Here is a 72,089-nt window from a genome sequence, read left to right on the forward strand (position 1 = left end):
TGTTTCTGTGCTCAAGATTTTATTTTTTTCTTTTCATTTGAATAATGCAGAAATAATTTTCCTAAAGGTAGGGCCTCCAGTATATAATTTCCTTTTCATTAAAAATTGAACTCAGAATCTTACTGCTCTTTGGCTTCAGGTGGGTGTAACTGCTGAAACCAGCAGTACTTTCTAGGGCTTTTAAGCAGATCAGCTTGGAAAACATGGCTGAGCAAAGGGATTTGTTCATATTGACAACTATGTCATCATGTTAAAGTCATCTGTGAAACTGCATGACCCAAAACACCAGTAGGAATGGGAGATAATCAGAAAACTTGAGGGCTATGGGACTGATAGATTAAACTCTGGAGTGCTACTTCTAATATTTTTTTGTTTTTCAGGTTGATCAACAATTTCCTGTTTATCAGTAAGTCATTTAACCTGTACCTCATTGCTTTGTGCATAAAAGCCTCATAGGAATTTTAGGAGTTTAAAATTCCCTAAGAAGTATGAACATCTTAGTTATATCAAGCTGGAAGACCTCTGAATATCCAGAAAACTACTGAATTTAGGACAGGGGCAGATTGTCAGCTAGCCCAAGACTGTAATTACAGTACATGTTCTATCATTTTCTCTTAATGCTCAGGCTTTGAGACCTCATTTAGTTTGTATGCTTCTTAGTGTATATACTTCCAGGCCAACTGGAATTTTCAGAATATATTTAGACACAATATTTTCAATATTCACCCTATTATTTATTTAATCTTGAATTTATTTTATGCTTGTATGGAAATGCCTCTTCTTCCTGGTGTTATGGAAATTGATTCAGCAAAACAATATGTCATTGGCTTCGTTCAATAGGCATAGTCCCGTTTCTGCTGGGGCTTGAACTCTTACAGTATCCTTTCAAGGTGATAACCTAATTAGCAGTTTTGTAGGGTACACAATGATTCATAATTAATGGCCAGAATAAATATGCTAGCTATATTTCTACCAAATAAATATTTCTTTATTCTTGGGCATTTATGCCTTCTATTTAACTATAAATAGTTGTTGTCCTTCCTAATATGATAGGAAAGCAAGACGCCTAGACAACTCCTCTTGGGCTTATTCCAAAGCTTATAAATTCAGTGAGAGTTTATTAAAAATTTGCAGTTTTTATGAACTCCTTAAGCTTTCTTCTAAAGATTTTTCCCTCAAACATACCATGTTTCTGAATTTGCTGTAGTTAATTCCCACTTTTCTTGGACTTGAGTACTTAGAACCTGCATTCTGATTGCAATACTTCAATTCTTACAGCAGCCATCTAGATGGTTTTTATCTGAGTTGTCCTAGGATCCCCACTGGGAGTCATCTTGACCTTGAATGACAGAAAACGGAAACAGTGCAGATGAGTCTTACAGGAGAAAAAATATTTCTTTTCAGTTTCCAAAAGTTTTAACAAAATCCACATTTCAGAGAGATTCTGTATTTAAGGCCTTTACCTTTCAAATGGTATATTTTTTGAAAGCATTGTAGATTTTAATTCTTACTTTCAGAAAAGTAACAAAAGTAAGTGTGTAGTGTGCTAAATGTAAGGTAGGCTGGAGGTGCTGCATACCCAATCCTTAGTTTCCTCTCACCCAGCAGGAATCTAGAAAATTGGCTTAGGTGTGTTGGTTCCACCTGCAGTATGTGAGATGGCTTGGAACCCTCATCAAGCAGCTTTTCTTTTTTACTAATTTTTGCTGAATCCTTTGTCTCAAGGCCATTTTATCTCATTTTGAACTGCAGTATGCTATATTTCAAATTTTCTTCATGTCAAGCTATGTCATAAAGACAATACAATCCAAGATGAGACATTTTTCACTGGGAAACAACAGCTTATCATGAGAGCCGTTCCTCTGAGGGCAACCCTGTGGCCTGGTAGTTTAGATATCATTTTGCAAAGTAGGAAAACATTTAGATTTCCCTTGTGGTGACTGCCTTTGGTTGTATGATGTGTATTATTTTAGAAAATATTTTATGGGGAAATAATTGCTTTATGAACCATTGAATTGACCTTTCTTTTTTCCCCCTGAACATCTACTATGCTTAAGGCAACCTATTAAAACTGTATTTTCAGCAACATTTTACCCAGTTGACTTAAATGATGAACTTTTGCCAGTGAGATTTTACTGATTTCCATCTGGTACTTTCTCTGATGTTGAATGACTGAGATTTTAGGTGGATTACCTGTTCCTTGAATATGCATTTAACCTTTCAATTTTGACCCTTTTTTCCCAGAAATTTTCCAGGGTTTCCAGGGTTCTGCAATGATTCAAACCCCTACCTGCAATGGATCATTGTTCCCAAGCTTAGAATAGCTCCTGTTAGTCAGTTCTTTACTGGATGAATGACAATCAATAGAAATTTCAGCTATGCCTTAGCAGTATTTTAAATGGAAAGTTCTATTGCTGCTGTCTCCCACCTGTAGCATATATTGGACAACTTTATACAAAATGCTGAGTGAAATTTGAATTTTAGGCATCTTTGTAGCAACATAATTACTAAGTTTGATGAGCCAGTAACATAACTTCCTATATTAAGGATGACAGTAGCAGAAATAAACTATTCCAATACATTGGAAATCCAGCATTCTGTTCTACAATTAACTCAAAAATGCCTCATTTTTTATCATGGTAATGAAATCTTGTTAAATACTTAAGTTTGTATAAAACAAGGCTTTTTACCACGCAAAATGAGGGACATCCCGACCTTTTTTTTTTTTTTTTTTTTTTCTGTAGTTAGGATTTAGAATAAATAAATGACATAATAAGTACTGGTAGAAAATATTTCCCACTGTTATTCTACAATACTATTCAGAAAATTATTAAACCCTGGACATAATCCACGTTTAGTCCACTGAAATTGTTTCCATCACCAAGCATTCTATAATGGCTTTAAATGTGGGCTTTCTATTCTCATTTCACTCTGAGTTTTTGTTGTGGCATTGGTTTTTTCAGCCTGTAGGTACTTAGAGGAGTAGCTTAATAAATGTTCTCTGGGATGTTAAAAGTCCATCAGTACTGTTAAAATGCCACGCGTATATTTTATGGGTAAAATTAAAAATGTCAGTCTGATATGGATTCTTATTAGTTGCACTGAATATATTATGGAAATTTTGGATTGGAATTAAGAATACATTACTGAAGACAGATCATAGTAGGAAGTTGATTTTGTAAATATTTTGGTGTGCTTTATAAAATACACTTTGCAAGTAGCTATTGTTAAAATCTGGCAAAAAGCTTAAGTCACACCTGACAAATAAGGTAGTCACATTATAGGTTCCCTGTGAAAGGAACGTTTGTGATCCAGTGGCTGACTGAAAATTCAGGAAATGGAGCCCATATTACATAATGATTCCTTCACTGGTAAGTATAGATTTTTGAATTACGCTTTCTCCCTCTCTCAATCTCTCTCTCTCTCTTACTGGGCGTAAGGAGAAATGAATGGCAAAAGTTGGATAAAATTTGCATTTGTAACATGATATACAACCACAATATATGAATTTACTCTAATAAGATTTTTTTTTAAATTATTACATAAACTCTCTTTATAAGGTAATATTGTAGAAGCTTCTTCAGTCTTGTAGCTACTTGTTTAATTGCTAATTTTTCAATTTTCAAGGGAATCTAATGGTCAGCAAGATTCCAGAGCATTTTCTTTTTGGTTACCAGAGTTTTAGCTTTGCTTAGTAAATTATTATGTTCGAGATAATTTTTCATTTTTTTAAAACAGTGAGGCAAAACATAATTTTTTTACTGAATTTGTCTAGAGGAAAAAATACTGAAAATACTTAGAAATAAAAATTTGGGAAAAAATAGTTTCCATCAAATAAATTTTTTCTTCATAATTCAGATAGTGTTTTTCTGCAAAGTAAATATGTAGCCTTGTGGATTTTTAACTGTAAGAAAGTGAAATGAGCTGCCTTGAGAGCATTCTTTGAAAAACAGAGTAGCAAACTTTTGAGGTAAATGTGTTTTGAAGGAGCTTTGGTTTTTTACCAAGAGAAAAAAAACTCCAGAAAGTTCCAAATCAGTTTCTGCATCATCTGGTTCTACACCTGAATCCACTTACTTCAACTCCATGTAACACAGTGCAGCTACACCCTCTCTTAATCATTAAGATATTTTTGTCCACATCATCTTACAGCTTTGCAAAATTGCATGTGGGAATTGCATCATCACAATTCTATGAGACTCATCAAATATCTTTGTGTTCCTTATATCATCAGCAGAATCCATGGGTCTTGTTACACATTTCTTCAAAAAGATGTATCTATGAATTGTGGCAAAGCAAACTCTCTGCATGCACCACAGATACAGAAAATCTCATGTACTCATATCTGAGAGCAATGGAGTGCTCCTTATTCAATGGCAGAACTGGTCTCCATAAGCAGGATTTAATTCTTATATAAACTGCTAATTTCCAGATTGACTTCATCCCACTGAAGTTTAGCTTCTCATCTGTAAAGCATAACTTCCTTCTCTCCTTAGTCTATGCAGATTAAGAAATCTTGGTCCTCCTGCTTTCACACACAGTACAAGCAAATGCATGTAAAAAGGTTAACAGAAAAGCAAAAATTTGATGGTTTCCTCTATTAAAGAGTAATTCTCTAGTGAGAATGCAATTGAAATAGACTGTTTAATTGTTGCTTTTGTTGTAATAATGAGACATCTATCTCTGATTCTGGAAAACTAAAAGGCAGCTGAGAAACAATCTGGAAACTTGTACCTTAGTTTACAGCAGCTAGTAGATCCAGGGTCCTTTAGTTTCAAATAAAAATAATTTCTTCCTAACGTCTAATCTAAGTCTACTTTCTTTCCGGTTGAAGCCATTCGCCCCTGCCCTGTCACTCCAGGCCCTTGTAAAAAGTCCCTCTCCATCTTTCTTGTAGGCTACTTTTAGGTACTGGAAGGCCACAATTAGGTCATCCCAAAGCCTTTCTTTGTCCAGGCTGAACACTCACAATTCTCTCAGCTCTTCCTCATAGGAGAGGTGTTCCATTCCTCTGATTATGTTGGTGGCTCTTCTCTGGACTCACTCCAGCAGGTCCTTGTCCTTCCTGTGCTGGCACCCAGAGCTGGATCAGCACTGCAGGTGGGCTCTCAGCAGAGCAGAGCAGAGGGGCAGAATCCCCTCCCTGGCCCTGCTGCCCACGCTGCTTTGGATGCAGCCCAGGACACGTTTGGCTCTCTGGGCTGAGTGCCCATGGCTGAATCATGTCCAGCCTCTCACCCAGCAGCAGCCCCAAGTCCTTCTGGGCAGGGCTGCTCTAGGTCTGTTCATCCCCAGCCTGTGCTGATAGCGGGGATTGCCCCAACCCAGGTGCAGCACCAGCCCCTGGTCTTGTTGAACCTCATGAGGTTCCCATGGACCTTCTCCCTGAGCTTGCTCAGGTCCCTCTGGATGGCATCCTGTCCTTCAGGTGTGTCAACTGCACCACTGAGCTGGAACATGAACTACCAGAGGTGGTTGTGACTCAGACCCTGCAGAAGGGCTTACAGTAGAGAATGTGACTCCACTGGGAGGCTACAGCAGTGTGCTGGAAACAACACTTCTGGTAGTAGATTTGCATCTGCTCACAGCACTGGTCTGGTAGCAGTTTTCAAAATGCTAAATTTGCAAAGCAATACATGGATAGGGCACAGATTTACTTGCCCAATCTGGCACACTCTGAGCTCTCTTTTCATTGCAAAGGGGGAAGATTGGATGTAAGAATTTCATCCTTTCTTTGGAACGGACATGTGGCAAATAATACTTTTGGAGAGGGAGAGACTTAGAAGAACAAATTCCTTTGACTGCCACTCACCTCCACTTATGCTGCCTCTCAGCTCCATAGCAAGATGTTTTAGCTGCATCTCTAACTCCCAGTGCCCACCTCATTATTTTACCCTTTCAACGCACACTTAAGATGTTTTAGGTTAATTATAGAAGTGCAGCAGCACATGAGTGAGTGAGTGAGAGAAAAACGCAGAGAGATGATAAGAACCTGCAATTATGTGAAGGGTTTAAATGCTGAGGAGACAAGGACTATATAAAGCATGAAACATGGGCTAGTACTAGGGTGAATGAGACATAACTAAGAAAGGGGAACACCCAATAAATTCTCTGGAAACATTTGCCATTATTTAATAATTGCCAACAACGCAAATATTAAATTGGGAGACTCTCTTCTAGGAGAAAGATTTCTCACTTGGAAGGTTCAAGACTTCAATAGTTTCATAGGGAATAATTTCAGATTTGTGGTGACTGCGGAACTGTCTTTTCTGTCTTCTATTTGTATGTCTGCATACACAGAGAGATTCATAACTGCACAGACACTGATAACAACACATGGCTCCTTTGTGACAGTGACTCCTTCATGGCAGTGATTTTCATCATATATTGCATGTTTGGCATTCTCATCTCATCAGGACTTCTGCCCATCAACAAGACTCTGCTGCAATGTTGCTTATATTTCTAAAGACTATATAGCTCCAAACAGCTGTTGTGAGATAAAAGAAACAAAAGAAAACCTGTCAGAATGGCATTTTCTTCTTATTTTTGAAAATGTAAAGTTTCTTTCAAAGACTACACTGGCCTGAGGCTTAAAGAGAGGTAACATTTGGCTCTGTGCTTGGACAGATTTTATATGTCAACATCCATTGGATTTAGAAATAGCAGTTTTTAAGGGAGAAGTTGCTCTAAAATCTCCTAGGTCAGGATGTACTGTATATAAAATTGGGGTTTATATTATGAAAAAATAATTAATTTTATTAAGACATTTACAGAAAAAAAAAAACCTGAAAGGATGGACTAAAAGTTACGGAGAGGACCTGATCCTACAAATTTGCAATTTCTGAATGCATTGCTAAATACTGAAAGTAATCTGAAGTCTGTTGCAAGTAAGTGTTATATGATTTAAAGCTTTTAAAGAATCCTGGCTATATTTTTAAGCTTTTGTAATTTTTTTTTAGTAAAAAGCTGAATAGCAGTTGTGAGGATTTCTAGGCATCGTAAGATCACAGTGTGATTTTTTTTTTGTTCACATTTTTACCATGCAAAGGTAAGGACTCATGTTCTGATTTTGGCTGCAGTCGCAACAGTGTCTTGTTGAACAACATATCCTGTTTTGCCTATATGCATGTGTCTCATATATATATATATATATATATATATATATACATATATATATACACACAACTCTATATATACAGACATACATATATTTAATTTTGCTCTCCTATTAATAATCATAGACATTGAGGCTTCATACTCCTGTGTGTTCAGGCTGTTCTAGGGAACAGATCACGTCCACTCCAGATCTGTCTGCTCTCCAACACCCTGTGTTTCCCTTGGCTCTGGGGTCACTCTCAACAGCTAAGTCATGAGAAATGTATACAGCATGTGGGGTCCCTGGTCAGTCAGAACCAGAGTGTTCTTCCTGTAGATGACATTGCATAACACACCTCAGTAGATTTTTGCTTTCTCTGGTTTACTTGAGGCTGTGAGAATATTTTATTGCAGAAAGCAGGATTATTTTGGCTAAAGGAATAACTTTAGATGGGCAATTTTCAAGTGGCTACAAGGAAGTAAACGGTATTTTGAAATAATGTACGGTGTGTGGTGCCCTTTTCATTTGACCTTGCAATATATGGTAATGTGTTGGTGTGTGAACTGATGAGTTCTCAAGTGCCTCCGGATCCTAACTGTGAGTCCTGTTGGATTAGAAATGTAAAACTTGAGGAGACAGTAGAGAAAGCAAAAATTTAGTTAGAAAGTAAACAAGAAAATACAAACTGTTTCATAGGTTTTCCAGTGAGAGCTGGCTCTGTCTCAGTTCCAGGAGAGTCTGTCTCTCTCTAGCCAGAGGGAATGTAGGATGTGTCAGAGAGAGTCTGATTGGGGAGGAATTCAATGCAGCTATCAGCAGTGGACTTCTATGTAAATACTGCAACACCTCTGAACCAAGCAACAGCTGAGATAACACTGTAAACTAATCTCTACTGTTGGCAAAGCTGGTCAATCCCTTACATTATATGGTTTCTGTAGAAAAGATGTGCCAGGGAAAAAAAAGAAGCAGATTTAAACTATATATGGCAACTTACCATGGAGTAAAATATGCTGACTTTTTAAAACTGAAAGCAGCATATGGTATTTTTTTCTTTGAAAGGGTGTATATGCTTAGAAATCCTTGCATATATATGAATTCTTGTATAAATAGGCATCGCTATCACCAAAGTATTTTCAAGTGTCTGTTACGGGTGCCAAATCAATTAAGATAAATATCTACTCACTTGGGGTCCTTATCCCACCAGTATTGATTTTGGTTGATTTTCCATCAAGACAAAGCAAGCAAAGAGCCAAAGTTTGTCCAGAGCAGAGGCATTGAATCACAGTGTTTTGCTGCTTTGACCTTTTGAGGTCACTGCAGTTCACAGACCTACACAGACTTTCTTAGGTAGCTAAGAAAAAGAAACAAACAATATATAAATATATATATATACACACACACAGATAAATGCATGCATATAAAATATAAATGTTCATATATATTTATATATACTGATGTATTAAATATATATACACAACTCTGTATACAAATGGTGTCTCACCTGGAACAGGTTCTTTTTCCCCAAGGCATTTAAAGAAAAGCAGGAGCTATTTATATCCAAGAAGCTTGCTGCTACCATCTCTTTCAGAGTTGTGGTCACAACTGGGCACAAACCCAAGAAAAACTGGGGTTAGGGTGGAGCTAACCACCTCATTAATTGTGTTAGAAACAAGGAAACTGATTCCATAATCTCTGATTTCAGAAGAAATTAAAGTCTGAGGGTCTCTGACGCCCCCTTTGGATATCGTTCAGGAAAAAACAGTGATTTCCAGTTGCACACTTTGTCAGAGCTAAACCACCGTGCAAAGACTGTTCTTCCCCCAACACTTCTCAAAGCCCCCACACTGCAGGTTGCTTGTGTAGCATTCGCAAGCTCTTTCCTTTCACATAATTTAAGATGTATATACCCATGTGATGTCTGCCAGCCTTTGTATGGCATCTCATAAACTGGACCTGTGTTTAAGCAGTTGATCCACTTGAGTGTTCCCCTTTTGACTTTGAATCTCACCATTCCCTTCTGTCCCAAACCTCAATCCTCCCCGCTGCATCCTAGCATTGTTTCACAGGCAGACACGGGACATTTTACAAGCTGAGCTCCTGGAGGACACTGTACTCCACATTATAATGAGTTTCTCTGGGACATGAGTTGACAATCTCTCCTTTCACATACCAGGCCAAACCCACTCAAGAGATGCCTATCCAGTCTTTCTATTTTTAACAAACAAACAAAAAAAAAGTCCTGAAGACACATGGATTTTCTAGGTTCCACCGCTGAAACAAATTATCAATGTGGATGTTTCAACAACTGAGCAGGAAAACACGTTACATTAGTACCATAGCTGGGTTTTGTCCAAGCTATTCCCATATCTCGTCCTCTGCCCTAGACGTATTTCTTACTGATCCAGTGTGCATTAAAAGAGCAAAAATGAGGAGTGTAAGTATATGCATATCAACATAAATGAACAACATCCCATTTTGTGCTATAGATGTCAGCCAAAAGCAGAGAAAAGGGTGATTTTTGCAGCATGTGCTCATCAAAGTTTAAAAGAAATCGAGTGTGCACTGCTCCTTCCTAAGGCAACACAGAAAGCAGATGCTGCCTCCACACAGGAGAGGAGCCTCAGTTGTTGACACAGAAGCAACCTCATCACTCGTTGATTAAATAGAAGCTCGAGTGGCCATTTTTTTTTCGGTAGAAAAAAGAAAAGCCGGGGAAGAAAACACTCGTGCGGCTTCCCTCGCACCCTCCGCCAAGCCCGAACATCACGAGTTTGAGGCGCCGCACCTGGCCGGGCACCGGCGGGCGCTGACCCCGGGGGCCGAGCCGGGCTGCCGCTTCTTCCCGGCCGCTTCCCGGCCCCTGCCCGGCCCCTGCCCGGCGGCGCTGACCCCCGGGGGCTGCGCTGGGCTCCCTATTTGGCCATGCGGCGGCCGGGGCCGCGCTGCCCCGCGCCTGCCTTACATGGGCCGGGCGGCCGCGGCGCGCCGGGGCTGGCCCGGCTCCATTCATGGCTGCGCGGCCGCTCAGTGGCGCGGAGCCGACCAAATAAGGAGAAGGTGGCTGCCCCGGCCCGCCGCGGCCCCGGACGACGCTGGCCCTCGGGGGGTATAAATCGGGGCGTCTCCGCCGAGCCAGCACCCAGGGTCTCCTCCGCTGCCCCCCCGCCGCCGGTGCCGGTCTGGTGAGTAGCGCGGCGGCACCCGCGGCCCCGAGGGGCGGGTGGGGGGCATTGGGTGGGACGGAACGGGACGGGACGGGATGGAATACATGGAAGGGATGGACGGGCGGGAGGCACCGCCGGGCGGGGGACGCTGGTCGTGCGGGTGCAGCCGGAGCTCGGGCCGTGCAGGTCCCGGCTGAGCGCGGCTCCTGCCGGGGACACCGCCCGCCCCGGCCCCTCCGGCCCCCGCGCAGCATCTGCCGCCGCGCTCCGACGGGGCGCTCTGGGCACGACAGATCGCGGCGATTCAAAAAGCTTTCCCTCCCTTTTCGATCTGAGGCCAGAGGGATCCGCTAATGACGCTCTAACTGAGTGTCTTGCAAGCTGGGGCGGCTTTTAAAGCGCGGAGAAGAAAGCGGCTGACGGACTCCGTTTAGAGCCCTGCCTGCGAGCCGTCGAGCATCCTCCAGGGACGACTCAAATTTCCCTCTCCCGCCGCAGCGATCCGGCGGTGCCCTCCGGCATGGAGGGCGGGAGGGCTCGGAGGGGCTGCCCGCGGAGCTCTGAGCGTGCCACCGTGCTATTTTCCAGGTTCCTGCTTCCTTCCGAAGATGTGCGACGACGAGGAAACCACCGCACTGGTGTGCGACAATGGATCGGGGCTGGTCAAGGCGGGCTTTGCCGGAGACGATGCCCCCAGGGCCGTTTTCCCGTCCATCGTCGGTCGCCCGAGGCACCAGGTAAATTCAGAGGCAGGACCGAGGCAAGACAGAGCATCACCCTCTCTCTAGGCATCGCCTCCACTTTCCTCTTCCCTCAGTTCTTCTGCCCTGTCCCAAATACGCTGCCCTCTTGTCTGCTCACTTCTTGCGATAACAGTGATTCATTCCCAGGTCTGGCCAGTGTTTCCTTAACTTCCCTGTTTGGCTGTCCTTTTTCTCCTACAATTTCCTTGGTAAAAAGTTCATAAAGTTATTTTTTTTTTAATGAAAACATTTTCCATTTGTATTTTTTTTTTATCCTGGGTAAATTACTGCTGAGGCTGCATACTAATATGAAGTATCTCTAATCACTAGAATGCTAATTTCCCTCTGTATTTTCCTGTTTACAAATTCTTTTTCCTGCTCACGGTATTGTGCAGTTTACTTTAATTTTTGGACCAGAAAGAAACAATTGAAAATAAGAGGTGCATTATAAATGGGAGAAAATCGATTCATCTCATGGAAGGAAAGATTTTATGAAAACAGCTCAGAATCTGTTGACTTAATATTTTAATAATGTTAAATTTGTTTTCCCATAGCCTTTCAAGGGTGTGAGTGCTTGTACTTTTCTTGAAAATAAGATAGTTAGAATTGGAGAATCACAGAATATCCTGGCTTGGAAGGATCATCAACGTCCAATTCCTGGCCCTGCATGGGACACACCATGTGCCTGAGACAGTTGTCCAAATTCTTCTTGAACCATGTCAGGATTGGTACTGTGACCCCTTCCCTGGGGAGCCTGTCCCAGTGCCCAAACACCCTCTGGGTGAAGAACTTTTTTATAATATCCAACCTAAACCTCTCCTGACTCAGCTTTAGGCCAGTTGTCTGTGATGTAGTTGTTTCACCTCTGTGATGTTGTCTTCCTCAAATAATGCTTTTCTGTGTCTTCTTCTCTTAGGGTGTAATGGTTGGTATGGGTCAAAAAGATTCCTATGTGGGTGATGAAGCTCAGAGCAAAAGAGGTATCCTTACTTTGAAATATCCAATTGAACATGGCATCATCACCAACTGGGATGATATGGAAAAGATATGGCACCACACTTTCTACAATGAACTCCGTGTGGCCCCTGAGGAACACCCTACTTTGCTCACAGAAGCCCCCTTGAACCCTAAAGCTAACCGTGAAAAGATGACCCAGATAATGTTTGAAACCTTCAATGTACCTGCTATGTATGTGGCAATCCAGGCTGTCCTGTCCCTGTATGCTTCTGGTCGTACAACAGGTAAAATAAACAAATAAGCACCATTCAGATTTCAGGAACTCTCCTTCCTTTCCATTCCAAATAGGAAAACACACCATTACTCGTTCAATTTACAGAAAACCAGGTATTTTTAGTTTATAGCAGTTATTGATAACAGTAGCATTAAAGCCAGTACAAAATAGGTTGACTTTGTTCTTTCCACAGACAATCTGCATTGCTTTTGGAGTGGCACCATGGAACTGACTGTGCCACTGATTGTTGTGGTGCAAATGAGGAGGCATTCCTGTAGGGTCTGCAGTTACAAAAACTGTTACACCAGCTTAAGTGTTTAAAATATACCAAAAGATGCCCATTATCAGATCAAAACAGTCCTTATTGCAAATATTCTTTCTGGTCAGTATAGTAGAGGTGGAAGATTGGTTTTATGAATTATTGTAAAATATGTATGTAACAACCGTCCTGTGGGAAAATTCACACCCCACTGGAATGTCCAGGCAAGCAGAGGCAGAAAGAATTGGAAAGATCTTTGTGACTGAAAAAGAATTATGCTACTTTATTTTGCCTTAAATAAATAAAAAGTAATTTATTTTGTTGTGTTTCTTGCTACTTCCTGTGTGTAAGGGCTCTAAGCATTTGCTAGGTGATTCCAGCTGCTCTCTGCCATTTCTCTCTCAGGTATTGTTCTTGATTCCGGAGATGGTGTCACCCACAATGTACCTATTTATGAAGGGTATGCTTTGCCTCATGCTATCATGCGCTTGGATCTGGCTGGCAGGGATCTGACTGACTACCTCATGAAGATCCTCACGGAGCGTGGCTACTCCTTTGTGACAACAGGTCAGTCCTTCAGCTTTTCTCTGCTGTGAAAATCCTCACGTCTCTCTTGGCTGATCATTTTCTCTAGTACTGTGCTCATCCAAAGCTTGATTTCATTCTCCTTACCTACAGCTGAACGTGAGATTGTTCGTGATATCAAAGAGAAATTGTGCTATGTTGCACTGGACTTTGAGAATGAAATGGCCACTGCTGCCTCTTCCTCCTCTCTGGAAAAGAGCTATGAATTGCCTGATGGTCAAGTGATCACAATTGGTAATGAACGTTTCCGCTGCCCTGAAACCTTATTCCAGCCATCCTTTATTGGTAAGTGTTCCCAGGAAATTCTCCTTTCTGTAGGAGGGATGGATGAATCAGAAGATTTGGAAGGTGCCTCGCTCTTCTTCCTGCTTACCTAAATTTGGCACAAAATCAGACATGAATGAATAATAATTTAGATCATTTGGTTCCTGTAAGATGGGCTTGATGTGAGCTCATCCGGTAATTAGCTGAATCCGGGCTCTTGTTGCGAGCTTTAGATCAAGTTTTAGAGTCACAATTTTTTAACAATAAAACATACAGTTACAATATCATCATTAAGGAGTTGGACTCCATGATCTTTATGGGTCCCTTCCAACTCAAGACATTTATGATTCTGTGTCACTGATAGCCTTCAATGCTGTATTTGTAAGGCTTACTCTTGAAACAGTATCTATTTCCATGAAGAAGTAAAGTGTCAGAGAGGGGAAGGATATGGCATGAAGGTGTGTGTGTATTTATATACACTGTAATTAACATTGCCATGGTCGAGATGGTAAGCCCTGCTGGTTGTGCACGCAGCTGATGGATACAGCAAATGTTTATGTTCTTAAGTCCCAAGCAGTACATGCAGTTGTTCATCAGCTGACATCTTAATGTGGATCCAGTGTCAACCCTTTCAGGAAGCACCTGTTAAAATTAACAAATTGGAATGAAACCCACAGACACTTGCTTCTTGTTTCTTTTTTCTTACCATCAAGTACTGATATCTTATTCTGTGTCATGGTTATGCCTTGTCTTGATGATTCTGAATAGTATACACTATATTTTGAGTAGACTGAAGAAGTTACTATCTTCTTTAGTTCTACTTCAACTATTTTTATTGTCTTCATTTGCTGTCTTTACTACATTCAACTAATGCTTTTAGTGAGACTGGCATAAACTTATACTCACGTTTTCTGTTCTTGATACCCCTCTTCCATTGCCATATACTAAGTAATTTTATCTTGTATTTATCTTGCATGTCTACTTTGTCTTACTGTTTAATATTTGGAGTCTCTTGCCTTTGCACATGCATTATGAGTCTTACCTTTTCTAACAAATAATGTTCACTTCATAAGTTAGTTTTGCAATCTTTATATTTTTCTTTATATTCAGGAAGCATTTTTACAAGAAAAGAGCCATAGAATTTCATATTAATGATGATGAGAAATGCCACATTTTCATTTCATGGAGACAATCTTGTATAAATCACTGGCCTACTGTTCTTTTTTTTTTTTTTTTTCTCAAGGTATGGAATCTGCTGGTATCCATGAAACTACCTATAACAGCATAATGAAGTGTGATATTGATATCCGTAAGGACCTCTATGCCAACAACGTCCTCTCAGGTGGTACAACAATGTACCCTGGCATTGCTGATCGCATGCAGAAAGAAATCACTGCTCTTGCTCCTAGCACTATGAAGATCAAGGTAAGGGATTTGACTCTGTGTTATAAAATGTGGATAAAGATGGAGACAATATCCACTTGATTAAACTGGGATTTAGGAACAATTCAGAAATGAGCTCAACAGCTGATGGAGAGATGAGCAGGAATTCCATTTAATCAGAATAATTATGCTGGTTAGAAGCAAATGTTAGAAAAGAAGAAAATATGATTACATATTATTTTAATACATTACATGTATTTTAAGAGCTGCTGAAGATCAATACTGTTATAGAAAAGTTTTTTACTTGCTTAAGGAAATACCTGGTGGTGTGTGGCATTGATGATATGGATTCATTGCTCAGAAATGAGGATTCTGTTGCTTTTCTTTATCCTAGATCATTGCCCCTCCTGAGCGCAAGTACTCTGTCTGGATCGGTGGTTCCATCCTGGCATCTCTGTCCACCTTCCAGCAAATGTGGATCAGTAAACAGGAGTATGATGAAGCTGGTCCATCCATTGTACACCGCAAGTGCTTCTAAGCACTTCCCCCCTCAATTTACTTCCCACTCAGGATGACGACAATATGCTTCTTGGAGTCTTCTGGCAAACCTTCCCGAACTCTTCAGTCATTGTACAGTTTGTTTACACACCCGTGCAATTTATTTGTGCTTCTAATATTTATTGCTTTATAAATAAACGAGATCTGGGACTTGCAACAAATTATTGTCTTTTGTTTTATTTGAAGTGTTTTTTGGTCAGAAAAATGAGACTTAACCCCTGGGACTTGGAAACTCCCTTCAGACCTATGAATACTTCTACTGCATCCATATCCTAACTGATGTAGGCATGTTTGGTCATGGTTTTCTATTAGAAGGATTTACACTTCATAGTTTTAATTTTGAAACTTGAACAAAAGAAGCAATATATTTCAAGGCTTATAAGGAAAAAGCCTTAGGGTAGACACAGTAAGTGGAACAAGTGAAAGGAAACCTTTCATACTCCCTCACTCAGCTTAGAAAGAATCTTCTATCGCATTTATTGTAACCCAGACATTTTAATATTAATTTATTAAAAGCCAAAGCTTCTGTAAAAGAATTATGTTAATATATTTAGAATGTGATTTATAAATAATTAGCTAAATCCTAAAGAGTCATGCAATTGTTTTCCATGGGCTATAAATATTTATGACAAAACTTAAATTGAAACTGACAGCTTACTCATCTTCCCCTATCTCTTCAAAGCCAGAGATAAAGTGAAGTCTTTATTGTAGTAATGCACAAGAATCAAACTTTTGCTGTATAAACCTACAATTGTTACAATCACAATTATTTTCACATCATCATTCTTAGGCAATTTTTAATCCTTAATCTTTGCTATCCTTTCTTGCTATTTGACCTAGATACTACAGTCATAAACTGCACACTTTCCGTGGGCGTTTGTGTTTCTCACCAAGATTTCTTATAACCGGGCTCTTTGATTTCTTTTTTCAAAGAGTAGTAACTAAAAAGGGAAGTACGGAATGATCTGGGACATTTTCATAAAAGTAATGGAACCAGTCAGTGTCATAGTTTGAACTATGTACAGACTAGAATATGCCTAAGTTTGATTTAGGAAGTCAGTTAAAGCAGTATCAAACTACTGTTTATGTAGTTAGTTAGCCAAGTTTCATTGGAGCTGTTTGAAAAGATAAAATTTTATCCTAATTTTATAACCCATTGCTAATTAAAAAAATGTTTACATTTGTTGGGAAACTTTCTGTTCCTCTTTACTTTTATTTTCTGTTTTATTTTCCCAAAAGGCATAAAAAATAGTCATTAGATGTGATCTCTAATTATATAGAACTCATTTATTCTTTCAAAAATATGAAGATATAGTTAATGTTTGTCCCCAATTTACTTATCATTAGAAGGCATTTTACTGGAGGACCACTGTAATTTCCTACCATCCCCTTGCAACTGAAATATTAAAATATTTTTAGATATTTTTGCAGTTGGGTAGAGAAGTTAGATGGAATTGTCAAATATAAAACAATTTAAACATATATATGACATGTAAAACATTTTACAATTTGGACATTAAATAATTTAGGCACACATAAAATTTTTACAGTATGAAAATTGAAACATAAATGTGAAATACTCGTCTAATACTGCACACAGTATTACTGAAATGTTGCTGCAAATAGGCCTTTTCATAATAAAATACCATTTAATGAACCTGTGAATCTGTTAAGGCAAAGTCAACAGCCTCCCATTGTTCTCAAGAAAGTTCAGAAGGTAATTATTCTGCATTTCTTGAAAATATGGGAACTCCTCCAGATGTCTGTCCCACACAGATGTTTGCCAATGACTTTTGTATATCGTTGTTTAGAACCACTACACTTTTTTGTCTTGACTTGCTTGCTAATTTGAAAGATTTGGCTGGGCAGAAAGGTTATCTCAGGTATTAGTGTGAATTAATAGGGTAACACTGGACATAAATTGCAACTAATTGGAGCTTAAAATGTTAAGCAGGTATGCAAAGGGCGTGCTCCGTCAACCCTAGTGGCTGCCTGCCTTGACTGGCTCTGACTGATAGCTCAGGAATGGTGCAACAGTTGGCACCACATTCACAGCTCTGATCAGGGATTCACCACTGAGCATGTGGGCATGAGTAGGGCATTGAAGGAACCCACTGATTGCAGGACAGATGGAAAAATTCCTTCCATAGGCATCTCGGGGTCTGTAACTCACAATTTGTGGAAATGGATATGAGCAGCAAGGATTGTACAAAATAGTCATGTGCTTGCATATATGTAGGACAGGACTAAAAAAAGTACCAATGCCTTATCCTTTTCCTCTTCTTACAGTGTTTTCCCAGATGCATTAATTTTTTGTACAATAATCCCAAATTTGGCTGTTGAAAATGATGTATTCCCACTCAGTGCAGTGAAAACTAGTAATTCATTTATACGGGAATTATAACAATTTCTGGAAGCAAAACTAGATCTAATTTGGCTGAGAGGAATTTGAATATTGTCACATAGTCTAGGATTCAAAATACTGATAAGAGAGGCCACTATTAAACTTTGCCTTCTGTTTACATTTTACAAGACTTAATGTGTCATACATTTTGCATGCAAAATGAGGACGGTGGAACGGGATGCAGAAACTGACTATATGTAGACAATTTTGGATATTTCCTCGAAAAAGGTAGATTAAAAAATATCTGTACCCAAACCCTGTTGTGGTCAACAATCTTCACCTCTGAAACACCTCAGCTAATGAAGATACTGACATTAATTTGAAGACTAAAGGAACACAGGCAAATGTCACTGCTTTTGATGAATTGCTCTTTCAGTAGAAGAACAAGAGTTAATGTTTAGCCAAATTATAGATTCAACACACACATTTTGAAAAGCAGTGTGTATATGTGGCAAAAGGTCTGTCTGCCACACTGAAGGGTGTCTGGTTATTTGACTTTGCAGCTCCTTACTGTTCTGTATGTAAAATGGAGTGGAAGGAGTTCTGTGGAAGTCAGTCTGACGCGATTTTTAAGCTACATAAAGAAGCTTTATTCAGTAAGAAGGGCTAAATAGTATTAAGAAATACTGACATACATCAGTAAGAGCTAAAATCTTATTGCCTGTTCTGGCAGCCAGAACAAACACTGCCCAGCACTTAAGCGTTTGACTGAAGGGCATTGAGGTATTACCATGTTGGCTGACCGTCAGATCCTACAGAAAACTTTCCTGGTAGACTGACAAGCTTGTTGGCATTTGAGGAGTATTGAGAATTATGATGAAAATGCAATGCTTTTAATATCTATATTAAGTATGTGCAAAGGATCTGGAAACATTATGATACTGCTTAAAAAGATGGATTTGGTTTTTTTTTTTCAGGAAATAAGGAGATGTTTCAGAACTCATTTGTTTGTGCTTAGTTTCCTTAAAAAACTTGTAGCAGAGTCATAAATTTGATAGAGTTATCTATTTTGTACTAATCTTCCCTTAAAAGGCTGTTTTAGCTAAAGCTTAAAAAAAGTCAGCCTGAGGGAAAGCACTAATAGGAAAATTTTTGGCTTGAATAATTGAATTCTGTAGAGTGATAATTTTTTTAATATAGAATGAGAGGGTTTTATACTTAGAAATCATTGAGTGACTCTAAATATATGTGACAGCCAGATTAATCTACAATACTAACATTAAAATAGAAAAAAAAAAAAAAAAAGAATAAAACCCTGCTGGTTGGATAACTGTATATGAGGCCTGGGCAGAGATTGATGCTTGCTTCCAATAACAGCTGAATCCTGTCCTACCCTGAAGCAATCTGTAATAGAAGCCTCTGTCATTATCAAGACACAAGAAAGAGAGTAAAATATTATAAAAGTGAGTGATTTTTAAATCCCACTCATTACATTTCAGAAAGAAGCAATTCAGGCAGTTAATACACTACCAATTACCTTTGTTTTTTTGTCCTGGGGATAGCTACAATTGCTGAAACCAAAAAAGTAAGCAATCAGAAATGTTAATTATTAGAAGACTGTTATAATGCTGTTATATATTTAAAGGATGGACTTAATTTATGATTAAGCTGTTATTTGTGAATAATATTGGATGAAATTAATATAGTAGGCATTAGCACAAATTAATATATCTGGTAGAAATTTTATATTTCGTTATAAAGGTGGAATTCACAAAATACTACATATGTTGTCTACCAAATACAGGGTAGTATGCTCCTGTAGAGGAGATGAGTTGTATTCTAGAAATATATTTTAAACAGAAGATATATATTCATGCAGAGAAAAAAAGTAGATGAGGCATTGCTTAAAGCTTTATTGACATAGATTTGTATAACATGTAAATGATATAATAAATCTGGGAAGGTACCAAACAAGATGAAGGTAGAAAGGGCTTAAAGATTAATTCTGAGTCTCTAAGCCCCTCAGGTTTAGATCACCAGAAAGAGCGATTAACATTATCATTGACAATATCATTGTCAGTGGTGATGAGGGCTACCTGAGCTTTCTTTCCTAAGGATCCCAAATGCCTTAGGAGTTACATTGTGGCTTCTGGAAATGCTTTTGCAAAAAGGTGGTGCTCAAAGGGAAGTTAAGGAGCTGTTGAATGTCAGAGGGGGCCTCCAACTCCAGCTCTTCTAGGGAGAGTGGAAATGCAGCAGCACAGCATCTTCTGGCACACAGGTATTGCCCTCCCACAGCTCTCTGTAGCTGGTTATGGCTGCCTCAGCTGAGACAGCGAACAGATGAAAAGTGTAGCTGATTCACTTCTGGGGAGGAAAAGGACTAGGAGGCACATATTGCTGGGCCAGTAGTTCTGGGGAGATCTTCCACAGCATCCAGAAGCACAGCGATTTCACAGTATCTGCTATCAAGGAAAGAAATAACATTTAGGGAATACAAGCCATATCTTCATATTTATTTAATAAATGAGTTCTGACACTAAATTTCACATTAAATCTTTGTTAAAAAATTTGATTATATGACCTATTTTCAAGACACAGACTTCTATCTTCAAAAACAGTCACTATTTTATATAAAAAACCCCAAATCAAATCCCAAATGTAAAGAGAATAAGAATCATTAACCTTAGACAAGAAAATTGTCTACTTCGGGTCTGTGTGTATACGTGTGCTTACAATGCTCTGATTCTCTGATAAGTCAAAGGGGAGAAGAGTTCTTGCAGAAATAGAAATCTCAGCAGATTTTAAAGACAAACCAATGAAAAAGCCATAAGGAAAAAACCACTTTACTTCTTTAGCATGAATTATGTCTTGGATTTAGCACCTTAACTGAGTGATCCTTCCTTGTCAAGGAACACCACCTACAAGAAAATGTTGTTTTCCAGATAAATCAAGGCCATCCTGTATCTGTAACTCTACTTTGGGCAAAAGATTAAAAGGAATCATCTCCTTTCTGTTCTTCTCTTACTGGTTAATCATCCGATATTTTTCTTGTGCTAAACTTCTGATTAATTTTCTAATGTTATAGTTTCACAATTTTAGTACCTGATTATTGAAATTAATGTAATTAACTGGTTGAGTCAGTAATTTAGCATTAGTTATGAATTCATGTTCATTACCATACTGTTCCCCTCATTGTTAAAGCACTGGACCCATAGCAGACCCATAGCCTGTTTGGGTATGCAGAAGTGTGGAAAATACAATGTCTGGGTTTATTCTTACAAATGCTTAATGATTTTTTGACCCATACTTAAAAAACAAAATGTGTGTTTAGGGATGAATATATAGTAGCTATTTAATGTATAACTTATTAAATGTCCCAATCCATTTTCAGTTACTACAAAATGCCCAGATATACCTTTAACTTGTAACAGAAGATATTGTAAAAAACAAAAGCTTTAATATGTGATGCAATAATTTACAAAAATTATCTTAGGCCTGACTAGTCTTAGTGGCATAGAAATAATTTCAGATTTATTTTTTAATTGAATTTGAGCTCTCTTGCGCAGCTCAGCTCTGTAGGGCAACCAGACAAACTGCAGTAATGCAACATCTTCTGATCTTTTGCCCATACACTTTGGCCGTTAAATTGAATGGAATTTGAAAGAGACTTGCATGGAATTGGTATCTTCACTCTGCATAGGAAAATGAGTTATTATGTTATTGATGGTGATATTTTCTCTCTTACACTTATTTCTGGATTCTCCAAATTTTTTTCTGTAATAACATACATATATATACACACACATACATGCACATGGAAATACACTTATAGATATTTGTGCATATATATGCACACAAATATTTTCCCTAAGCCTTCTCTTTAACTTTACATTGAAGTGCATCCCTGACTCGGTAACAAGTTTCAGAGGCCACGTCTGTACCACACAGCAAATGAGTATTCCTCTCTGGAGAACTGGCATAGTTGCAGCTGGAAAGGAAAATGCTTCTGGTCAGAAACATCACAGAGGCATTTTAGTAAGACAAAACTATTAATATTTTGTAGCCTTGTTCCTAAGACAGAAGTTAATTTCTAACCTGATTTATTTCTGTGCTCAGAGGAAAACCTCAGAACTTTCGGATTCTGAGATCAGAACTTAAGTGTTCTTAGTGACAATGCAAAATACTCTTTCATTCTTGCAATCTTCATTCAAAAAGTGCCACAGAGGTAAGATTTTCAGATGTAACCTCAATAGGTCATATACTGCTGAAAGTGTAAAAAAGTGTAAAAAATGCCCAGAGAAAACTTTTGCTACATCTGGAGTCACATTCTGCATGTTAATGGCTGCAGCAATAGTTTTGTAGACTTTTCCTTCTGATGAAATATATTGTCATTTGTTGTCATCAAACTTTTTCTGCCGTTTAGTTTCAACTAAGATCATGAATTCTGTCCATTGTATTGGCACTTAGCAGAAATTGGAAACTACATTCTGACCTTATTTCTGTAAATAAAATTCATATCAAATCATCAGGAATAGTAAGTATCTGCAGGTTCTTCTTTCTGCAGGAGGTATGCAGAGAGTTCTGTTGCTTACACAAAGAAAATACCTTGCTATTGAAAATGCTATAAGGCTATTTCTTGTATAAGAAATTATACAGAGATAGTGATTGTGCAATCTCCTAATAGGGTCATGTGGTGACAGAGGGACAGTGGGTGCTATTAAAAGCTTGACATTTATCACTCACAGTGTTTAAATTTATCATGGAATTTGTGGCATTTGCCAATCTAAGTATAGAGAATGCCACAAATACCACAGAACAGATAAATACTGCTGTGCAAAACCCAACAAACAATTGGTGGCTCTTTCCTAAACCTACAGCACTCTCCATTCTGGAAATGTATTGTAGGTGCTACTGGCTGAAATTTCTCAGTATGAAGCAAAAAAAAAAGTTCGTTATATTTTTCTTTTCCTTTATCTTGAATATTTAGACTAAAAGGTTCCATGTATAGTTTTCAATGTAACTTTTAAGTGAAATTTTTCAGTACATCAAAATTTAAGTGTCCTAAGGCTAACAAAAAATGGAGTAACAACACTTTGTGTCACAGTTTAATGGTGAAATGTACAACTGTGGAATTCCTGTTGGAAAACAAAAACAAAAACAAAAACAAAAACAAAAACAAAAACAAAAACAAAAACAAAAACAAAAACCAACTTTTCTGCAGAAAGTTGTTCTCTAGAACTCAGAGCTTTAGAGCTCTGTCTAAATCCTGAAGGACAAAATTGATATAAACAATCACACTGCACACTTGCTCTAAGAAATACACAAAAGTCATCATTATTTTCTTTGCAATAACTGCAGAAAAGACATTAGGATAATATAGTGTTTAATGGAGCAGTATTTTCTTCATCTAACAAAGCAGCTTTAATTCTTGGTGGTCGAGGAGATAAAGGCTTCTCCATTGTCTCACGAGTTTAGGTTTACGGAGTCTAGGCACCCAAATCCAATTTGTACCTTGGAAGATACTGTTTTGTGACTTCTCTTTCCCAAGTTCACAGGGTGGACTGCTCTCAACTCACACCAGCAGGTGCAGTTCTGTCCCTGCTTGGCTGGAGGAGGTGTTGTGGTGCTAATCAACAATTCTCATGTGTGTAAATTGTGCAAATGATACCTTGCTACAGCTTAAGAAATTGAGGCAAAAAGTTAAAGGAATGTGTCCATACTTGTGACCAAGTTCCTCATCTCTGTAAATGATGTGTGCTTGATACCTTAATGGGATTCTAGCCTTGTAGGACAGACCTAGGCCTAGAGTTAGATAATTTCTCTGCCATGCAGATATTAAGTCTGGCTTTTTGATTATCTCTTAAGTTTTTGAATGTATCTGTTTACAGCAGATGGCACTGAAGAGTATATAATGAAATTGCTGGGCTATCAACAAGACCTGTGTGTCACAAGTCACTCCTGTTGTTAGTTCATGACATGAACTCTTCACATTCATTTGCTACTATTCTCCAAATTCTTTCCAAAATCACAATTTGCCTGGTGAAAGCATTGGAGGGAAGCAGGCTAGAGAAAGAGGGTACTGTATCCAACTTCAGCCATTTCTATAATGATTTAAAATTTACACAAGTCATAGGTAATTTGACCTCTTGAAAAATCTCTTTAAAAGTCTAATGTATTTTGCTTCAGAGAGTATTTCTTTGGAGGACTAGAACTTCAGATATAACTTAAATGCAGAACAAAACCACTGCACAATATTCTTAGGTCCATTAAAAAAGAAAAGAAAAAAGGGCCAAAATCTCAGGTCAGTTAAATCTAAACACAGCTCTTGTTTTGAAGCTGATGATTCTAGTAGGGCTGTCTGAAGTAGGTGAGGTATGGCTATTTTCCAAAACAGGTTTGTTTTTTTTCCCCCCATGCCGTAAATTTCCAGTGCATGCTTCTAACCAGCCACTGAATATAGCAGCTAAAAAGAATCAAGTGGATACACCCTTTGTCTTTGTGAAAGGGCACTTTGTGTGGAGATTTCACACTGTGTGTTTCAATCTAGATTCTCGCCAACCGGATGCATGAATATGGTATTTTGACTTTCTGATTTCTGAGAAAATGATTTTCATAATAAATATCGTACATAAGAAACACTTTGGTGTTCTCTTAAGTAAGAAGGCAATAATACCCAGTCACAGAAGACCACTTAGAATTTGGGTTATGTGTTTATTTAACTTTGCCTTTTCTGTGTGTATTATGATTTGGTTTTCTTATCTACACATTCACTTAATAAAAAAATAAAAATATTTTTAACAAGTTAATTACAGCCATTGTAGCAGCATGCTTGATTTGTTTCAGAGGCAGCTGTGATAGGTGTCTGCAGGACAATCATCATGACCTGTGAAGCAAGAATGTTGGCACTTCCTAGTTCTGGAAAGACTGTTTTTCCCTGCTGCTGGGAATAGAGCAACTAAATATCTTTCATTTAATTCTTTTGCTATATATATTTGATATATTTCTCTGACCAACCACTGAAAAGAAAGCATATAATCTTAATTATGAAGCCAAAATCAATGTCTTTATATTATACTTCTTCCTGTCCCCACCCTCCCAATCTTAAAAACTGAAGAAAATTACATTATTGAGAAGGACTGATTGTAAGAAGGGGAAGCTCAGACCCTTCTCCCTGTTTGAGAATGTTTTCACAGTCATGGTGCAGGTAGGAGGCTTGCCACCCAATTTAGTTTTGCTGGCCTCGTTGTGTTTCAGAGTGAAACATGCAGTGTTAAGTTGTGTTTTCCATTCAACAGAAACTGTGCCTACACTGTGTGTATGACTCATCTGCCTGTCTAGTTGGTGTTCTTTGGATTAATTGATCTATCTTTGAGCTCATGTTTTCTCTCACACCTTGTTTGTTTTTGTGGCAGTCATATTTGGATTTCACACATTTATTTTTGCTGTGCATTGTGCCATCAAGCCCAAGGTACAGTTTGCACTGACATTTCAGGTAGCATGACTTGGGACTTTGGTAACTAGTTGGTGTAATTAAACTAAATATGCTTCACAAATATTTATTAAAGCCCTGTGGGACTGGCTGTATTTTTTTCCTCTTCCCCATTGCATTAGCATTCCTGTGAGCCTTTTCCCTTTGTAATGCAGTTTCTGTCCCAAGGTTGATCCTTCCCACCAAGGAAACAGTTAAAATGATGAAATGTATAAAAAAAACTCTAACAATAAAAAAGAGGATCAATAATTTATCCATGTTTTTGGACATATTACTAATTGAAATAAATTTTAAACAGAGGAAGCCTTTAAGTGTTTATCAGAAAATACCTGAATCACCTTGCCTGAATTTTGTCCACTAAAACTGTCAGATGGATGTAATTATACAGTAAAACCAGGGCTGGAAATCAACTGATTTCTATTTCTTACGATCAGGAGAGGGTCTGTTTTGAGAAAACACTGGGAAGCTATGTCTCACCATCACATCCTAAAACTCTCATCTGAAAATTGTGTGTAATTTTCATCTATTTGAAGCTTTGAAAAATCTTAATTAAATTGAAAGCTTGGGAGCCCTAGTCCTTCTGGGTTTTTGATTCACTGTAACCCCTTTTTTCTTTTTAGGCAAAGAAAAGTCTCTGGGATGCAACAAGTCTTTCACAGATGCATTCTTAGAAGTTTCTGCCAGGAAGAATGTATTTCATCCCACCTCTGTGCAGTAAATCAGAATGAGGAAAGGGAGAGTTACTGTGCCAGGTTAGGAGGTATGACCTCCTTATGGGCGTGAATACAGTCTGAGTAACTCTGTCATGAGGAATTTGTGTGTGAAACAAAGATATTCTGTACAGGGTTATTGTAGAAAATATAGTTGTTTTATTTCTTATGTTGTGGCAGATACAGACATACAGACAGATACAGATATAAGAGATGCTTCAAAACTTGAAAAAAAACCCAAAAACATAGGTAAAACCTGATTTAGTATTGCTAATACATCTTAGAAACTGGAAAGAATCAATAGCTCTTAAAAATGTTTATGATATAAAATATTTATACATTTGCATGTACATATAAGACATTCACACTCTATTGAATCCTTTGAAGTTCAACTGACAAATATTTTGAAGACTCTCTGGTTTTAGGCTCTGGTTTAGGTGTTCAGCCTCACAAGAGGTGTGAAATGTAGGGTGCACAATTTTGCCCTCCAGCTTCCTTTGATCCTCAGCAAGGTGTAGAGCTGGGCAAGCACAAGAGGGAAATGTATCTAGGGATGACTCAAAGAGGTGCTTGGTGGGCTGGTAGGGTGAGAAAGCCTGCACACCCCAGGGCTCAGCTCCTGGTAATGTTGTAAAGATGTGGATAGATTAATGCAAGATATGTCTCTCTATGCTGTTTCTCACCTGTAAAACAGACACAGCTTTAGATAATTGAAATCATGGAGCCAGGTACCATGACAAATTTTCTTACTTTTTTTAAAAACAATCCTCACATTCTTGCAGGAAAGTGTGAAGGATGTTGCAAACACTGCCGAGCAGAATTTCTAAATCTAAAATGCCAAGTAAATACTTGATTCGAATGAGGACAGATTTGCATAGGATGTACCTAAATCAGTGCAGCCCTTGAGCAACTCTAACCTATGCAAGAAATTATGTCAGTTGCACTGTCATCTAGAAAAATAAACTGTAATTTCCAATCTATAGCAATATTACACATAATGATGATTTGTCCTTTTCTTAAAAACACACAAAATAAATCACACACATTTGCTGCTGTCCTACAATGTTTTATGAATGATTGAATTTATCTTTTTCTCTCAATTTGTCAGATTCCTGCATTATAGTTGAAAGTACACTATCTCTAATAGATTCTGAAAAATACAGTTATGAGTTGAATATTTCAGAATATGAAAATTTTTGCAAAATCTATAGGTAAGCATTCATTTTTCTATGGGATAGAAGAAATTTATATTCTGAATTTGATTTTGCTCCATTTTGAAATGGAAACATTACAAAAATTTAATTTAATACTCATCCTGGAAATCTTTTTCTTTAGGAAAGATGAACAAATGGTGTTATGAAAACAAAGCATGCTGCACAGCACTGAGCAGATGCTGTTTGTTAGTAACAGTTGTGGAACTCACAAAAATGCCAGTTTAAATTACCACCTGTGAAATTTCAGATGTGCATGATTGGGATGAGCCTGGGAAAGCATTCTTAATAATATATTCAGTATAAATTGCTAATTTCCAGTAAAAGTGTGTAGCTCTATATATCAGATTAAAGATTCTAGACCAAAAGACTGATACTACTGAATATTCATAAACTTACATTAATTTGAAAATAATTTTTAAAAATGTAATGAACTCCACAAAATATGTCAGATTCTTTTCTCAAATCCATGACTACATATTCTTGGTCTGTATGTGCTAGTGTCACTGAAAGCAAAATTTCAATAACTTTTACCTAGGATCTTACCAGGGACAGCCTAAAATCTTGTGGAATTTAAATATATTTCCACCACAGAACTGATTTAACTCACTTTAGTGATCTCATAGAAGAGGATTCCTAGTGAATTCCTGTAGATGGTTTTGCCTTTGCTTAATCCAGACTGTCTTCCTGAACACATTCCTCATATGCACTATGGGGGACTTTATCCCCTTCTGTGGCAAGCAGGTTCTGACTGAGCAGGGGCAGCTCCAGAGGTAGAGCCTGTAGTGTTAACTAATCTGTTGTTAATTTATCTGGGGTTAACTGCGTTTCACTAAAATGTAAATACCAATGTTTGAAAGTCCCACCACCCACTGCTTTCAGCGTGGTTTTTTAACACTCCATTGTACCATTCAATTTTCCCAGAGGCTGGTGCCTGATAGAGAATATGACACACCAAATCAATACCATACTCTCTGGCCCAGGTGTCTATGAGGTTATTTTGAAAATTAGCCCAATTGTCCAACTCAATTCTTTTGGGAGTACCATATCTACACAGGACTTGCTTTTCAGGGGCCAGGATCGTGTTTCAGGCAGTAGCATGGGGCACAGGGTAGGACTCCAACCATCTAGTGGTGGCTTCCACCATGGTCAGCACACAGTGCTTGCCTTGGCTGATTTGGGGAAGGGTGACGTAGTCAATCTGCCAGGCCTCCCAACACTTATATTTTTTACCATTATCCCCTGCACTGGGAGATACTGGCCAAGGTTAAGTCCATCCCTCAGTCATGAGCCCATCTGGATGTTGCATCTCTTCTTCAATGACCTGAGGTGTCATGGGCCCACCGAGCCAGAAATAATTCACCCTTATGTTGTCCGTTCAGATCCACTTGAAACACTTTAATCTTGGCAGCCCAATCCATTTGTCCATTGTGGTGCTCTTCCATAGCCCAACTTTTGTGCACATGTGCATCTCATGATGTACTTTTACAGCAAATTTCTCTACTCCAGTGGTGATGTCTTGCTACATTTCAGTAGTCCAGAAGGTTTCCCTCTGTGCTGACAATTGGTCTTTTTTCATTGGTCCAGTCACCCCTACAGAACATTTGCTACCATCCATGCCCCAGTGTAGAGGTGGAGCACTGGCCATTTCTCTTGCTCAGTGATGTGCAAATCCAGCTGGATGGCTTTCAGCTCTGCTACCTGACTTGACCCACCTTGCCTCTCAATAATTTCTGTCTCACCACATAGGACTCCCCAGCCAGGACACACGTGCATAAATACATACATCTGTGCACCCATGAATACATATTTAAACCTTATATAACTGGAATAGAATTAATATCAAATATATTTCACAATTTTTTGTTACAACTGTAGAATCTTTGAATGTCAGAAGGATTAAAGACCCTCTGCATTTTTTACTGAGCTCCTGCTTTTTACACTCCCATTCACTGACATAGTTTACTTTCAAGTCAATCACTTGACTGCCCTAGTTATTTCAAGGGATTGTTTCAGCCTGGCTTCGGAAGGGAAGCTTTAATGTAATGTGAATTCCCTTCTGTGACTGGTGAGATGGGGAGGGAGAGGGCATGAGTGAGGGGCACCAGGAATACTGAAGACATATGGTGGTGTAACAATGAAAACGAAGGAAAAGGACTCTTCAGTAAATCACATCAACCAACTGAAAGCAGCTGGGAGTAGAGATTCAGCATTTGGTTGAAGACAAATGTCAGGGCAGAGATAGACAGTAGGTCTGAAAAAAGTGCTTGATGTAATGCATTCAAGCTGAAATACTGAAGCATGATTTCTTATAATTTATTTTCTTTTTTTTGTATGGAATAGGAAAAGCACCAAAATGCTGCCAGGAGTTCCAGCATAGAGGATTCTTTTCTTATTACTGGATCTTATTTTTTTTTGTTGTTCTGGATATTCTGAAGAATTTAATAAAGTTCCCAGGATTCATATTCTTTCATGGGAAATTTTAAGATGTTCTAGTGTAAATATTTTCAAGGTTTTTAAATTCTGGCTCATCTAAAGCCAGTGGGAATTGCTATTAGTACAATGAAAATTTACTACCACAGGATGGAGATATTATGATACAATATAAATTTTTAAAAGGTATTGTTACAGTGAAATTTAATTATGGTTCTTCTGATGAAAATTTGTAAGTCTCTTTGATGGAAAAGAGAAAAATAAGGTCTGTCAAACTGAGTCTAGCAATATTCTGCATTGACTCTGGCATCTGGTGGTATAATTGGCTAGTATTTTACCACAATGCCCTAACCAGTTATACTGGGCTACAATTTTTTGTAATACATATCTTTGAAAGAATAGACTCTAGGAATAAAATAATTTGTTCAATGGCAAAAAATTTTCACTCCTATATTGAATTAATTATTATATTAGCATGTAGATATTTTTTGCATCCTTAAAATGTGTACTAAATCTGTTTATGGAGGAATCATTCATATCTTTTCTGTCTGAGGTATTTTTGAAAGGCTCTTTCATTAAAGAAAACTGAAATGGAAACCCACATAAGATTGGCTCACAAATTTACACTTAAGCCATCATAATCCATGAAACTGCATTAATGGAAGTTTGAATGCTTTAGCACAATGTGCTTTTTTGAGATTGGTGAAACTCAGAAAGGAAACTCAACAGAATGGCAGCAGATGATCTGGTCACTAGAATATTTTACTTTTGTATTTCTTTGCAGAGCCTGACAAGTCATAAGTATTTGTTTCAATGGTATTTTCCTTCCCCTGGCTGCATTCTATCTGCAAATAAATCTAAGTTTGCAAGGAGTGCAAATGCTGCTGCATTAGGAGCTGTAAACATGCCAGAAGTAAATGCAACTATAATTCAGTACATAGGTTCAAATTGTTTCCTAGGAAATTGATTTGAGCTGTTAATTTGTGCACAGAAAGGTCCCTGTGGACAGCTTACAAGAACTCCATAAAACTTGGGTGATTTTTTCTGTCAGGAAATAAAATATTCTGTAACTAGGAAAGTATGATACTTAAATTTTGTTTTCTAGTTAAAGCAGTCACTTTTTGGTATTTTAAATTCCCTTAGTTCAGAAGATTGTGGAATATTTACTTAATACCTTCTCCCATTGTGAATATTTCTTATGGTAGCCTCCCTGCCCCCTTGCAAGAATAGCTATGGAACTTCAATATGACTTAGGAACCCTCACTTTGAAAGTTCATGACTATTCATAGATTTATTTCTTCTTCAATGATTACATTCATTGTTTTCCTGAATTTTTTTTCCATTTATAGCAATCTTCATTTGTAAGTATGGACCTCTGATGCATAATAGAGTCTTAATTTGATTATTAGATTAACTGAGTGTTTTGTCTGTTCATGCATTACAGGAAACTCCGAATTCTGTGCACTTGACACTGCTACTGTCAAGCATGAAACATATAAATGTAGGCTCTATTCCATTCTCACAAAGAGCACAAGGGCCCACCCTGCAACTGACAGCTTTGACACAAACACCATTGAGTGGATGGGAAGAGTGTGCTACCCATTTCTTGGCAGCAAAATGAGTATTCTTGCAACGTTGCTTTCACTTGTGAAGGACTGAAGTCATTAGCACACCAAATCTTTTACCTTTTGGGAAGTCATTACTTTTAAAGCTGCAGAAAAAAATAGACTTTTTCTGCTGTGATATACTAGAGTTATCTTTTGAGGGAATTCATTTGAGAAAAAGGCATGGAGAGGGATTTCGCATTAAGACCTACATACAGCAGTAACTGCATCTAGAATTGTACTCATACAGTGGGGAACGTACACACAAATGCTCATTTTAATGAGAGAGAAAGTGTAGGTAGAAGCAGATGACCTAGATGATTTTATGAATAAAAGATTTAATCTGATGCAATCATTTCATTAATACACACATGGCATCAAATGAAAGCAGAGCATAGCAGATGGCTATGAGAGGTCTTAAAAAGGCATTTTCAGTTTAGTAGCTAATGACTTAGATTTCATGGACAACATCAAATAGTATCAGAAATTAAACATTTATCAAACCAGTCTTCCAAAGAATGTTCTAATGCTTTATGAAAACAATGCTGAAAAATCTCTATTTTGTGACTCTAGTTAGAAAATACAGTCACATTATATATTGTACAGCTATAAGGAATTATTTTTATTTATTAATAACCAATATTAATTTAATTTAAAATTTTTATTTGCTTCCAGTTTGTTACAAATGGTGGAAATAGTGGTTTCTAATATAACAATGAAATACAGTCCTTTGCCATGCAATTTTAGAATATAAATATGACGTCTATTGATTTGCTATGGTGATGGATGCACTGCAAACAGCTGCAAAAAATTACATTGAGGAAGATTGTTGGCATAGTACTAATAATATATTCAATTTATTTTAAGATAAAATATTTGGAAGAAATTCAGAATGAAGGTATAACTTTAATAGGAGGCAGTAAGTGTGGAAGGCTCATGTAAGATCTGTGTTGTGTTTTTACATTAGTAAACTTCAGCAGAGTAAGCAATGAAGCAGAGGAATAATGCTGTTCAGCACACTGTGACAGCACTGGCCATGTGGCTACCTCACCCTGACCCTGTAATGTCATCTGTGTCCAGGTTGGAGGGGGTCTGACAGACAAGCCAAGTCAGTTCTGCTCTCAGTCTGTTCTGCTCCATCCTTGAGGAATGTGCATCCTGCAAGATTTGATTGCTCTCCAGACCCTTTACAAAACCAGATCAGGGCAAAAGGGCTGGATTTCTTAGAGAGAATCTGGCCTACAGCTTCTTACAGACAGATTAACCTCAGTTTGGCTTCAAACTGAGGACACATACAGTCTCATTCTTCAGACCTAATCTAAGATCAACTCAGTCTATATTATTACATCAGAAATTAATATCACAGCACTGGCGTCTTTGAACTCATGCAGACTGAATTTTCCTTTTGCAAAGCTTCTTTGAGATCTTGTTAGAAATGACAGAGTTTATACTGAATTTGGATGGAACAGGAATACTTATTCTCTTTGAATGCAAAGCAGGAGGAACAAAAATACACCCTACCACCCAAAAGCCCATGTGTGGAATAGCAAGCTCATCTTGTTTCCTTTCTATGTAACAAATAAAAATATTGAACAAGACAAGCTTAGCCCTGTTGCAAACTGTTATTGCTGCTTCATTAGGAAACAGTTCTTTGCAAGCCAGGAGATACAAAGTTTAGATAATCCTGAATGCTTTTGAATGAAATGCAGGCATGGGTTTCTAATCTGAATACGTACACTGTGCAATATACCCTCACAGCATCTTTGGCAGCCTGCTGCTCTGCAAATCCTGGCTTTACTATTGGCTGAAGCATTCAGGGGAATGGTGTAAAAACTAAGATGAACCTTTAGAAGCTGAAAATCTTCTTACGTCTACAACTTACAGTCATGTAAGACTATACATAGTCTGAGCACTTTTTGGTTTAGACAATTTGTCAGATAAGTCCACACGTTTCTGTTGCTCATGTAAAGGATAATGGAAATGCAGTTAATTGTATTATTCATACACTTTTCACTGTTGTGTAAAACATTCAGAGAACATCACATTGATTCTTATTACTTCTATTTTGACAGCAAGTCAGGCCTCCGATAAAAGACAGAAATTAATAGCCTCAGAAATCATACATGTTAATTTGAGACATAATTTCTTCTGAATTTTTTAGTTACTTAAAATGAGTGTTGGTCTGGTCTTGTGAAAGATACTAACTGAATTTTTTTTTTCCAAATTTGTCAAGGTCTGAAGTTCTGTAAACTTTCTCATGAGAATGGCCAAGAATCCTGCACATGAATGTGGTTACAGGGCGGTGTATGAGGTTACTACTAAAAAAGGAGATGTTGTGTATTCCAGATTGAGATGCTGTAAAAGAAAACTCCTGTAAAAAAAGACCTGAAAGAATTTAACTTTAAACCATAATTAACTCAAAAGCAATTTAATAGCAATGTTTATATGTTTGCAGTATTCATTTATTATATTTTGTTTCCTTGTCTTCATGACAGGACTGTCAGGAGCACAGCAAACACTGACTAACTGCTAATTTACAGACCAGGGTTTTATACGATCAGAATGTAATTCCTTTTCAATTAAGGGTCCTAAAAGCTCAGATAAATGAACCAGGTACTGATTTTCTATCCCAGCACCAGGGAACAACTTTCCTTTGTAGAAATTCTGTTATTTGTCTGTGAACCAAAAATCTTCTGCCCTCAGTAACTTCAATCATGGGTTTTCCCTCTGTTTGGTGTGCTAAATAGGATTATCATCATTAGCTTCTTAGCATATTCCCTGCCCTCTCTCCTTCTACTGCTTCCCTTATGCTTTGATTTCTCTCTTTTTCAGATCCACCTGCAAACAGACGATTTTGGTCTATGAGACATTCAGTTTTCAGGGTAGCTGGATAGCTACCACAGTCCTCTTAAAACAAACCAAACTCCAATTTCTACTTTTTAGCTTTGCTGTTGTTGCAGCAGCAATTTTTAGAATCTGTATACAAAAAGCCAAAGACTCTTGGCTGAGAGAGAATAAAAATCTCCCAGTTTCTGTGCAGAATTTCTGTGTATTCACTGATCGTCTCTTGTTTGATACTTTCCTAATTCAATCAGTCAACTGACCCAGTATCACGTGAAGCAGAGACCATCTGCACAGTCCAAATGAAAAGACAACAAACCTTGGGGTGTCTAAAGCATTCAGATGCCTTCTTGCACAGATGAATCATGGTCCCATTTATTCAGAAAACACTTGACATCTTCAATATAACATGGAATTGGTTCATGAGTTGCAAAAGCGAAGGCAAAGGCAAAGGCAAAGGCAAAGGCAAAAAAAAAAAAAAAAAAAAAGGACTACACTGATTATTGTGGCCTGTGCAGTTCTGCTTTAGAAAGAGTTTGATTTGATTTTACTGAGTATAGTGGTAGAAATATTACAATAAGTCTGACAAGAAATTTTCTTAGGTTGTTCTTTAATGAGATTACTTGAGCAGGTGTGAAGATTTACTTGATTATTTTGTAAATATACAAAATACAAGAATATATTTTACACTGCGTCACTGGAGAAGTCAATTCCAATTGGTACCAACGTTTTGTGTGGAAATATTTGGTGGTGTCTCAGGTAGTCTGTAAGGGTATCTGTAAAATGAAAGGAAACTTTTAAACACAGTTGTTTATAAGAATAAAATATGTGGACTGATTATAACGCAGGGATTTATTCAAGATACTTTTTTCTTGTACTGTTCAGAGATGCTTTCTATGAAGATTTGGTGTCTTTTCTAGCATAAATACAATCTTAGTCTCAGTATTCTCTGAAATGGCTATACGTGAGCTTCATTTCTCTGCAGTGATTCTTATAACTGTAATCAGGAGAGAATAAAGAGGCAATTTAAAGTCAAATATCTTCCAGAGCTCAGCAGTTCTAACAAGTAAGGTCACTGCTGTATGACACCGCTGTTTTGATCTCTAGGAGTGAGGCAAAGCCCACTGGGGACCCCCGGCCAGGGGCTGGAGGGGCCGCGGTGTCACCCTCCCGCCCCGGAGCAGCGTTTCGGAGGGGCAGCCGAGGCAGCGGCCGGTGCCGGCGGGGCGCGGGCTGTGCCGGCGGCCGGGGGCGGCCGGGCAGCGGGAGCCCGGCCGGGGCGCTCCGAAAAGGAGGCACTCGGTTGCACAATGAACCGCGTGCCTGCCGGGGCAGCTCTTCCTCCGCCCTCCTCCCTCCTCCTCCTCCTCCTCCGTTTATTTATTTCATTTATTTTTATTGCGTTTATTTGTCTGTATTCGCCGGAATAATAAAAATGAGAAAATCCGAGCGCTGCTTTTGGCTGCTCTCCACCAACCTGTCAGTGACGCAAGCGGAGACTACTTAAAGGCAGATTAGAGGCAGCAAGACATTAAAGCCAACCTTCCTCCCTCCACGCCGCCGGTCCGCCCGCCGCGCCGCGCCACGAGCCGAGCGGGCCGGGCCGGTGGCGGCCGCCGAGCGGCCCCGAGCCCCGCAGAGCCGAGCCGAGCCGAGCCGGGAGCCCTCGGCAGGGCTGCGCCTCCCGCCACCGGACTGCGGGCGGTAGAGACGGGCTGCGCTTCGGTTTGTTTTCCCTCCCCCTGAAAAAAAAAAAAAAAAAAAGAAAAAAAAGAAAAAAAAAAAAAAAAAGAAAATAGGAGGGGTGAAAAAAAAGCAGAAGTGAAGAGATCCCCTACGCTTGCCAAAGTCTTTGTCTCCGGATGAACAGCGATGGGGGAATGGACTATTCTAGAGAGGCTACTGGAAGCTGCCGTGCAGCAGCATTCTACTATGATAGGGAGGTAAGGGTCGCGGGAGAGCTACGGGGAGCACGGGGGGGTTCCCCTCCTGTCCGAGCGGGCCGGCCGGGAGGTCGGCGGCGCACGGTGGGTCCCGGCTGCGCGGTGCCCTTCGGCCGGGCTCTTTCGGGGGGTGCCTGGAGCCCGCGTGTGTTATCTGTGTGTGTGTGTCTTGGCGAGGCTGGTATGCGGCGCGGGGTGCGGAGGCGCGGGGACACCACAACCGCCGCTGTCCTTGTCCCAGAGGGGGCACCGCGGGGTCGTCGGGGACACCCCACTGCCATCGGGGTCCCGCTGCCGGCGCAGCCCCGCGCCTTTCCCGGCCGCGCTCCCGGGGACCCCGGGGGCCGTGTGATCGCCTTTCCGCCGAAGGGGCCGGGCGGGGGCCGGCGCTGACCGCCGCCCGCGGTCCGTGGCACACGGCCGCGCCGAGGCCATGCCGCGCAGCCTGCGAGCCCCCCGCGCGGAAGCGGGGCCGGTTCGAGGGGCCGGGGCCGGTTCGAGGGGCCGGGGCCCGTGTCGGGGCCGGGGCCGGTCGGCGGCGCGGCGGCGCTGGGGCCCGGTCAGCACTGGACAGCTCCCGGCCGCGCGGCGGCGGCGCGCACTGACGGGCTTCTCTGTTGCAGGATCCTGCTGACCGTGGTGGTGATCTTCAGAATTCTCATTGTGGCCATTGTAGGGGAGACGGTGTACGATGACGAGCAAACGATGTTTGTCTGTAACACGCTGCAGCCAGGCTGCAACCAGGCTTGTTATGACCAGGCTTTCCCCATTTCTCACATAAGGTACTGGGTGTTCCAGATCATCATGGTGTGCACTCCCAGCCTGTGCTTCATAACATACTCCGTTCACCAGTCTGCTAAACAAAGGGAACGGAGGTACTCCACTGTCTTCCTTACCTTGGAAAGGGACCAGGATTCAATGAAGCGTGAGGACAGTAAGAAAATCAAGAACACGATTGTCAATGGGGTGCTGCAAAACACTGAGAACTCCACCAAAGAGGCAGAGCCAGACTGCTTAGAAGTGAAGGAAATCCCCAATCCTGCTATCAGAACTACAAAGTCAAAGATGAGGAGGCAAGAAGGCATTTCTCGATTTTATATCATCCAAGTGGTCTTTCGAAATGCCCTAGAGATTGGATTCCTAGTGGGACAGTATTTTCTGTACGGATTCAATGTCCCTTCCATGTACGAATGTGACAGATACCCTTGCATTAAAGAAGTAGAGTGCTATGTCTCTAGACCCACTGAGAAGACCGTATTCTTGGTATTCATGTTTGCTGTCAGTGGGATTTGTGTGGTGCTTAATTTGGCAGAACTGAACCACTTGGGCTGGAGAAAGATCAAAATGGCAGTGAGAGGAGTACAGGCAAAAAGGAAATCCATATATGAAATCAGAAATAAGGACCTGCCAAGAATGAGCATGCCTAACTTCGGCAGGACTCAGTCAAGTGACTCAGCTTATGTGTGAGGCTGTGACAGAACTGAAACACTGTGCCAGGTGGAACAGACCCAGATACCATTAGAGAAAGGTACACTGCTTAGGCAAGCATTTTATCAAACCACCAAGAAAGCCATTAAGGTATTGGATCTGCACTTACTGAACCAGCTGCAAAATGCAGCACTATATAAAAGACTGAAAAAACAGCTATAAAACCATGCTTGACCTAGCCTTACAGCACAGCTACTATTATTCCTACTTTTCTTTCTAATGATTGGGTTTTATCTGTCAGTGAAGCAGATCTTTGGTTGTCATTAGGATGTTTACAGTTTGAACTGTATGACTAATTGTTGTAAATGTGTAGAGTGTTCATATCAAAAACTCTGCAAGGATACTCTATATGGGGTGGGGTGGGGTGGGGGACACTGTTGCAATGTGCAGGCATAAGCATGTTTTAAAAGGAGGGTAAGCACACTGTAAGGAACCTAACCACAACTCAGTCAGGATATCTGCATTCACGTATCTCACACATGTCTTATTTTGTTTGTCTAAATCACAAGCTTCATTCCTGGTGTGTATTACTAGCTATTTTCTATCATGGTTTGTGCATCAATTAGTCATGCTAAAAATAAATGCTGAAGATAATTTTGCCATTCTTTCCTTGCCTGTCCACACACACACACACAAACACACACACACACACAAACACACACACACGCACACCAGAGACCTTAATCATCTTGCATTAGTTGTGATCTGCAGAATATACCAGTACATTTTGATTGATTCCCTAATATGTGCATGAATAAGATGAAGTTGGTTCATACCAGCTGAGTTATGCATTTACCTACAATCACCTATGATGACACACATACCAAAGGAAGAGAGCTCATTGCATTTAACTGTGATTATATCATCTTTTCTCTGCTCTTATTTATATAAGTGCCATACTTGAAACATCTAACTGTACTTAGTCAAAAGGTTGTCTTGGGATACCAGCTGGAGTGAAATGATTTTATACTCTCTTTTGTTTATTCTATGCTATTTGTTTAGTCATTGCAATGGTGTAAAAAGCAGCTAAGATATATATTGATAAATAAAGTACTTGCCTTTTTTTTTTTTTTTTTTTTTTTTTTTTTTTTGTAAGCCAGAGAGATTTTTTTCTTCTTTATTCTTGTGTACAATTGTGAAAAAAAAACCAAACAAACTTACAGGGTTAAAATAATTGACTTACAACAATTATTCTTCAGGGTTTAAAATGTCTTGTTGGTATTCTAAACTCGAAGCGACAAAACCTGGGAAATCAGGACTGTTTTTTATGTCTGTTTTCCTCCTCAAGCAAGCTTCCTCTGTCTTTAAAGCCTGATCCAAAGCCCACTGACACCAACAGCCTTCTTCCTGCTGACACTAAGGGCAACACAGTTGGCTGCCAAGGTCACTCTAGGAATAGCCAGAATACATTTACCCATAAATGAAACAATTGCAGCTTTTCATCAGGGAATCCAAGTAGTAACCTCAGCTTTTCTGCCTTACAGCTGGTTTAAGAAATATGTTGTTCGTGTCCCATCAACTTACTGGTAAGCCACTGGGGCAGTCTCAAATGAATCTCTGTTAACAGCAGCTATCTTAATACAGAATAGAATACTAAGATTTACTTAATGATTTTTTAAAACATTTTTAAAAATTCCTTCTGAATTCAACAGAAAATATTTCTCTGGCAACAGTAGGAGTTGGATCAGGATTAAAAAACATACAAGTGCATTTCTAACTAAATAGTATCTGCCCTTTAAAGAAAAGGGCCAAAATGGTGCTGGAAAATTTGGGGGTACTTTATAACATAAGAAGAAGACGTGGGCTCAGAGTCACAAATAGCCTTTTGATTGTATTTTATGCCAAGCCTAAAAATGGATTTTATTATATATTGGCTTGGAGATGATGCATATATATCTTTTCCTCTTGGCTTACAACAAATACCTTAACATTCCATTCTTGTCATTGGGCAGCATTGTCACTTTAAAAAATGTTGATTAATTCTTAGATAGTCTATCCATTATCACATTCATCTGCTGTCTTTGTTCTTCCACTGTGAAGCATTAAAGGACTTTGAGATGTGTCACATTTTTAAAGATTTATAAATATTTTTCCTTATGTATAAATTTAAGAGTTTTCCTGATTTGATTATAGAAACCTCTAAAGATGGATTTCTGAAATTCTTTGTGATAAAAACGCACACTGATATTGCTAGTTGACTGCATGCTCACTGGAAAACTGCATGTTATTTTTAGAAGGACAACATGGCAGCTAAAATCTCCATCTGCAAAATAACAAGCTTCTGAAGATTATTATTTGACACACAAATCCAAGTCTGATTTTCATTTTGCAGAGTCCTGGGATGGTTGTCAAAACCCTATTTTGAATAGATACTGAAAGGAAAAATTTGACGGTCATAAGCACTCCTTTAATGTTGAAAAAACGAGAGATTGTGTGCAAAGCACTGATTCAGTGCAAATTAAAGTTGAAAAAAAAAAAAAAAACAAACCCTAATACTTCATTGGGCTTTGGTTCAGGTTCAGCATAATTTCCTGTTAGGCAGAAGCCCTAATGCAAGTTTTTTCCAGTGGTTGCATAGCAGTTTTCAGTCAAACTCTAGTGAAGGTGCATGTCTTGAAAGCAATCAAATTTCAATACCTTAAGATTCTAAGGTAATATTTAGAAAGTATGTGTTTATATTAGTCAATGCAAATGACTCAGTTAATTTATTTTTTTTTTATGTAGTTGCACATTTGTACTCCAGTAAGTTGGGATTCTTCAGATTTATCCAAAGAGAAGAATATCAGGAAATGTAAATGCTCATTTATGTAACAGGATCAGTGATAAAGTAGGCGAAGATTATATTTTGTTCAACAGAAACATCATCCACCTTACTTGGAATACGGATTTTCATATTTCAGATGAGAGATGAAATGTGTGAAAAGATCAGTTATTCTAATCTTCCTTTTAAATTGTTATTTTTCATTTCTTACCAACTACTCATTTGTCATGGGCAAGAGAAATATAGCAAACACTTTTTTGTCAATGTATGTGAGAATCATATGATTAATGCTAATGGACTGTTTGCATGAAAGCTGACTATTCATTTACAGAATAAATGCTTTAAAATTGTCACAGCAATGGAACAGTGTGTTAACTGAGCAGAACTGAGTGAACATGAAGCTGAAGGGCATATTACTGGCTACTTAGGTCTTGCTACTGCCTCAGTGAAATAAATTAGTCTCATCATTGACATCTCTGTAAGGATCAGACATTAAAAATGAAAATTTAGTTAGGGTTTGTTTTGTTCATTGTTTACATTGTTTTGCACTGGTGAACAACATTATGTGTCATGATAAGTGCAAACATAAATGATATGTTCACAAAGCTCCTATGGGAAATTGCAATAGAAATCTAATAAACAATGAATTTCACGGAATTTTAAAACTGACATAAAATAATGACATTATTTCATTTTTGTATAGACTTGATCTTGTGCTTTCCACATGTGTGTGAATTTCAAAAACTATTCACATAGGGATTATGAACCATTTCACCAGATATGTGTAAGATACAATGAGAGTTGATAAAAATATTTTTTAAAGGAGGAATTTTTTTTATGATGAAAACTAGCTGCATTATTTCATGTAGCGTTTTTACATGGGGAAGCTGAATTTCTGGTCCCGTAAAGAGTTTAGTTTTAGGGATCTCTGACTTTGAAGAAATGTAAGGGTTTTCAGCTTTTTCAAGGGAAATCTGAGGAACAAAGAGGTCAACTGAGATTAATGAATCACACAAATGGTCAGATGGATTTTACTTTGTTTTACACTAAAGAAGTCAGAAACACTCAGAATCTTCAGGGTGGGTGCAATGCATTTCTTGCATTACACCTAATAGTGCAGAACAAAGCTGATGCTATGTAGAGAAAGACAGGAAAAGATGCCCCTGAAATGTTAAATGTGAGGAAGAATTATTTTCCTGAATTTGTAAAAGAATACTTTTTTTTTCAGGGCAAGAGATTGGATCGGGTAGTCATTGTGCCTACATCCTTTTGGCTTTATTTTGCTTGAATGTAACTACTTCACCTTGCTCCTTCAGCAAAACAGGTTAGAAGCTTTTGTTTGCTGTGCAAGTATAGAAATGGGAACCAAAAAATTGGGTCATATGAGGAGAACACAGGCATATGTTTTCAGTACTTAGTCTGGTCTGGTTCCTCATGAATTTAATGACAAGACTTCATTTTCTATGGGACCAAATCAATTCCCAGCCAGGTGAAGCACTTTTATTTCATGAGATTCACAGGAGAGATTGCATAATTTCTGTATTGCACAACAATCCCTGGATATTTTGGAATATTCTTCCCTGAAATTCTATTTTATTGTAAACTTTCAGAAAATACATAAAGTTAGTGTCAGCTACTAATACAAGATCCTAAACATCACCATCCTCTCAACAAAATTCCAATAGTATTTCTATGAAGAAAAATTGTGCTAGGAAGTGCTTCATATTATGCCTATTAAAATGCACAACAGAAGTTGAAGAACTCAATCAAGAGCAAGAGCCCATTAGATAAGTGCAGATATAGAGTATTCCCTGGCACTGCATTAAAAATAAACCATGCATATAGATGTATATATGAAACTAAATATTTGCATGATCATTAAAAGATTTTACCTGAATTGAATTAGTGTGTTATAGATTGAATTTCAGAGATGGATACAGAAGTCACACATCCAGAGTTAGAAACCAAAGTAGGTGCAATGACCTCACTGGCTATTTAACATACAAAACCCCCCAGCAATCACCCTTTTCCTGTGACTTCTGGGGCTATGGGCTATACCAATTGCTTTAGGGAGTTTAGCTGAACAGGTGTCTAAGTGATAGCTTTTAAGAGGCTTGTCTTCACAGCATTAAAATCTATCAGCTTTTTTTTTTTTTTTGGTGGTGCCTGAAATATAGGATGAATCTGATCTCTAGATTATGGAGGGCCACATATAAAATTACTTTCTGATATCCCCTCCAAGTGAGAGTTACTTTTGAATTCAACAGAATATGAAAGTAAGATAATATGCTACTAATCCACCTATTTTTGCAAGTGTAGTGTGGCAAAAAAAGACATAGAAGGGTCACCAGTACCTGGATAATAATTAATACACTCTAAAGTGATTAAGCAAATCTTGACTTCTGTTTCTGTGACTGAAAACAGCATTTGCTGCATATGATTTATCTATAAATATATTTCATGGTACATAATTAAGTGTACTTTCATTTTTGAAATATTTCGCAATGTTTCCAATGAACTCATGATTGAGGCTTTCATATTTTTTTCAGACAATGGTTAAAATATTACTGTTTGAAATTGGCTCTCTGTTTTTTGAAAGATGTTATAATAAGTAATCCTATTTTTAAAATCTGTTAAAATTTTGGGGTTTTTTTTTGAGGAATGCTAAACTAAAAAATTATTTGTAATCAAATTTGTAATCAAAGCAACATAACATTTGGAAGAGATGGTTTCCTTTTCAGTGACAAGCTTTATTTGTCAAATTTTTTTTTTTTAATTTGCAATCAGCAGAGATTTTTTAACATGTTAGGTGTACGTATTATGAAGAGATAACTTTAAGGAAATGTATAACAGCAAAATTGGGGGAAAAAAAGTGAGGATTTGTGAGCATTAGAGAAAAGTAGGTATGCTGTGGACTTATTTATTGACAGTTTAGGGATTAAAGCATCTTCAGAAGATATTCATGAGCAAATATATAAGATTCCTTGCATTACCTCTTATGTAAGCAAAATGTTTCTAGAAATTATTTCCAACTATTCTCCGCTTTCACGTTGAGTAAACTAAATACTGCATTACAATGTCCAAAGCCATCATGAATACTGATGTCCCCTCTTTCACCTCAAATTTTAGGGTGTTTTTGAAAATGCACCACTACTCTGTAACTAAAACCACTTTGCCATCAGAAAACAGATGATACTTGACGTGGGTATCAAGCAGACTTTAGTGAAGAACCAGACTTGAAGATGCACATTAGAGTGACTTGTGATGAGCATATTGTGAGTGCAGTTACTGCAAAGCCAAAACAACTTAAATAAAGGGGCTTTCACATTTGCAGTGCATGTCATATTTAGGTACAAGAGATTCAGGAGTTCTGAAAGATAAGGGCCACAGGAATTTCTTTACTTTCTCCTTTGAAAAAAGAAGACAAAACCTATTCTAGCAATGTTCTTTGTGTAAGAAAATGTATAACTCTATGTATGTACAACTCTGAGAGGAGTCCATATCTGATGTTAAATGCCCACCAGCAAGTGTAATTGAGCAATATTTAGTTTACATCTATATAGAGATTACACATTCAGGTCTTTATCACCATTTTCTCACATGCAAGTGGAAACATAATTTGTAAGACCAAGGAAATATTTTTTTGCATCTGCTATATATTTGTACCAATTCCCTCAAAGTGAAATACTTCATATTTCTCTCTGATGAAACTACTGAAGTTCCTCTGTCTATAAAAAAGGTGGAAGCACATTTCAAAAAATTTTAAGATGTTTACATTAATGTCATTAATGTCACAATAGGAGGTTTGTTTTTTTTTTAATTCTGTGTGGTGCAAATTTTCTTGATGTATTCTTCAATTTAATGTTCTGGTTACTGTTTGGATTTTGTATCATACATTTACAGGGAACTGTAATTTTTCTGATTTTGTTTTAAAATAATTATTAATATTATTACTATTATTATTAACTCAGATTCTGCACGTATGTTAAGGTATTGTTATTCTAAAAGAGTCAGCAAATATAGATTTTTTTAAAAAAATATGTACAAAGCATCCAATTATGTTTTATTTAGCTTGTGGGGGATTTGTTTAAAAAAAACCTGGCAAAATATGAGGCTTTCATTGATCACTTGATTTATTATTCCATTTTTAGAAATTATATCTCCTGCATTTATTCATGTAGGTTTTATGTTAGTAGAGACTGGAATTTTTATCTGCCTTCAGCTATGTGATCTACAGCTCAAATTTCAGCTTACTTTAAACCCATAGGGCCACAGAGCATGAACAATACTGAGAATCACAAGGTTTAATGAGACACATCAAAAGAGAAGTGAATTTGAGTGATGTTGATCTTATAAATAACATGTACTGAATTAAATAAACCTTTATGGCCTAATCACACATAAATGAATACATTACCATTGTACATTGTTGGGAGTCATACTAAGAAAAAGCTAGTGTCAGTTACTAATAAGAAGAACTTCTTAAAAATCACTAAATTTTTAATTTCTCAAATAGTTGATAAAAAATCCCTTAAAATGATGCAAAGATTGGAATGTAACTGTAACATCTGGCTGTCTTAAGTTGCTGAATCACAAAATATAAATACATATCTATTGATAAAATACTTCATAGGATCACAGAACATGCTGAGTTGGAAGGGATCCCTGAGGATCATGCAGTCCAACTCTTGGCCCTGCACAGGACACCCCAAGAATTACACCATGTGCCTGAGAGCATTGTCCAAAAGCTTCTTGGGCTCTGTCAGGCTGGTGCTGTAGCCACTTCTCTGAGAGCCTGTCCCAGTGCCAACCACCCTCTGGGTGAAGAACCTTTTCCTGATATTCAACCGAAACGTCCCCTCAGTTTCACGACATTTCCTCGGGTTCTGTCCCTGTCACCACAGAGAAGAGATCAGTGCCTGCCCCTCCTCTCCCCATCACAGGAAGCTGCAAACTGCAGTGAGGTCTCCCCTGAGTCTCCTTTTCTTTAGAAACAGAACAAGTGACTTCAGCCACTCCTTATACTGCTGCCCCTCCAGAGCCTTCCCCATCCTCACGGCCTTTCTTTGTACATTCTCTAACAACTTAATGTCTCTTGTATATTGTGGTGCCCAAAACTGCACACAGGACTCCAGGTGAGGCTGCCCCAGTGCAGACCAGTACTTTGTTCATATGTGTGTACTCTTCAGTTCTGCTTAGCAGGCAGTCAGGAGAGAAGGGGCTTTAATTGTACAAGCTTCATTAGACTGCAGTAAGAGCACAGACAGATAAAATATTTATAGCATGATTTTTGAATTTGGCAGCATGACTCCTATTAACATTAATGGAATTTTTACAGCTGAATCTTAGTGCATTAAGTAAAAAATATTCATTCCTGCTGTTTGCTCAACAACTTGACCTTTCTACTGTAAATTAATACAATATTTTGAATTAATTTTAGACTAATTAAACTTTGAGGCCCTCTTGTACTCTTTCATGAAAACACATATCAGGGAGAAGCTAGCTTGTCAGCATGAGCATATGGTTATCTAAATTTAGCCTATTTTATTGAAAAGGTGTCAAATTTGATACATTGAAACTGTGGCACCATTGGAATAGCACCTTACACTGTGCAGCGTTAGAGTTTATAGTGATTCAGTGTGCCAAAGAACTCTGCAGCACTGGATATTTGATTCCTTTCAGTACTGAAAAGACTATGAATATTTGTTACAATGACCTTCTGCTTGACTAAAGGAGAAAGAAAGGAATCCTGCCAATATAGTGCTTGACCATGCTGCCTCCTTAGCAAATGTGAGAGCTTCTGAAACAAAAATATAAAAATGGAACTGTGTTTAGACTAACAGTCCTTTTCAAACAGGAGTTTTCCTTAGAAATGTTCCGAACAACTGAATGATACTGTGGGGGATGTGAGAACTTCTGCAACCCTGCTGCAATCCTGTATTAAAAAATATTTAATTGTAATTAACACCTAAGTTGCTACTGGTTGTCTGTCTTGAAGGTACTGTATGACTTGCTCAACTATTAAAACAGCTAATGTCTCTAATTCGTTTTGGCCAGCATTGCTTCACACAATATCTACCAAGAGGCAAAACTCTTATTCAAGCAACCATGCTTTCTCAGGATTTATCCTAGGACAGTGGCTCATATCCTCCCAGGAACTGAAGAGCACAAAACTGGCTCCAGCCTGTTCAGCAGCATAAGCAAAACCACGGGGGAGGGAGAGAGAACAAGGAGAGCTGGCTTTGCCAGTTTGCTGCTGCTAAGGAGAAGTGGGAAGGAAAGCTGTGCTTGTCCTTGCCTTCACCCCGTCCTCACTTCTCAGAGGCGGCTGTCACCTCGCATATGTGACCGTTCCCTGGGCCCAGCAGCTGTGGTGAGCTCTGTGTGCTTGCTGGTCTCTCCTGCCTGCTGGTGCCCTTGCAGGGGATGTAATGGACTCAGCAAATGGCAGTTGCTAATTCTCGCTTGTCCTGGGATTCTTTCACCATCCTACAGAACAATATCTTGTGTTTTTCTTGTGCAAGACGGCTGAATTATCAAGAGTCTAAGGCAAGACTTGATAATTCATGTATTTGCTCCATAGTGAAAAAAGAAAATAAAAGGTTTATTCAACACAGGAGTTTTAAAGTGAAATTAAGCTGTAATTTCTCAGCTGCTAAGAGATATACATAGCAAAATTCTTTATGTTGGAACATTCATCCAGAAATGCTGACTCATTACAGAATGAATGCATATTTCAAATTAAATTCTAAAGGAATGTCAGGATACTCCTGTCAGTGTCAGTTAGAAATCCTTAGACTTGTCTGGAAAAGAACATAATGTCACATGCAAATTAGAGAGAAAAGCGAAAAACAAGGTTAACATTTTCTAAAAAAGTTCCGCTATATTTATAAAAAAACCCCCACTACAGGTATAAACCCTGAACTTCCTTCTATACTTCTGAGAAGCATAATATGCAATTGTCCCTCTGCTATTTTTAAAGAAAACTTTTTAGAAAACTCTCTTCTTATACTCATCATACTCAGAGCTCCAGGATAGTTCAACAGTGAAAATGAAAATACTTAAATAGATAAATATCCTCAAATTTAAAGGTCTCCCAAAGAAAAAAGTCTAGTTGGCTGTACACTCTAGAAGTACTTTGAAGTGTTTTTTAAAACAGAACATATCAAGACAACAATTTTAAAAGTGCCGGAAGAGACTAACTTAAAGGCTTTAAAGAACTGGGGCAATGAATTAGGATAGTCACTAAAAAATATTTAACATATTATGTGGTGAATTTATGCTTTGCTGGATCTGATAGCCGTGAAATGAGTAAGCTTCATGCCCCAGGTCCAACCAGTAGTGAGAGTGAGCACATATTCTCAGCATGCACACGCAGAGTGCACACATGTGAACATCACATGTAAATGTGGCTACACAGATCAGACACAGAACACCCACATGGAGCTCATCCCACTTCCATCTGTGTGGGATAGAGATACCCCAGTGGAAAAACCCCCACCTGTGTATATATATATATACATATACACAGGTACCACTTGGTACTAGATGCCAGTCTCCTCAGTTAGTGTCACCTGGACACACAAGGCCCTGAGGCTGCAGCCTCACTGCAGCTGTACTGCAGACCCTACACTGTGGTTGGACAGGGACAGGCGGCGAGCGGAAGATCTCGGGCTGTAACGGGAAGGAAAGAGCATACCCCAACCCCCCTAAGATAAGCTATCTCTAAAGGAATGTAGACCCTTACTAACATGTGCCAGTACTTTTCCACTCCTTCTTCTAACCCAGGAAGTGTGGCAATATCCCCTCTGACGTAGTAAAGACCCCAGAGTATATAAACTACATCTTTGACTTAATAAACGCCTTTGTAACCGTCTGCCACGTTGGTATTAGCGCTTGTTACTAGGCCCGGCAGTACCAGCAGAATGTACACGCCGTGCTGTCTGTTCTGAAGACCAAGCCTCCACAGTTGCTGAAAAGAAACAGCAACACTACACTCACACAGAAACACACACGTATGTACATACCCAAGGCTGCCAGTGCACTCAGGTCTCTCCAGTTGCTTCCACACAGGCAAATGGAATTCCTGACTCGTGGTCTGACTGCAATCACTGACTGGCACACAGACCCCAGTACAGACACACCCAGTAGAGAGTCCCTCACTGAAAGAAATTTTGAAAGGAGATAGGACAGACTAAGCTGGTCAGCTGCAGCTCTGGCCAGAAAAGCATACCAAGGAGAAAATTGCACCTAATTGGCCTCTTTGTCTCTTCTTACCCTCACACGTGTTCCTCCCCAAATCATCTAGATCACTTGCTTTCCACACCGTTGGCTTGTCCCCTAAACATCTCAGAATAAATCTTGAAATGAACTCTTGCATCCCATATGTCCCATATCCTTAGACACATATCCCTGCCTCAGCTAGGGTAAAACCATCAAATGATGCTGTAGTCATAACTCATGTTGATGGACTAAATATCCAGACTTTGGTGCTGAGGCTCTGCTAGGGCAGCTCTGAGAGAGGCCTAGGCATGGTACTCCTTCCTTTGAATTTTTACCTTGGTTCCTCTCCTTGCTTTTGTACTTCTGCACTTCTCTGGTCTTGTAGAGATGAGTATTTTATGGGCTGATGGCTCCCATGATGAGCGTGGCAGTAATTATGAAGGGTGTATTTTGAGTTTCCCCATCTGCTGTTATCTCTCTATCTTCTTTTGGGGGTGTGCAGATGAGCTTTGATCACATAAAAATATCTATTTTCAGGTACAAATGCGGGTTTTAGAATATTTCCCATGATTCTCTGAGTGTTTATAGAAGAAATGCATGATAGAAAAAGTGAATTTGTTGCAGCTGTATCTGTGCAAAATCCTCTAACAGCTTTCAAAGTGCTGAAGGAGATTTAACTATATGGTGAGCTTTTTAAAGAGGAAATTGAGCTGTCCAAAAAAGGAAGATTTATTCTGCTTATTTTGTAAGGGTAGTCCATTACTTTTGGTAAGTTCTTTCCTCAACTAAGTGAAGAATTTCACAATAGCATGTGTGAAAGTTGGCTTCACACTTGTTACAGAATTCAGTCCTGAGGAGTCTCCTGCAGAGAAGAGGGTCTGAGACCTGGTGCTAGTGACTTAAAACATTTTGACATTTCTTGGATTGAGACATTAAGCTCTATGGCTAAATCAACAGGAAAAATGTGCCATGATTTCTGTAAAGGCAGCAGGGTTACTGAGTATTAAGGGTAATTTGTAGCTAAAACTTTCATTTAAAAGGCAAAATAAATGACACTTTTATCTATTATGTAATTTCCATGATTCTCTTCATATTGACAACTGTGTTTTTTTAAGTACATAGCAAAAACTTGAAATCTGGAAAATTTTGACCATCTTTGACTTTTCTAAAAACATGAAGGAACAGGTAGACATGTTTTTTTACTTTTCCCCTGATTTTATTCATTTTATTAATCTGGTTGGTTCAAATGATAGACTGTATCTCAGGCCTTGCACTTGTAACTCTGTCCCTATTTTTCAGCTTGATATCTGTTGACAGGCACAGGAGAAAGTACTTCAGAGCATATAAAATGTCTCTCATAAATGTTCTGTTAGAATCCCAGCAATCATTTACTTGAACAATTTTGCAATGTTCTATTTCAGATGGCAGGTCTGAGATCACTGGGAACAGCAGCTCACTGCCTGCCCTCTTGCAAAGGCAGTGCAGTAAGTGCAACAGACATGGAAAATACAAGGACATAAACAGCTAAATGACAAAAAATGTGCAGAAATATTTGCAGTGTAGGTTGCCCATTGTGTTCTGGACACATTGTGTACATCCCCATGTACAGAGGGGATAATTTCACTGAGATTAGTAGACTGTGCAAAATCACATTTTCACCATGTCAACAGAGAACCAAACCTGGAACTGTTTTTACAACTACGTAATGACATAAGAAATACTTCAGGTTATTCTGTTGCGCCATTGTTACAGCTTTACACCAATATGAGTTGTAGAACTGTATGGCACCTCAAAATGTAAGAGAGTTTTTAAAATATTTTTTGTTCTGTCCACGTTTTTGGTCAACTTGCCAGTTTTCCATTAAACTCATATGTGTGTCAAAATACTTATATATATCTATATATATTTGTATATATATATATGCATAGTAGAGACCTAAGGTTGTAGTGACTCCATCTGTGTTTATGTTGTCCTTTCAACTCTTGTGAAAGGAAACATTATAAAAAGTCTTGTTCATTGCACAGACATCCTAGGCCTTCCATGTGAACTGTTCTTCGACAGCTGCTTAGCCATAGGCTTCTTTTGACTTCATTCAGGTGACTTTAAAAGCTAATGACAGAAACACTTGTTAAGAAAAGTGAGCGGTTCAGCCCCATGGCACAGCAGAAGGTCTCGTTATCACAGCGAGAGAAAATTCAGTCACCTTTATTTAAGGGTTATTTTGTGCAACCACACATGTTGAATTTAGCAGTTATATTTGTTTAGTTACTCTACGGACCTGACTACTTTGAGGAAATCTATACACCTCGATGAGCCAGCTAGTCCCTCTACACTTTGCTGTCACTCACTCACTCTCACTGGGAGTATCTCCATGCTGCAGCGGCACAGCTATGCTCAGATGTCTGGCCATCCTGTCACATCACCCTCTCAATGTCTGCTGAGTGCAATCCTACCAAGGTTCAATGGACACAGTTTAACTGAACATGGGTTTTGTTATCTTCTACTGTGGGTAATCTATCCTGTGAGATCTGTGGGTTTTCGATGAACCTTTAGATTTTGGAAGGACTGCACTGTTGTAAAATGGAAAACTGTGAAGTGAAATCCTTTTTTCCCCCTGCTATTATATGGCCAGGATAAAACAAGAGGCCTCAAATTTTCTGAGCAAAACCAGATAAATTGAAGTGAAACTCATTATGCAAAAATTTTGAAGGTGAAAGAACAGGGAATTCCAAAAATATTCTCCATATGTAGTGTGGTGACACCTGATGAGAACTTGATATCAAGGGGAAAAGTGAGATATGCATCTATTTGCAGCCTTCTAGCTCCTGCAAAATTATTTGTATGTATTACCATTTACCAGCTTTGCAGGTCCGCTTTTTCTAACCACCAAAAAATGTGTTTTCATTTTAGTGGGGAATGGATTTTAATTTTAAACTTGCTATCTTTATTTCCAAAAAAGAAAAAAAAAAAAAAAAAAAAAAAAAGAAAAAAGGTATACATGTGTAAATTTGTACTGATTTACTGAGAAAACTGCAATGAATTTTTTACTAAATAAGTGTGCCAATCAGTTTTTCTTTTTTCAAGGTGACCACTCAATCGATTATAGAATATTTCCTTGAAAGTTTTTTCTATTTCTTTGGGATGCAAATTCTAGGTACTTTTTTGCAAATCTTCTTTAAAAGATTTCAGCCTTTTTTTCACTGTCAAAAAACCTTTTCAGCATAAGTAATTCCTTTGAGCAGTTTACTTAATTTAGCAATTTGCCTTTGAAAATTAAAACTTTGTACCTAATCTGTTTTAAATTATTTTCCGATTTAACTAAGACTATTGAACTGTGCCTTCATGTAAAGTTAATTTCAGTGACCATCTTTGCTATTTTTGCTTGAGACTTAGCAAAGACAATGTAAAATACTCACCACCTTTTATCACTTTCTCAGTAATTTAGAGGCTATTGCACACAAAGACAGGTGTGTGATCAGTGCTGCTACATTTACACTCCCTACCCATGAAGCAAATATTTCTGCCTTCTCTGTGTGAAACAAATGTGGAAATTCATAGCAGACTGCTGTCCTGATGGAATATCTTCCAGCAATATTTGGTAACCATAACAATTGTATTTAGTCTGTGTAATCACCCTAATTTGTTCACCGTGCCATTCTGACCTCTGTTGTAGTTGCTCAATCACTCTATGGCATTTAATACTGCTGTTCAAGTCAGGTTCTTCAAACTCTGAAATTTCTCTTTTTTAGCAAGTAACTGTCTGCTTGGGAAAGGAGCATGAAGGGTATGAGAACATGAGAGGTCTTTCTAATAAGGTGGGCTTGCTTATAAATTAACTGCAGAATGCAATGATTCTACTGCTATTTTAATAAAATGTGATGAAAGCTGCAAACTAGTTCACAGTGATTAACACCTCTATGACATGAACATCACAGGCCAAATGAGGAAAGAATCCTGTGGAAATAATCCTTGAGCTGAGAAGTAAACATCTCTCTTTACCAAATCTCTGTACCAAAAAATTCTGTGAACGTGCTTTATGAGTTTTTTAACAAAAAAACCAACCTACATATATAATTATATGTTTTGTTCTAGCATTAACTGCAATAAAAGAGGGCAGAAACCAGTGAAGTGAAGAATGGACAGAATGGGTTATGAAGCAAGGTTCTAAAAATTATTTATTCTTTGAAAACAATCTTTTTTTCATTGAAACTATTGGAGAACTAGATAAAAGTTTCATTGTTTGAATTTTGACCAGCACCAGAAAAGAAATGTTATTAGATCCATATTTCAGGAAAAAATGAGTTGAAGAACACTGATTCATGTCTCTAAAACTAATATTAAATTAATTTTGATTTTTCTAATTAAATAATGTACTTTGCCATGTATGTAAAATACTTTTATTAAACATAGTTATTGTTCATATCATCCTGTGAGCATTTACATTTGTACAAACCTACTGACTTCCTGCTGATTATGTGTGTGTATCTAAGAGAAGAATTTGGTCCAGCCACTTCATTTTCTGTCACATAAAGTAACCAGATTACTTTGACAGGAAAAAACCACAGGGGAAAAAAATGAATATATCTGTATGAATTAATTTGATTTAACTCCTACAGGATTTGATTTAATGATTAAACACACTCTGTTCTCTGGTAAAAAAAACAGGTACCAGATGGTATGCATAGTAAAATATGTTTGCTCTATACCTGCAGGTTTTGAAGTAAAATACAACTTTACTAACATCTGGCATAGCACCTCAGGACATCTGAAAGTGCACAAAGTGGACAGATATTATCCAACTACAGAAGGCTATGTTGGGTAGATCTATTCTTAATATTATGCAGATAATGACAAAAAACACTGAGCATAGCATAAACAACATACCAAGAAATATCAATTCCATGCAGCACTTTACATCTAATTTGTAGATCGTCAGTTGTGCAACACCAAGTTTCCTAGAATAGCCACAATTGTCATATGTAATTTATTCTGTAGTTTCCATTGCTAAACAGAAAAATGTACAGAGGGTTATCTAAAAATGTGTTGACATGCTAGCTTGTATATAAATAATAAATACTTTTGTATTATTTCCTAAGGGAGCTGTCAGAGAAGAACTCCAACAACCTAGGGTGTCTTTTCTTTTTCAGTAGGGTTGATACCCATGACATTGGTGTTCCAAACACAGGATCTGCATAAGTCCAGAAGCATCACTTAATAGTCATCTTGTGGAACTGTATGGATACATATAGTCTCATCTGAATTACTGAGAGGTTGTGTTCACAGTGGACAATGCAGGAGTATGGAATACTGCAGTGATTTTGAGCTTAGTGTTTGAGCTACTCAGGGTTTTTAACAAGGGTAGCCTTCCCCTTGAATTTAAAGTGTCTCTACAGAGCATTTCAGAGTGTTGTGAGTCTTTTATTTCCAAACTGGTCAATTCCATGGAATATTGAGTGTCTGCTTTAAAGGTCCTGATGTAGAATAATACATGGTTGTATGATCTTATGAGCTGACATTTCCATACCTAAAAAGAGGTCTGAAACATGTATGTTCTTTTTTTTTCCCCTGTTAAATTCGTTAAAGATTTTCTTTGAATAAAGAATTTAGAAAAAATACACCTTTCTTGAATTGTACTTGGGCTATTGATTAGATTGGCAGCCTAAAGAAGTGTGAGAGGAATGAGCAAGCTGACTTCCATGCCGGATTGCATTTGACTCCCTGTTTCAAATGAACAGGTGAGGAGCCTGAATCCAAAGCTTCAGGGTCAAAAGGCAGCAGTAGTTTTGCTGCCATGCTGAACAGACTGGAGGAGCCAGTGGAACCTTTCTGTGCAGCTGGCATTAGATGCATATTCCAAACACCATTTAGATGTCTTGTGCTCTGCTATTAAAGTGTATCAGGTGTTTAAATGAAAAACAACTGAGATGGTGTCAGGCATTGAAAATAGTATGCAAAAATTCTGAAGGAACATCAACAGATTATGCAGTACCTTAAACTGATCAAATATTTAAATCACAGTCTGAATCTGAATACTTTCTAAAAGGGTATGGTTAAATACTTTTCCATGCTGGAGCCTATGACTTTGGATATTTATTTGTCCAGTTTTATTAAGCTTAGTAGAAAATAAAGTCTACAGTGTGTTTCATTTTGCAATTTTGTTCAATGGATTTTTTAAGTAATATTATATTTAGTGGAATTGCTTCTTTGCAAAAACTTTTTTCCTACGTTCAATCTGAAAACTAAAAGCTTGAAAACTGTCTTGTCTTTAGATATGCATTTCTCAGAACTCTAAATATCACTTAGAATAGTTGATTTTTCTTCTCTATCACCAGTGCCTGAAATTATATTTGAAAAGAAACAGAACTATATATCCGAATGTTCTTCCCTCTTCCTTGTATTCTCAGGGAATGATACTTCTTGAGAAATTTTGTTTACAGCACCTGTCTGAGATATTGTATACTATCTGTATTTCTAAGAATGACCATTTGACATTTTCACTAATGTGCCATTTATAAATGAATCAGAACGGTTTTGCTCAGTACAGAACCTAATCAGTATAGAAAGAAACATTGCACTCAGAAATGCTGCTCTGATTCAGACTCTATATGAAGAAGTAATTTTCCTTTATAATGACAGGAAAAAATGGATATCAGATATACATTATGTGAACACTTCCAGTCTTTTTATATTTTCCCAAATCCACTATGCAGAATAGTCTGCAACGGTTATGACATTTTACTGATTAAAATTAAGGCTAATCCATCTGAAGCATGGTTCTACTGAGTGCATTTATTTATATTTTGGTCTCATTTCAGTTAAATGTAAAAGAAGAGGGATTCACATGAGCATTTTCTGTCCTTCACCACAGCTGGAAGAGTAAGCATTGTCAGCTGCAGTCCACTGTCAATCTGGAAACCTGCCATTCTGCTGAGAAAAGGCTTATGGTTGGTCTGACCTTGCAGTTTCTTGGGGGCAGGTGGACTTGTGGGCCAGAACACTGACCTGCTGAATGACAGGCATTGGTTCTCAGTGAGCCATTTCAAAGACTTGTTTTAAGACATTGCTTATTCAATTAGGTTATATAAGTAACTGGAAAAAAAAAAAAAAAAGTGAATGAAGGCATGGGCAGGTCAGTAGACTTAGTTATTTTGCTCTCTCGACAGTCATGAGAAATTAAGTGGGAGACACAGAAGCAGTCTGACCCCTCTTCAGGGTTCATCTTTATATCTTGATGCCCAGAATCAATATTCTGAGCCTGGGCAGAGTGGAATGCTGATGCCTTGCATCCCTCAAATGCATCTTCTGTTTCTGCTCCCTTTGAAGAATATGAGCTCATTTGATATTGCAAGTTGTCCTGTCTCCTCTGAACTGTGGAGAAGACTTGTGACCTTGCAGGTCTGTAAGAGACCTGTTTTGATGACAACATGTGATTGAAGGAGGACAATCAATTAGGTAATGGCAGCCCCATGTGAAAAATATGCACCTTTCTTTTGGGAAAATAGTTCTATGAGGTTGAAATGTTAACTATTGTAATTTGTTCATTGCAATTTTGAGACTGTAGACCAGGATTCATAACATCTGTGTTTTACTGTTAATTGGACAAAAATACTGTGAGAGTGGTATCATAAATGACTGCCCTTGCACTTTATCTCTGTGTGAATAACAGGGTTACTATACTTAATTGTTGAGCTAACATGCTCCTAGGAGGTCAAAGAATGAAGGTAAGGCAGGCATATTTGGTAGGATAGGATTGACATATTTTCTGTGGTTAAAAAAACAGAAGAGAAATTCATGTTATCTCAATCCATTCTTCTGGACAGAAATAAACTGGTGTGTTTGTGAACTTTAATAATACATGACATGAGTGCATATTTACTGGGTAATTCCCACCTCATCTATTATCTAAAAGATGCAAAAGTATCCCCAAGTAAGAGTGGTCTGAAGTACATCTGGGGAAAATAGGTTTTTTTTGTAATAAAAATAGCAAGGCCAAGTGCAAAGGCATAGGTTTAGTGGTGTTTAGAAGGAAAGGCATCCCCGTAATCTGTTCTAAGACACATTCTCTGATGACTTGGATTGGAGGATAAATTCTACCACATTGTACTCAAACTAAACACTACAGCAAACATAAGCAGAAGGTGATAGCAGAAGCAGAACTGGAAGAACACCTAGCAATTAATAGTCTCACAGATGAAAAGTAACCTTATAAGGTTAAGAATATGCTCTGTTTGAATTGGGATACAGGAAGAGTATATGGACTATTCTGGCTTTATCAGCTTTCCTCCTGTAATTCTAAAAGCTTATCTGAAAATATTTACCCAACTTCCCTTTTATTCAAGTTATTCTTTCTATGATAGGACATATTTATAGAAGTTGAGGTACTTTCCCAGACCATGTGCAAAATGTAAATTTTCAAAGCAATACACCTTTTAACATGCTGAATTTAGCATCTAGACTAAAAATCATAAAAATAAACTGTTTATAGGGATCTGGAGTTCAAGGGAATAAGAGGTTTGAAACACGATATGTACACAATAAAAATAAAGCAGAAAGTAAATTGCACTGATGATTCTCATTGAGATCCTAAGAAAGTCAAAATTACGAAAATCAAGTTGTGATTCTGTAAAAGATCAGAAGCAAGGCACAATGGATTACACCTCAGCATCAGGAGCAGTGGAGACCTCAATTAGAGCAGCTAATACAAAGAGCAAGGAAAAGAAGGCAGTAAATTGATATTTCTATATGTGAGCCATATTAACAGATTACGTAAAATCACATAGTCAAAATCTACATAATCTATTTGTAACCAAAACATGAAGAAATTGAATGCTGATATGTTTTCATTCTTCCATTCCATAATATTTTAGAGGAATGCACTAGCAGAAGATGTATCTTTTTAATATATTTTCAATGTAAGTTATGGTTTAAAAACACTGTTTTAATATTTAATAGTGAAAAATTACTTGACAGGCTAAACTGTATGCAGTAAATTAATTAGAAAGCAAAGGGGTAGGGAATACTTCAAATCCGGGCTCAGGATAATGGATAGTCCAGAGGAAAAAAGAGGATGGTATAAGCTCCTTAAAATCCCTGGATTACAGAATAAACTTTTCCCCCCCCTCTTTTAAAATTGCTGATTCACAAAAGTAAGTGCATGTTAAACATCTTCTATAGTTTAAAATTATCTTATGTGCTATTTGACAATTTCAACTAGCTCCTGCAAGCTCTTTGTAAACCATCCTGACTGAAACAGATGGATGTGTAATTCAAATAATGAGCTGGATCTACTCCCTGTAGCAGTCAATTATGCAGGGTTTTTTCAGTTTAGTATTCAAGAGACTAAGATCTTCTCTATATATAGATCACCTGAAATGACCTTGCCTTTGCAGTGTCAGAGCCAAAACAGAACAGTAGGATATGTATCTTGCTGCATTTTTAAAAGCTCAAACTGATTAAGAACTATTACATGTGGCATTTGCACTTAAATTGTTCCCAGTACTTAGCACTCTGATCTTTTAATGTGATACTTTCTCTCTAGGTAAACTGCCCAGAGACATCTGATGTCTGAACATTGAATGCCAGGCAAGGACTCCCAATAACACTGTATTGTGCTGAGGAAATGATGACAGTGAGGGAATGCATGTTCAACTCATCAACAATAAGTGATAATCCCTTAATAGTGAGAACTCATGGACAAGATTTAATTTGCTTCTAGCACGGAAAATGAAATTGTCTAAGGACCTGTCAAGTGGTGTGTGTACAGTGTTCATCAAAAGTATTGCACAGAGACTGCTCTTCCTCTGTGCTTGTCAACATGCTCTCTGGACCAGGTAAAACCGTAAAAACCTTTACTTGCAAAAGCATTTGACTAAGTGCTGGGGGAATTTTCCTTGATCTGTAGTGAGGTATCAATGACAAAACTCTAGCAAACTGTGTCATAGGATTGGAACACCTCATTAACAAATGAAGTGAAGATGTTGAGTTGGATAGGGGCCTCACTGATGCTTACAGACATTAGATTCATCAGGAATTATCACAGAAAAGAGATATGCTGCTTGCCTTTGGCTTGCCAAGCTCCATTGGTAGTTTAATTTGTGAGTTTCTGAGGTACAACCTAGAAAGTCTCATGAGGCTATGTGGTGGGCTGGAACTATACTGCACTCATGGAAGCACTTGGCTGCTGCTAAAAAGAAAACTTCTTGCCCATTGCAAAGCAGCTCAAAAAGTGAGAAGCACAATTATTTCTATTCTGTTTTGTATGACTTGTTGGTATGTGGATATAAACACTAATTGTATGTGGCTGCAGTCAAAATTCTGTGAAACTGAAGAATGGGAGAGAGCTAAAATCTGGATCTTCAGTTAAAAACAGCCTTGGAGCTCAACTTTTGCAAAGAGATAGGATATAATATGCTAGAATTTGTAGTCTGATGAGTTTAAATCCCTCATTTTCTGTGTGAAGGGACATAGAAAATCTGTAATTCCTGTGTTGCATGATATCAATGAAATAACTTGTCGGTATAACTTAAAGTTTTCAAATAGTTTGCCATATATGAAATGCTCAAACGTACTATGTTGATTAAACAAAGATACTGTTAACTTCTGACTTGCCACATAAATGCAATTAACAATTGTGTTGGTGCACTTGGAAAGTACTATGATTTATTTGTTGCTTGTATAAGTGTTCAAAAGAACATTTACAGCAAATGGAAGGAAAAGCATTGCAAATAAGACAGAAAGTATTTTTATTTCTCTTTATTTTGGAATGAGGCATCACTTTAATTTTTGGCTTACTATAGAACCATTACTTTACTTTTTCTTGTTCTCTTAATATTGTTCCATCATTCAGAGTAACTAGCACTTTTAGAATGTTTTAGGTGTTTCCATCCATTTCAAGTTGTGATTTTCACTTTTTTAAGCAAAACCTGGAATTTTTCAGATGGGGAGTCAAGAAATTTAAGAACAATCAACACTTCTCCATTGAAAAAGTGGGTTAGAAAAAGAGAGTATTTCCTCATTGGCTGCATTCCTATCCTTTGTTCTTCCCTGTGCCTGGGGAAGGGTTGATTCATATCCCAGAGCTATCCTGCTCCAGAAAGGCAATCCACTGTGAACATTATATTCAACCCACATAAAAGAGTTCACTTGAAGGTGATTGCTTCGTTCCTTCTCACTCTGCAGTGTCTGCTCTGGAGATAGGCCTGAAGTTTAGTGTAGGAGAGAAGAGGGAACTAGGGGTATGTGTGTGACTTCAGGAGCGGGGCATAAAGACGTCAGAGTTTGGAACATCTAAATCAGGAGGGTAAAAATTCTTGCTCCTATATCACTTCTGAACAGTTTTAATATGCTAGTTCAGAAGAACAGATTAGCTAAGCATTCTCTGCTCTTAGTATTTAACACAATGAGAGGGGGAAAACCCAGAGCTCTAAACTGGGTTTGCAGTAAACTGTATGGACTATGATAATTTATTTCTGCTCCATTTTGCTTCTGACAATCTATTTACTTTTCCTAGAGAAGATAGAGACATATACTAACAATGTGAACCTTCTATGATCTCTACCAGAAGGAGAAAGTTATCTGGTAAGTATGTGAAATAGAGTCTGAGTGACTTTTTATTATGAGTGGTCAGTTATTAAAAAATGGTGAGCCTAGAACAAGTGTGACCTTTTTCAGTAGCCATGAGGCTAATGCTGATTAAATAAGAAGTGACAAAACTTAAAATTTTTACTAACATCTTTCTTGAAAAGAAAGTAGCATTTCAGGAGGTGATAAAAAAGTACATTTGCTCACCATTTCATCACTCTTCAAGCCTGCTTTCATCTTTATACACATCTGTGCTAAGGGTCTGTAATTCTCATATGCTGATGGTGATGCTTTCAGGTTTCTTTTAGTTTGGATGGGGTGCAGCTCCTCCCACAGCAAATGACATGAAACCTGATGATGTGCCACACTCCTTCTGCATTTGTACCACATAAATAGAACAACACAGATGGATTTATGCTGCCTTATGATACAGTCTTTTGCCTAACAATAGATTTTTCCTTAGCAGCTGGTAAAGCAGGAGTTTCATTGTCGTATCTGCTTATGCTCATTTATGTAAAGTGGCATAACTAGGGTCTGCTGGGACTGAACCATCTAAATGTTATCTAAATCACATTGCTTGTATGGTCTCTGTAACACCAAATGACAAATTATAGATAACCATCTCTATAGTATTTAGTATAGATGTAAGGCTCCAACAGTCCACCTATTGGTGCCAAAAATGACCATCTTAAGCATAAAAAATTAAATGCACCTAGCAAATCCATTATTTGGAGTTTTGTTCTCATATTAGCTTATGTTTTTGAAAATTAAAAATAAAAATCCTTCAGTAAGTTTTTTGTTATTTTTGTGTAGATTTTTGGGGTTGTCAGATGAAGAAATCATTAATGTAACCCAGTTCCACCATTGCTTTTATTTGAGAAAGGAGACAACTCATCCTTTTTATTGCTTAGGGCATTGTCATAAAGTAAAAGGAAGTTCTATTATGAAGTCCAGTGATGCCAGTCATAAAACATTGGTTATTGCTCTCTATTTATTCTTCACTGTTTCATACCTGTGCATTTTTCTGGAATTTGCTGTAACTGGGTTGAAGTCTGAGGATTAGACTTAGTGCTTTATGGTCACCATATCCTTGATTGACCCCTTCCATTCACAATGCTGAATTTCCTTTCCAAAGCAAATTACTTTCAAATTCTGCCCTCCATCTAGTTTTATAGCTCTTGGAAGACAGAAGTTGCTGGCTTTGTTTTTTCATATTCTTTCTCTTCACTATAGCTAAGAATTCCATGCACTCAGGAGAGTATGCTCCAAAGATCTATTTGTCTTCCATGTTATTGTGTTGCTCTTATTTTTAAGTTCCTGCAGCTTATTTCTAGATGTAAAAAGGAATATTATAAATACGTGAAAATATTTTCCTTTTTTTAAATTAACATTTTTCCAGAATGTTTATAAAACATTTTAGAACGTTTGGCTGCAGTTTTCTCTAGACTGAAAATACCCCTTTTATTTGAACAGTAAGATGTAAACTGTCATAAACACAGTATTGTTTATCCTATTCATCAGTGTCTTGGATGAAGGTGCAGATCCCTCCTCAGCAAGTTCCCTGAGGACACCAATCAGGGAGGAATGGCCGATAGCCCAGAGGGCTGGGCAGCCCTGCAGAAGGACCTCAGCAGGCTGGAGAGATGGGCAGAGAGGAACCCTCTGAAATTCAAAAAAGCAAGTGCAGACTCCTGGGGAAGAATAACCCCTGCACCAGTACTGGCTGGGGGCTGACCTGCTGGAAAACAGCTCTGTGAAGGTGGTTCACAGAGAAGGACCTGGGTGTCCTGGTGAAAAACAAACTGTCCCTGATCCAGCTCTGTGCCCTGGTGGCCAAGAAGGCCAGTGATTAGTTTGCTGCATTAGGAAGAGCATTGGCAGCAGGTCGAGGGAGGGGATGCTGCCCCTGTACTAAGCCCTGGTGAGGCCTGACCTGGAGTGCCCTGTCCAGTTCTGGGCTCCTCAGTAACAGAGACAGGGAGCTCCTGGAGTGGGTCCAGTGAAGGACTGTGAAGATGATGAGGGTACTGGAGCACCGCGCTCATGAGGAAAGGCTGAGGGAGCTGGGCCTGTTCAGTCTTGACAAAGGTAGCTGAGAGGGGACCTCATCAATGTCAGTATCTGAAGGGAGGGTATCAAGAGGATTGTGCCAGGCCCTTTTTGGTGGTGCCAAGCAACAGGAAAAGAGGCAATGGGCAGAAAATTTTGCATGAATAATGAGATAAAAACTTTACTTTGTGTGTGTGACTGAGAACTGGAACCAGTTGTGCAGAGAGGTTGTAGAGTCTCCCTCATCAGAGATATTCAAGAACAATCTGGAAGCAATCCCATGCAATGTGCTCTAGGATGTCTCTGCTTGAGCAGGGAGGTTGGATCAGATGACCTTCCAACCTTATCCAGTTTGTGATTCTGTGAAAAAAAGTATTCTCAAAGTATGTTTCCCCAAGCTGTGACAGCTATTGAAAATGGAAACATTCCCCCAGTTCTGTCAGCAATTACTTAGAATAGTAAGTACAATAGTAAAATAAACACTAACAGAGCATATGAAGAGGAAAATAGTTTTAAAATATTTTTTCTTTAAGTTGATTGTTTATTAATATTGACCTCACATCAAAAGCGACATATTTAAAATAATCACATTAGATAATTGTACATTTTTCAGTGAAATTTTAGAATTGTTTTTGCTAAGAAACATATTTATGCCCTAAATAAAAAAAAAAAAATAACAACCTAAATCTGACAGATTTGTGAAAGCAGAGTTGCTTGGGTCTTTGGCAACAATCATCTCAGTCTAACCTCTGGTTCAGGACATCTTTAAAGTGCAGACTGCTGGAAGCTGAGATGACACATTGGGAAAGTGTAGCTTTTGTATTCATAGCCTGTACATCTTGTAAAGGTCATGTATTTAGGTTAACAAAGTTTTACTTGGGGCAGTATCTGTATTTACTCTTTTAAGAATTATCCTTACATATGTGAAAATGTACACATGTATAACCTGGTTCCAATACCATATTTTGTGATGCAAACCAATATCAACATTAATGTTCCACAATTTATGATCTCTCTATTTCTGTCATGACCTTTATCAAAAACTCAGTCTCCTGTGCTATAAATTACATGATACATAATAAGATTTGCACTTCTTTCTGTCTCCAGGTCCTTGGTACTAAAGTAATCTTCATTAAATCTTTGAGACTACTCTTCATGCTTCCCTGTTACTTCAGCTTCTTCCTCTGGTTTCTGACTTCTCCTCATTCCTCAAAGTCTTATACTTTCCTGGCTTCAGTCTGACTTTCATTAGTAGCCCTTTGGATTCCATCTCTTTCAACACTCATTGTCATAAGTCACTTCACTCGGTTTGGAGATCTGCTCCTAGAATTATTTTTGAGCTTGAATATGCTAAATTACTTATGTGTACTAGATCACTGCCTGGTACCTTTGATTAAATTTTGGCATTGAAATAAATTTGTGCTGTCTTTTGAGGCAAGAAAGATAGTGAAACGGAGCTCATACAAGATATGTACCTCAATTTTACAGTGTGCACTACTTTTCAGAAGTCAGTGCACAGCCTTGCCTTCTTCTGGGCCATGACTGACTTAAAATAGATGTCTCTTGCTCTAGAGCATGACACAGCTTTGACAACTGAAATGAAATTTATGCTGTCTGCAGGAGTGGTGAATATCAAGCTGTATCAGACGAGCAACGTGCCACATCTTTTAAACTAATCCTTATGGATTATGCCTGGCTCTACCAACAGTCCACCCAGTTTGTGCACGCCCTTTGTTCTTGGAAAATCACAAGAAACTGAATCACTCCTTTGGTGGAAGGTAAGAAGCCTTCAGCTCTACTGGTGACACTGGCTATATTATTTAACTTCATTTTACCCTGTGATATCAAGCTCAAACAATAGATTGACATTTCTCTAAGATTCCTATTGAAATTCCTTTTTCTGGTTATATGAATAAGATAAATTAGGAGTACTTTGTACTGTTACTGTTCAAAATAGACTGGGTAAATGCTTCAGGTGACTACTGAAAATGATTTTTCTAAAGTTTAACTCCTGAACCATTCCAGTTTAATAGTGCTGTAGCTGTCTTACCAAGAGAAAAGTAACATTTCTTAGACTGGTTTTCCAAATGCAATGGGCTTATGCAAGCAAGATGTCTATCTACTGAGCCTATTCTTTGCCTAAGAATTTTTTAGCCCACAGGGTGATTTCAAAAAGGATAGGAAAATCCCAGAGACAATTGATACCCTAGAAGTTTTGAGAATATTAACAGAGGGAAGACAAGAGCTCCCACTGCCAGACTTACTATCTATTTAAGAATAACTCCATGGCCAAACACTGCAAATGCAGCTGGTAAAGGCCACAGCTCATGCTGTCACCTCCCCAGTGGAGGGTTCAAAGGAAGACAGAAGGAGCTGTAATCATCACAATAAGGTAAGCAGCAGGAGAGAGATTGAGATAAAGGTTACAAACCTACAGGAAACCACACCTTTGCAGTTCTACTGCTCCTGGGACAAATTGTTTTCCTGCTTTTCCGGGTCATTTTTTTCATAAGAAATATATAATTTCTCTGAGCACTTCTATCACAGCTTCTCTCACTATTTTAGGTGTCAAGGCTTAGGTGTCAGTACTTATTTCATTAATCAGAGTTTTCATGCATACATTTTCATTCTGACTGATAGCTCTAATATATATGTAACACAAATAGAGGGAACATTCTTATGATACCATGGCATAATAATCAGTGCAATCATGGACTGCAAGCAGCTGCTGTCATGATTCTTAACTGTAAACAAATGATACTGTTTCTTGAGGACACAAGATGGTGTCTTAAGCTATTTTTATTTGTTGCTTTAAAATAAACCCTTCAGAAACATCAAGAAGTTTTGCTGTTTAAAGGGAACACACTGCCAATAATGCAAGAAATGAATGAAAATGCAAGTAACAGAAATATAGAAAGCATACAACCCAGCTTATGAAAGACTAAGACATTCAGTAAAAAATTTCCTCAAACTAGCACAGGAGACAAGCATAGGAATTGAGAAATGCAAAAAGGAGCATATACTGCAGAATATAAAATGGATTAGCTACAACATGCTAATAACATTTTTATTAGTAACTAATAAAAATTACAATCATGTAGCAGCAAGGAGTCTTTGCCAGGAGTGAAACCTCAGGCTTAATCATAGGCAGCGGGGTCTGTTGCTATCTCAAACCCTTTCAGCGATTTCAGTGGAACATGAAAATGGAGCAGGGATATTGGGGGTTTGTTTGGGTAGAAACCCCAGCACAACTCAACCTTGTCTGAATAATGTGCAAGGAGAGCCCACGCAGGCAGGTTCCACAGTGCTGGTTCATTCTGCAGCACTGCCTCCTGCAGCCAACACCCTGGCAGCTGTGAAACCACAGAACTGGGCTGTCTTTGTGTGTTTGATATTTTCAGCCATTTGTGTATTAGCCTTATGATGGATGAGAAAATTGTGGAGTGCAACAGTGATTTTGAGAGGATGCAGAGCTATTTATTTACTGTTTCTTTACTACTTGCACAAGAAATCTAACAGTCATTACCTTTGGTGATGAACAAGGGGAAATGGCTGTCAAGTACACACATTTTCAAGTATTGTTTGCCTTCAATGGTAGAAAATACTATCTGAGCCTTACGATACTTCTTTAAAAAATTCTTTAGGTGCTTTCAGAAGCTTTTTCAGAAGGAGAGGACAACGAACTCACAATTTTTCAAGGTTAGGTTACAGATGTGGATATATGGCTAGCAGAGTTCAGCTTCGAGTAATGACAGTTTCACGTGACGTATCTCTTAGTTTGGTTTGAGTGCATTTCTATAGGTAGCTTATGTCATTATGGAAAAGTAAGCTAGATTAACAAAATTTCCACTTCTAGATATCAGGTTCTGCATCAGTTGTAATTAACTTTACTTTTAGAAATACAGAACGATAAAGTATTTGAAGATTTTTAGCAGTCAGAAAGACTGCTAGAAGTCAGGATTACAGCTGGGAGCATGTACCATGTTGTGGTCATTGTCATTCATTGTCCAATGGGATCCTGGAGACAAAGTAAAACCCCGATTTTGTAGTCACATACTACAGTTTAATGGCTGTTCAATAAATGGCTGAAAAGAAAATTGTTTTTATAAAAAAGATTTAAACATATATAACATATATATTTAAATATATGTTTATATTTAATATAAATAGAACAGGTTTTGTGATGATTAGTGAATATGCCTTTCCCCATCTGCTCTGAAGGAATGGTTGGCATGACATTTTTTGTGCACTTTGCCTCACAAACCCACAGGAGCAGCTGAAAGCTGCAAATCTTGGCTCTGCTAAGCAATCCACTGAAATCCATGTGGAGTTGTGGAATGCTTTTTTTTAGCTACCCCAGGCAGCTTGGCCTGGTGTATTGATAGCAGGTGGAAAAATAATTTCTCTTGTCTCATCTCTGAACATGAGAGCCTTGCTCAAGAGGAGAAAAAAATGTGGCCTCAGACTTTTATTTTTAAACATTGTATTTAAAAGGTTTTAGGACAACAAGCACAACTTGGACTGGGGTTTCTAGACGATGTGTCAAAATATAGCACACTGTAGCCAAAAACATCAGGGCACTAGGATTTCTGTTTCTATTCAGCAAGGGCAATCTTTCCACCCACACGATGAAATTTTGTATATTTTTAACAACTTTGCAGCTGCTGTCATCATGAATATCCCTTAGTTGCTGTTCTGAGATGGATTTGTTGATAACCATATTCAAAGAGGAGGGGCAGTGTTAGTCTCATGAGGAGCCTAAGGAGAAAGAAAGGCATGGGCCTCTCCTTCCTTTCACCCACAGGCTGAATGATTTGGATTTCTTCGTAACTCAACCCAGCAGGGACATAACCACGTATTGGGCCTGGGGCTCTTTTTTTTTCCTAACACCTGCTCTGCCCAAGAAGATGCTTCTCTTTTCATTATCAGTCGGCAGTGAGATTAGAATGGCATGACAGCTGGATTTATTTACTGGGAATTTATGAACCAGGTTTTGATTTGAAATATAAAACAAAATCTCAGTCCAAACTGCTGAGTTGGTCTGATTTTGATTCAGATTTGGTGGCCCTTTTCTGAATGGTTTCTTAAACTATCAAGCTTTTTTAGCTAGGCTCTGCGTTTGTAAACCCACATGTTTGAAAAGAAGGAGCGAAGACAAGGAATGTGATGTGCATCTTTCTTAAAGTCTGAAAGAATTTTGTAGGCAATCCTTAATGTTTGCTGAACTATTAATGATATGAGAAATTTCCATAAAGAGAAAAGAAAAGGAACTTTGGCTGAGAGGTAGAGCAGGTAAGCCCGCAACACAGTAAAGCAAGTTGGACCAGATTTCATTTTGTGAATTCATGCAATATAGCCCTTAGAATAAATTACCAGATAATAATTAAGAAAGCCTTATCAAATCTATTTGCTGCCTTATGCAAAAAGCATACATGATGGCAATCCAGCTCTGAATCACGGCATCCTATTCAAGCAGTACATCTTATATTCGAGATAATGAATTAAGATAGTATCTCTGTTCTAAAACCAGATCACTGTGTCAGCTTTGCCTTTGTCACTGTGCAGCTCAGCTGTAGCTCTCATGAGTTCAAGCATTTCTCTGTAAGACACAGTTGGAGTTGAGGATCACGTTGACAGAAACATATGCGGAACCGGCAGCCATTAAATCTCTCAGTCAGAGTTTTCTGGCAGGCACAGATGAAAGTTGTAGCAGGCTCTGCATTTTTCGGAGAAAAGACTTCCAGTTTCATGTTGGGCTAAGAGCACTGAGTGGCACATGACAGACTGCAAGAAAAGATACTTGGATTCCAAATACTTTTCCAGACATATTGTTATTAACCCAGTTTTGCAGTAGAGGCTGTTTATATTTAGGGAACCAAATCCCTGTATTTAAATGCTCAATGGAAAACTCTCCTGTGTGAAAATACTGATTCATGTACTAGTTAAAGCTTCCTTAAAGCTTCATGTTTATTCTTGTATGTTTCTCTCAGGGTATTCCTGAGAGTCATAAGGACTGGAGTTCCTTTTCTGACTCTGAAAAATCAGTAAGTATCATTATGGCATAGTGATTTTTTGTTTTAAAAAAAGGAATTCACATGCTTGCCTCCCACTTAAATGGCTGAAATACATTTATGATGAGATCCTGGCTGTATTTGGTGTGGCAGGGTGCTTTTTACCATTGTCAGTAACAGAATGATATTTGATCATTTTATCAGGTTATTTATATTTGTGTGTATACTGTGTCTCTGTCAGCCAACTGAATACTAGCTGAGTACTCTGTGTTAGCTAGTGAACTTAGCTTTTTTGGGAGATAAACCACAGTATCTCTGAACAATTGTGCATTACATGACATGGAAATACAGATTTACAGACGTATAGGTCAGATTAGAAGGTGAATGATTATTACCAACACACAAGACCAAGTACAGGATGGTACACTGACGAAAACTCAGGGATCAGCCATGAATCAGAAAGGCAGAGTATCCTCCACAACTGTTCAGCAGGAAGACAGTTTGGATTTACACTGCTGTTAAGGTTTTTTGAGATGCTGCAGAAGAAGGTCACGTTGCTGTCCCCTTGCTGTACTTGCTTCTTTGCTCTTTTATGTCCTGCAAAAGTAAAAGGCCAGGCAGGGTTGTTTTTAGGTATCAGCAGCTGACCAGAACCAGAGCAAATTTTGCTGTCACATTGCATACTAAGGCAGCTCTGGTATTGACTTCTAATGGAACAAGAAGGAGCTGGTAAATGGATGCTCTGTATAGTGGCTGTTGTGCATTCTCAAGCTGATAGCGGATATCAAAGTAACACCTTGGAGTGGAAGAGCTTGTTCTTTTCTAAATCAGAAAGGAGAGATTAGCTCTTGCTAGACATTCAACACTGCGTAATCTGGTGGTAATGCCAGTTACAAAGCAGAGACAATGGGTTTTTATTGCTCTGTAGAATATGTAAATGGCTGCCATATTTGATGGGTGACAATTTTCAGAACTGGACACCCTTCATATAAAGAAACCTTTATGTACTGAGGCAACTGTTTCAAAGAAAATGTGGTGGTTTTTTTTGGGTGGGGGGGGCGGATAAAACTTGTACTACAGACAACAGGTGCTTTTTACCTTCAGCTTTTTCTCCTCTCTCTTTTTTTTAGGGAATCTCTATAAACTTTAACACAATCTCCAAACCAGCAATTCAGAGAGAAAGAACTTTTAACATAATGCCATGTCAGTCATATCGAAACAAAGAGAAGCAAAAGAGGGCTCCAAGCCAAGCAGTTGCTACTGCAGTTGGCACAGCAACTGGATGTTGAGAGTGAAGTTAAAAACAAGTTTGGGTCTCAACTTTCTGTACACACATTCAATCTTCTTTCCATGCTTCTTTCAATACAGATTGATACTAGAAAGTTGTGCTTATTTGGAGATATTTTTAAAAGATAATAATTATACTTTTAAAAATTTACACTGAGTATATCCAGATTTTTTTCTCTGCTTTGCCTCCAATGCATAGTTAGGTGGCTAGAGACATGTAGATACTTGACATGTGTAGTTTAATTTATACATTTTTTGGAAAGGTGAGTATATGTACTCCAACTCTGAAACTGTTTAAATGTTTCCAATATTCTGAAAGTGCTAAAGCTCAGTTGAATTCAATGGAGTATATTTTCTTTTCTCTCAGTTGAGGTTGCACACTTCTTTTACTCTCAGTCAAATCTTTGATTTCAACATGGTAAGAGTATATGCCTCTGGCTGATTTAGAAACACAAAATGTACATAGTTCTTAATTAAACTACCACTTTTCACCAAAACCTGTCTTTAAATAATACTGATGCTAGTGTTGCTTTATCTGGGTCGTTGTCTGATCCAGTTTCTGGTTCACATTTCTACTGGGAAAGAAAATAAAATATAGGCTATGAGTCTGTAATAACTTATGATGTGTGATTCTCCCAAGGTCTGGTGGTTCTGTACACAATACCTTAGCTTCCAGATAACATCAGAAAAAATCAGCCCCTCTGTACATAATTCAGTCACTTAGTACCAGGTGCCATACAGGAAGAATCAAGGGATACAGAAAACCCTTGTATAATACAGAAAAAAATAATCTAACCCCTAAAAAAAGCTTCATCTAAACTGCTTGTCACATTGCTCAGAACCCAAAGCTAAGTTTTGTGTATTGAGCTAAGACAAGCTGCCAGTGCCAGTGACATAGTGACTTTTAGATGTGTGCTAGGGTGATGATTGGAAAACACCTAAAACTGGTTTTGAAAGAATCTGTGTGTGCATGGATGCCCCCCTAAGCTTGTAGTACACAGCTTCATGCACAATGTGCCATTAAAGGATTTGTACATCCGGAGCAAATACTAGCTTTAAAAATTCACTTACTGATGGTAAAGGCATTACCCATTTGGATTAAAAAAATAAATGTTTTATCTTACGACAGATACATGAAATGTATTTTTCCTTGGCTCCAGAGGTTTTTCTTTATGTTGCGAACCATTGATTTTCTGAACACTGAAATGTCAAATTCATTAGCATGGGCTTTATCCACTGGAAATGGGTGAGGAGGAGGAGATATGCTCTCCCTAATAGAATTAGCAACTACACAGTGGTTTTCAAAATGAGCTCAGAATATATGATGCTGCTATTTGGCCTAATCTTTTGGGACATGGCAAGTTCCAGGGTATTGATAATTTCAGATTAAATTTAGCTCTTAAATTTGAATTGGTCCCTCCAGCATTGCTGTCAGACTGATAGCAGCAATAAGAAAGATCTCTTCCCCTCATAGATAAGAAACATTCAGGCAGGGCTTTAGCCCATCCCCCAGACAGCACTGTTACTTTCACAGCATTAACTGCATGATGACTGTGGGTAAAATGTACTGCAGGCTTTATGCTCGCCATTTCCATTTGATTTTGCAAATCAAATCTGCATAGCTGGGATCAAACTTCTTGGCTGATTGGATTAAAAGATGAGACATTTGGATGAGGGAAAGAGATTATGTACTCTCTCAGATCTGAAAAATTTCTAACTATTCAATTCCAACTTTACTCAAGTATGCCTGAAAGTGGGATTTGGCCCATAATTGCAAGCTTTGGTGACTGTTACGATACTTTCTATGTACAAGACTACAGGAAATCAGGCACCTAGAGGTAAAACTAGTGCCTTTATGCATGCAGGATGAGAGCTGTCTGGCTGAGTGACCCTGGGGCTTAGTGCACACAGTGTGTGGCACAGCCTGGCACCCTGGACACAGAGGGCAGATGTGGAGTGGAAAGGCAGTAGAGGCAGGTACCCTGCTGCTTCCTCTGAATCCCAAGTGTTGCCTCCTGGTGAAGGAACTCCAGCAGACCTACTTGTCCAGCTGATGCAGAGAGCAGTAGGGATTCCTTCTGTTCTTTGCCTAGTGCTCAATCCACACTATTCTGACTAGACACTGACACACAGTCTTGATATTTAGTACATAGGGAGAGATTGCCAAGTTTTAGTGTTCTTTATTTACAATCAACAGGGAAATATTCTGTCTATCAGACACCTCCTTAGTGAGGCTGAGACTTGCACTGGTAATTAATTTAAGGGCCTTGGTGTTGGCCACTAAAATGGGTAAACGCCTTAGAAACTGCTTTGTAAGTAAATAAAATAGCAAAAGAGTTAAGGAAGAGGGTTTTGTTCCAAGGAACACATGCCACGCCATGAGAACACAGTAATCATCACATGAAGAGAATAAAGCATAATAAACCTCCCTTTCTGCTTCTACCCCAACTCCCTCTTTTCTAGCTGTAAACACAGCCCTCTATCCCACCCTGCGACCTCCTTCACTGCCCCACAAATGACATACCTTAATCTCAGGTGGCAATGCTTCCATAGCCTCTCTTCTTTGGCATCTAGGACAGTGAGACAACATGGTCACTTCTCTGGCATGCTACAAAGCCAGTACTTTACGCACCCCAGAGGGAAGGAAATTGAATCAGGAGGATATTTATAGATTATTCAGATGGAATTTCTGATTCCTTTGGAAAAAACAGCAACTAGGATTTAAACATGGAACTGTTGTACCCTTTTTCCTCTCTCAACAAAGATCTACACTGCAGAATTGTGGACTGTCAGAATGAAAGTTGCTTACACATTTTTAATTCTGTTCCT

The 72,089-nt window shown here is 38.3% G+C and overlaps 2 protein-coding genes across 2 annotated transcripts; both read left to right on the forward strand.

Annotated features, from left to right (window-relative positions):
* Positions 1–10,224: 10,224 nt before the first annotated feature.
* Positions 10,225–15,441, forward strand: ACTC1 (actin alpha cardiac muscle 1). Its single transcript, XM_066321448.1, has 7 exons — positions 10,225–10,278; positions 10,849–10,997; positions 11,920–12,244; positions 12,899–13,060; positions 13,172–13,363; positions 14,586–14,767; positions 15,120–15,441. Exons 2-7 carry the CDS (start codon positions 10,869–10,871, stop codon positions 15,261–15,263), a joined length of 1,134 nt encoding a protein of 377 aa, XP_066177545.1. The 5' UTR covers positions 10,225–10,278; positions 10,849–10,868; the 3' UTR covers positions 15,264–15,441.
* Positions 15,442–35,718: 20,277 nt separating this feature from the next.
* GJD2 (gap junction protein delta 2) lies at positions 35,719–38,367 on the forward strand. Its single transcript, XM_066322273.1, has 2 exons — positions 35,719–35,861; positions 36,485–38,367. The coding sequence occupies exons 1-2, from the start codon at positions 35,791–35,793 to the stop codon at positions 37,326–37,328; spliced, it is 915 nt and encodes a 304-aa protein (XP_066178370.1). The 5' UTR covers positions 35,719–35,790; the 3' UTR covers positions 37,329–38,367.
* Positions 38,368–72,089: the final 33,722 nt, after the last annotated feature.

The sequence above is a fragment of the Sylvia atricapilla genome, chromosome 6 (genome assembly GCF_009819655.1).
Source record: "Sylvia atricapilla isolate bSylAtr1 chromosome 6, bSylAtr1.pri, whole genome shotgun sequence".
NCBI lineage: Eukaryota > Metazoa > Chordata > Aves > Passeriformes > Sylviidae > Sylvia > Sylvia atricapilla.

Coding starts and splice junctions, on each gene's coding strand:
- ACTC1 (XM_066321448.1), top strand. CDS start 10,869: ATGTGCGACGACGAGGAAACCACCGCACTGGTGTGCGACAATGGATCG. Junction 10,998..11,919: donor TCGGTCGCCCGAGGCACCAG/GTAAATTCAGAG, acceptor TTCTTCTCTTAG/GGTGTAATGGTTGGTATGGG. Junction 13,061..13,171: donor CTACTCCTTTGTGACAACAG/GTCAGTCCTTCA, acceptor CCTTACCTACAG/CTGAACGTGAGATTGTTCGT.
- GJD2 (XM_066322273.1), top strand. CDS start 35,791: ATGGGGGAATGGACTATTCTAGAGAGGCTACTGGAAGCTGCCGTGCAG. Junction 35,862..36,484: donor CATTCTACTATGATAGGGAG/GTAAGGGTCGCG, acceptor TCTCTGTTGCAG/GATCCTGCTGACCGTGGTGG.